This window comes from Oncorhynchus tshawytscha, linkage group LG12 (genome assembly GCF_018296145.1).
Source record: "Oncorhynchus tshawytscha isolate Ot180627B linkage group LG12, Otsh_v2.0, whole genome shotgun sequence".
Taxonomy (NCBI): domain Eukaryota; kingdom Metazoa; phylum Chordata; class Actinopteri; order Salmoniformes; family Salmonidae; genus Oncorhynchus; species Oncorhynchus tshawytscha.
In genome coordinates this window covers 18,159,230-18,220,177 of record NC_056440.1, presented here as the reverse complement: position 1 = coordinate 18,220,177, position 60,948 = coordinate 18,159,230, and the positions used below count along the sequence as shown (strand labels likewise).

At 41.8% G+C, this 60,948-nt stretch overlaps 4 protein-coding genes across 7 annotated transcripts in view; 2 read left to right on the top strand and 2 right to left on the bottom strand.

Annotated features, from left to right (window-relative positions):
• Positions 1 to 481: 481 nt before the first annotated feature.
• LOC112265951 (coiled-coil domain-containing protein 183-like) lies at positions 482 to 17,156 on the bottom strand. Of its 2 annotated transcripts, XM_024443464.2 has the most exons (13): positions 16,634 to 17,156; positions 10,162 to 10,280; positions 8,360 to 8,527; positions 6,154 to 6,258; positions 5,513 to 5,635; positions 5,127 to 5,288; positions 3,750 to 3,801; positions 3,393 to 3,493; positions 2,492 to 2,652; positions 2,219 to 2,378; positions 1,063 to 1,188; positions 885 to 972; positions 482 to 689 (listed from the first exon to the last, which is right to left on the bottom strand). In XM_024443464.2, the coding sequence occupies exons 1-13, from the start codon at positions 16,731 to 16,733 to the stop codon at positions 559 to 561; spliced, it is 1,596 nt and encodes a 531-aa protein (XP_024299232.1). In that variant the 5' UTR covers positions 16,734 to 17,156; the 3' UTR covers positions 482 to 558. The 2 variants fall into 2 exon arrangements, with proteins under 2 accessions (XP_024299232.1, XP_024299233.1); XM_024443465.2 differs by lacking the exon at positions 5,127 to 5,288 and having other exon boundaries at positions 16,634 to 17,155.
• A 1,965-nt stretch (positions 17,157 to 19,121) lies between these two features.
• Positions 19,122 to 48,399, bottom strand: LOC112265326 (patatin-like phospholipase domain-containing protein 7). Of its 3 annotated transcripts, none has more exons than XM_024442500.2 (35): positions 48,311 to 48,399; positions 45,343 to 45,395; positions 45,112 to 45,198; positions 44,757 to 44,853; positions 44,428 to 44,501; positions 44,078 to 44,175; positions 43,793 to 43,933; positions 43,239 to 43,398; positions 42,920 to 43,000; positions 42,503 to 42,631; positions 42,080 to 42,160; positions 41,352 to 41,526; positions 40,859 to 40,951; positions 40,665 to 40,768; positions 40,286 to 40,444; positions 39,944 to 40,021; positions 39,466 to 39,671; positions 39,194 to 39,325; positions 38,697 to 38,820; positions 38,309 to 38,498; positions 38,020 to 38,169; positions 37,823 to 37,886; positions 37,531 to 37,699; positions 35,933 to 36,115; positions 35,394 to 35,512; positions 34,671 to 34,827; positions 34,351 to 34,467; positions 22,530 to 22,599; positions 22,064 to 22,180; positions 21,746 to 21,894; positions 21,308 to 21,460; positions 21,002 to 21,118; positions 20,111 to 20,195; positions 19,875 to 20,029; positions 19,122 to 19,613 (listed from the first exon to the last, which is right to left on the bottom strand). In XM_024442500.2, the coding sequence occupies exons 1-35, from the start codon at positions 48,312 to 48,314 to the stop codon at positions 19,533 to 19,535; spliced, it is 4,152 nt and encodes a 1,383-aa protein (XP_024298268.1). In that variant the 5' UTR covers positions 48,315 to 48,399; the 3' UTR covers positions 19,122 to 19,532. The 3 variants fall into 3 exon arrangements, with proteins under 3 accessions (XP_024298268.1, XP_024298267.1, XP_024298269.1); XM_024442499.2 differs by lacking the exon at positions 48,311 to 48,399 and adding an exon at positions 47,584 to 47,688; XM_024442501.2 differs by lacking the exons at positions 45,112 to 45,198; positions 45,343 to 45,395; positions 48,311 to 48,399 and having other exon boundaries at positions 44,762 to 44,853.
• Positions 48,371 to 49,186, top strand: LOC112265327 (39S ribosomal protein L41, mitochondrial-like). Its single transcript, XM_024442502.2, has one exon. It carries the CDS (start codon positions 48,371 to 48,373, stop codon positions 48,776 to 48,778), a length of 408 nt encoding a protein of 135 aa, XP_024298270.1. The 3' UTR covers positions 48,779 to 49,186.
• Positions 49,187 to 53,810: 4,624 nt separating this feature from the next.
• LOC112265325 (testosterone 17-beta-dehydrogenase 3-like) overlaps positions 53,811 to 60,948 on the top strand; it is a 13,288-nt gene continuing 6,150 nt past the window's right edge. Inside the window, exon 1 of the mRNA XM_024442497.2 lies at positions 53,811 to 54,062. Coding sequence (XP_024298265.1) covers positions 53,912 to 54,062 — 151 coding nt within the window. The 5' untranslated portion in view covers positions 53,811 to 53,911. The remainder of the gene's footprint in view (positions 54,063 to 60,948) is intronic.

Here is a 60,948-nt window from a genome sequence, read left to right as displayed (position 1 = left end):
GCTGTGTCGCAGCCGCCCGGGACAGTGAGAACCATGAGGCGGCGCACAATTGGTCCAGCGTCGTCGGGATAAGGGGAAGATTTGGCCGGCTGGGATATCTTTGTCCCATCGCACTCTAGCGACTCCTTGTGGCGGCCGGGCGCATGCACGTTGGCTTCTGTCGCCAGCTGTATGGGGTTTCCTCCAACACATTGGTTCGGCTGGTTTCCGGGTTAAGTGAGCAGTGTGTCAAGAAGCAGTGCGGCTTGGCAGGGTCGTGTTTTGGAGGACGTTTGGCTCTCGACCTTCGCCTCTCCGAAATGGTAGTTGCAGGGATGGGACAAGACTATGACTACCATTTGGATATCACGAAAGGTGTCATTCTTTCTGGGGATGTATATCAACAGATTATAATATGATTTCATGTAGCTAAAACGCTGTCAGTTCCACTTTAATCATAGCTGTAACAAACTCCGGTATAAAGTAGACAAAAAAAGTAAAATCATACTATGAGCCTGTTTATTATTTCCTCAGGTTTACTCCCTGTAGGATATAGAGGGCCACAGCTGGAGCTTGTCTCTAGCTCTTTGTGTTGCTCTTCTGGGCTTTCTTCTTTGGCTGGTGCACCTCGATCAGCTGGATGCTGCGACGCTTGATCTCATCGCGGGACATGGAGCAGTCCTCCTCCTGACCGCGGAACTGGAATGTATCTGAGAGGGAGGAGGGGAGCAGTGAGGAGCAGGTGGAACCGGAGGTATTACACACAATAAGCAAACACCATTAGGCCAAGCACTCAACAGCCATTATGGAAATGTACAGCAATGGCCTCCTGCTGTTAATAATAAGATTTTGTTTACAATATACTGAAAAACCATGCATAACCATACACCCCCAAAAAAGCATACCTTCTGAGGTACTGTCATACACAGGGCTGCTGGCCCTCTTGTAGTTCCTGGGCTCCATCATGGTGCTCTGCTCCAGGAAGCTCCACACCTGAGGTGAGATCCGAGGGGAGAGATTCAGGCTCACAGAAAAGGGGTAGAGAGATGAGGGCTGAGGAAAGAAAGTAAACCAGTGTTTCACCTTCTCATGGTCAGCTGTGTTTTCCTCGGTCTTCTCTGAAGCTGTGGTCTGCAGTGTGGGCAGACGAGTGCTGATTTCCCTCAGCTTCTCTATTGCATCCAGACCCCCCAACTCCCTGGGAGAGTCCTATAACAAGACAGACATTTGGTTTAGAATCCTCTCTATTCCTGATTTAAGATCACCAAGGGCTGGCATGTTTAATAAGAACAGTAGTAGTAAAGAACAGAGCATCTGGCTGATAGGTGACCAGGGGTTTGTTTTTCATGGTGACCAAGAAAGGGCCAGATGAGACTGAACTGTCCATCTACAACTTGATTGGAGTCCAACTGTGGTTAATTCAATTGATTGGACATGATTTGAAAAGGTACACACTTGTCTATATAAGGTCCCACAGGTTAGAGTGCATGTCAGAGCAAAAACCAAGCCATGAGGTCGAAGGAATTGTCCTTAGAGCTTCGAGACAGGATTGTGTCGAGGCACAGACTAGTCAGGATCAAGGGAAAGATGAACGGAGCAAAGTACAGAGAGATCCTTAATGAAAACCTCCTCCAGAGCACTCGGGATCTCAGATTGGGGCGAAGGTTCACCTTCCAACAGGACAACGACCCTAAGCACACAGCCAAGACAACGCAGGAGTGGCTTAGGGACAAGTCTCTGAATGTTTTTGAGTGGCCCAGCCAGAGACCGGACTTGAACCCGATCAAACATCTCTGGAGAGACCTGAAAATAGCTGTGCAGAGATGCTCCCCATCCAATCTGACAGTGCTTGAAAGGATCTGCTGAGAAGAATGGGAGAAACTCCCCAAATACAGATGTGCCAAGCTTGTAGCATCATAACCAAGAAGACTCGAGGCTGTACTCACTGCCGAAGGTGCTTCAACAAAGTACTGAGTAAAGGGTCTGAATACTTATGTAAATGTCATATTTCCATTTATTTATTTTTTATACATTTGAAAAAATCTAAAAACAATAACGGTTGTTGCTTTGTCATAATGGGGTATTGTGTGTAGATTGAGGGTGAAAAAATGATTTAATCCATTTTAGAATAAAGCTGTAACGTAACAAAATGTGGAACAAGTCAAGGGGTCTGAATAAGTCAAGGGGTCTGAATACTTTCTGAATGCACTGGATATAAAGAAAGGGATAAAATGGCTACCTTCACTTGCACGCAGCTCATCCTGAAGAACAGGTTGTTGACACCCTTCTCCACCCCATGTAGCACTGATTGGGCCTTTCCAAGCTTGTCCTCCCAATGGCTGCAACGCTCCTCTTCCTGCTCAAGCTCCGCCTGCATTTCCTCCTTCAGCCGCTCAAACCTTTAGATAAACAGGGTGAGTCTGAGGCTCGAGATCTGAAGTCTCTTCAGATCTTTTCCTCTTTTTCCATGGATGACACAGGAGTACCACTCTTCTGTGTAGCTCTACTGTACCTGTCAGAGCTGGGCCCAGCGCTGAACTTGAGCTGGGCGTACTGGAGCTCCAAGGCAGCAAAGGTCTCCATGCTCTGCCTGACCAGCTCCTCACACTGGGTCATTTGGTTGTGCAGCTGCTCCCTGATGGCTTTCTGAGAGACCAGCCGTGTTTCCAGCTCCTACACAGAGGACAGAGAAATGGGTGAACAGGTGGACACATAGTCAGCTCAAAGAGACTACCAAGCACCTGACTGCCATGTTGACAGGATGCCCAACTCAAGTTCGGCAGCCCAGGAAGTCCACGTATATACAGTGGTACTTGGTGAGCAACTAGCCCTGACAAAGATCCAGTTTGGGGGAGAAACGTTGTCCTGTTAAACACTTTTGAAGCCTTATACCAGTGTGGATTGCATTTTTGTTCAGAGACTATCAGGCAAGTTACCAGTCTTGGGGTTTGTTTCACTACCTTTGTTTTTTCTGTAACAAGTGATCACGTTTTCATATGTGTAGTTTCATGCTATCACATGTTGCTTTACATGTTGTCACGTTATCCCATTAACTTCACATGAGAACGTATTTTTGGAAACTTCACATGTTCACGTGAAATTCATGTGGTTTTCACATAAGGTCTCAAACACATCAAACATCACATCAAAGTTTCCATGTGTTTAATACCATTCCAATTACTCTATTCCATTCATTATTATGAGCCGCCCCCCCCCTCACTAGGCTCCTCTCACTGCAATATGACTCAATAAAATGAAACGCCTACATCAATGTGTCACGGGACATAAAGTGCTGTTTGCAACAGTGACTTACATAAAAAGGTAAGTTGAATAATAGGTAATGCGTTACTTATTAGACTGCTTATTAGATACTGCATATAATAGGGCTAAATGATCCACGTGGGCCACCATACCTGCAGATCAGTGCAGCTGAGAGCTTCTCTCAGAGCATCAATATCCTCCACCAGTTTGACTATGGACTGGGGAGTAGTGGAGACAGGGGCGGTCTGCTGGGCTGCAGGAGGAGAACACAACACAGACACATCATTTCATCATCTCCCTGCTCAACATGGGGAAATAAAATGTGAGCACAAGAAAAATGGATATCGTATGTACGCATATTGCCTTTGCTCATGCAAATGATGTATGATTCAGAATATTATTGCCTTCAGACTAGAGTACTATCTGGACATGGGTGATCTGATGCTTAGTATTCACTGTATTTATTTGAATACATAAGTGTTTTGGTGAACGATTGCCTGTCATAGTACCTCTATGTGCCGACTCTTCAGCCAGTCCCTCTCTGATAGTCCCTCTTCGAACCTGCAAAACAACAACGCTCATTGACTGCAATAGACATCCTTCTGGACCAGAGATGGGCAACTGGCTGCCTGTGGGGCGACCCTCTTTTGTAAGCTTGCGGATCAATTCCGAATGTTTTATTTATTTAATTGTTTTACTCAGTCGGGGTCTCAACTTACTGTTGAGAGTTAGAATAGTATAATACACAAGTTACAATTTCGAAAATTGTTTGTGCATCAGCAGTTTTTCTCATCATGTCAGTCACTGACAGTCACTCGAGTAGCCCATGTCAGCTAACATCTTTTAGTTTGGTAAGTTAGTCTAGCTGCCAGTAGTAATCATGGTCGAATTACCGACTGGGGGCCTCCATTGATTTTTGTTAACCACGCACTCAGATATTATATTAAAAACGGTTACTTTTTCTCTCCGCCCCATAGCAAAATGTCTAGAATTGAATGAAATTAATTATAAAATTGCAAAATCTGCTCACATGGCAAAATGAATAGAATTGCAGGAAATTAGCTCTAAAACTTTTTTTCTCTTCATTGTCAAGTGCGGGCCACAAAAAATTAATTCTTGCAAGGTATCCCCAACAAAATGTTGCTTAGGGCCGGCTCAGACTGCATGTGTGGGTATGGATGTGGGTATGCAGACCCGTGAGTCACTGTGGCCCCTCATTATGAGTTCAGAGTTTTTGTGGCCCCATCATAGTTGCCCATTCCAGCTCTTGACTAATGTGTTCTTTAACTTTAAATATTCCCTTTCAATCGCTCTTTCTTTTTCTAGCTCTCTGTTCCCCACAGGTCCCCCCCCCCTCTCTCTCCCCTCCCTCTTGTTCTCTCTGTTCCCCACAGACCCATCCCTCCCTCTTTCTCTCCCCCACAGGTCCCTCCCTCTCTCTCTCTCTCCCTCCCGTTCTCTCTGTTCCCCACAGACCCATCCCTCCCTCTTTCTCTCCCCACACGTCCATCCCTCTCTCTCTCCCTCCCTCTTGTTCTCTCTGTTCCCCACAGACCCATCCCTCCCTCTTTCTCTCCCCACACATCCATCCCTCTCTCTCTCCCTCCCTCTTGTTCTCTCTGTTCCCCACAGACCCATCCCTCCCTCTTTCTCTCCCCACACGTCCATCCCTCTGTCTCCCTCTCCCTTTTTCTTTCCCTATTGTCTCTTTCTCACTCTGTTCCCCATCCCTCTCTTTCTCCCTCTCTCTCTCCCTCTCTTGCTCTCGGTTCCCCACAGGCCCATCCCTCTCCCTACCTCTTTTCGCCCTCCCTCCCTCTTTCTCGCTCTCTGTTCCCCACAGGTCCAGCCCGCTCTCTCCCTCCCTCTGTCTCTCTCTCTCTCACCTGCTCTTTCAACTTTTGAGCTCCTTTGCTGCTTCGTCGCTCTCCCTCCCTCTCTCTCTCCAGCCGACCCTCCACCTCCTTCTCTTTCACTCCCCTCCTTTCACTCAACTCCTTCTCCATCATCCTGCGTTCCACCATTAGCTGCCTCTCCATCTGAACCAGCTGACTCAAGGCAAAAGACAGACAGACATACACACATTCTACTAATGTAGTGTGAAAAGACATGCACACATCCTGGCCGGTATTCAAACGAGCCTTACCTTTTTTCTCTTGTTTTTTCCCCATTCATACAAAGACATGTAACCGAAGGTAATGTTATTCAAATGTAAACATCCCAAAATTGGCAAGTGGGGGCTAAAAGTTACTGGACCCCCAATTTGCCTTACCTTAGTGCAGTCCACAGCAGCCACTGCGGTGTGAGACATGTGGGCCACCTTTCCCAGCTCTGTCTGCCCGCTGACCACTGAGTTCTGCAGCTGATCCAGAGCCATGGGCATCTCACGCACCTCCTGAACCAGGAACAAACAACCCAACCCCAGGTTAAATTGGAGCTAGATTTGTCTGTATCCCAAATGGCACCTATTCCCTACATAGTGCACCTGAGCCATATATTTAGAATGTTGAATATTGTTCCAATTATAGACATTCAGTTGTAGCGTTGTTTAAATATTCCCTATGTAATGTTAATGGGGCGCTAACATGGCTGCCATAGAACGTTGAAGTGTCATGTAAATGCATCATAATCTAAAAACCGCATTGGCCCAACTATCTAAATAGATGGCTCTGTAGTGCACTACTTTTGACCATGGCCCATAAGGCTTTTGTCAAGAGAAGTGCACTGTATAGGGAATAGGATGCCATTTGAGCCACTTTGCCAGTCCTACCTAGTCATACTGGTCTGTTGATGGGGATTACACTGACTGGAGTATATCTCCCAAAGGAGTCTTGAATTCAATGTTAACAATTTAATTTAATTCAATGTCCACAAAGAAAGGCTGATGTTTGTGAATGTAATAGTGTTACAGACCCGATGTAGGTGGTCGCAGACTCGCAGGTAGGTTTTTTGGATCCTCTCAGCCTCTGTGATTTTGATGGTCATCTTTTCTAGACTGTTCTCTAGCTCTCTCACACGCTGCCATGGAAGACAGAAATGTCAACAATAAAAAAACATATCAAACCAATTACTGTGCAGTGTAAATGCTTGGATCCTAGTCATCATTCACGTGGGTATCATAAGTCATGGTCACTCAATGTCAACTTGCACAAGGCCATTCACACACCAACACCACAGTGCCTCTCCTCTTTCTAAAGATTTTATTAAATTGTCCTGTATATGAAGTGTGTAAATACTATTTTTGTCTCTTGGTGTCTTTCCTACCCAAAACTGTTTTTTTGTTGTCTATTACTGTTCTGTAATTTGTCATGTACAGTTGGAGTTGTAAGTTTACATACACCTTAGCCAAATACATTTAAACTCATTATTTCACAATTCCTGACATTTAATCCTAGTAAAAATTCCCTGTCTTAGGTCAGTTAGGATTACCATTTTATTTTAAGAATGCGAAATGTCAGAATAATAGAGTAATTTATTTCAGCTTTTATTTCTTTCATCACATTCCCAATGGGTCAGAAGTTTACATACTGAATTAGTATTTGGTAGCATTGCCTTTAAATTGTTTAACTTGGGTCAAACGTTTCGGGTAGCCTTCCACAATCTTCCCACAATAAGTTGGGTGAGTATTGGCTCATTCCTCCTGACAGAGCTGGTGTAACTGAGTCAGGTTTGTAGGCCTTCTTGTTCGCCCCTGCTTTTTCAGTTCTGCCTACAGATCTTCTATAGGATGAGATCAGGGCTTTGTGATGGCCACTCCAATACCTTGACTTTGTTGTCCTTAAGCCATTTTGCCACAACTTTGGAAGTATGCTTGGGGTCATTGTCCATTTGGAAGACCCATTTGCAACCAAGCTTGAACTTCCTGACTGATGTCTTGACATGATGCTTCAATATATCCACATCATTTTCATTGCCATCTATTTTGTGAAGTGCACCAGTCCCTCCTGCAGCAAAGCACCCCCACAACATGATGCTGCCACCCCCGTGCTTCACGTTTAGGATGGTGTTATTCGGCTTGCAAGCCTCCCCCTTTTTCCTCCAAACATAACGATGGTCATTATGGCCAAACAGTTCTATTTTTGTTTCATTAGACCAGAGGACATTTCTCCAAAAAGTACGATGTTTGTCCCCATGTGCAGTTGCAAACCGTAGTCTGCCCTTTTTATGGCAGTTTTGGAGCAGTGGCTTCTTCCTTGCTGAGCTGCCTTTCCGGTTATGTCGATATAGGAATCGTTTTACTATGGATATAGATAATTTTGTACCTGTTTCCTCCAGCATCTTCACAAGGTCCTTTGCTGTTGTTCTGGGATTGATTTTCACTTTTTGCACCAAAGTACGTTCATCTCTAGGAGACAGAACACGTCTCCTTCCTGAGCGGTATGATGGCTGCGTGGTCCCATGGTGTTTATACTTGCGTACTATTGTTTGTACAGATGAACGTGGTACCTTCAGGCATTTGGAAATTGCTCCCAAGGATGAACCAGACTTGTGGCGGTCTATTTTTTTTCTGAGGTCTTGGCTGATTTCTTTTGATTTTCCCATGATGTCAAGCAAAGAGGCACTGAGTTTGAAGGTAGGCCTTGAAATACATCCACAGGTACACCTCCAATTGACTCATGATGTCAATTAGCTTATCAGAAGCTTCTAAAGCCATGACATTTTCTGGAATTTTCCAAGCTGTTTAAAGGCACAGTCAACTTGGTGTATGTAAACTTCTGACCCCCTGGAATTGTGATACAGTGAAATAATCTGTCTGTAAACAATTGTTGGAAAAATTGCTTGCGTCATAAACAAAGTAGATGTCCTAAACGACTTTCCAAAACTATAGTTTGTTAACAAGAAAAAATGAGTTTTATTCATTAAAACATGAGTTTTAATGATTCCAACCTAAGTGTATGCAAACTTCTGACTTCAACTGTATTTGTACGTTTTATGTGGACCCCAGGAAGAGTAATTACCGCATGCGCAGTAGCTAATGGGCATCTTAATAAACTAAACTGAACAGTAAACTGTATGAGTGGTGCTGTCCATGGTGCTAAACCTTGACATTTGCTTTCTTCTAAGTTTTTGGGGACAATTGAGTCTGTCAAATGACACCCTAACTATATAGTGGAGTCACCTGGTCGTAGTGCTGCTCGTCTCCGTCTGTATTGGAGTCCAGCTCCAGGGCTTTCATGGCCTGCTCCATCTCCAGCAGCTGAGACCCCTTGGCCCTCACAGAACACTGCAACCCGTTGTGCTGCTCTATCAGAGTACACCGCCTACGCTTCTCCCGCTCCACAAGGCTCTACGCACAGAGATATGCAAGCATATTATGTACAAACCGGCATATACAACTGGGCTCTTCCAAAAATGTGATGCCTTCATACAAAGCTAATATTGTCTACGCACGGGTCATTACAAGCTTGCCACCTCTCTCTCTCTGCCTGAGTTGAGGTTAAACTGAACAAAAATATAAACACAGCATGCAAAAATAATACAGTTACAGTTCATAAGGAATTCAGTCAATATAAATACATTCATTAGGCCCTAATTATGGATTTCACATGACTGGGAATACAAATACACATCTGTTGATCACAGATACCTTAGGGGCGTGGATCAGAAAACCAGTCAGTGTCTGGTATGACCACCATTTGCCTCATGCAGCGCGATACATCTCCTTCGCATAGAGTTGATCAGGCTGTTGATTGTGGCCTGTGGAATGTTGTCCCACTCCTCTTTAATGGCTGTGCGAAGTTGCTGGATATTAGCGGGAACTGGAACATGCTGTCATACACATCGACCAGAGCATCCCAAACTTGCTCAATGGGTAACATGTCTGGTGAGTATGCAGGCCATGGAATAACTGGGACATTTTCAGTTCCTGGAATTGCGTAAAGATCCTTGCGACATAAGACCGTGCATTATCATGCTGAAACATGAAGTGATGGCGGTGGATGAATGGCACGACAATGGGCCTTAGGATCTTGTCACGGTATCTCTGTGCATTAAAATTGCCATCCTTAAAATGCAATTGTGTTCGTTGTCCGTAGTTTGTCTGCCCATACCATAATCCCATCGCCACCATGTGGCACTCTGTTCACAACGTTGACATCAGCAAACCGCTCGCCCACACGATGCCATACACGCTCTCTGCCCGGTACAGTTGAAACAGGAATTCCACCATGAAGATCACACTTCTCCAGCGTGCCAGTGGCCATCGAAGGTCAGAATTTGCCCAATGAAGTCAGTTACGACACCAAACTGCAGTCAAGTCAGACCCTGGTGAGGACGACGAGGAGAGCTTCCCTGAGACGTTTCTGACAGTTTTGTGCAGAAAATAATCAGTTGTGCAAAACCACAGTTTCATCAGCTGTCTGGGTAGTTGGTCGCAGATGATACCGCAGATGAACAAACCAGATGTGGAGGTCCTGAACTAGCATTGTTACACGTGGTCTGCGGTTGTGAGGCTATTGGGCTTACTACCAAATTCTCTAAAATGACATTGGAGGTGGCTTATAGTAGGGAAATTAACATTATATTCTCTGGCAACAGCTCTGGTGGACATTCCTGCCGTCAGCATGTCAATTTCACGCTCCCCCAGAACTTGAGACATCTGTGGCTTTGTGATGTGTGACAAAACTACACATTTTAGAATGGCCTTTTATTGTACCCAGTGCAAGGTGTACCAGTGTAATGATCATGCTGTTTAATCAGCTTCTTGATATGCCACACCTGTCAGGTGGATGGATTATATTTGTAAAGGAGAAATGCTTACTAATAGGGATGTAAACAAATGTGTGCAAAAAATATATATATTTGAGAGAAGTAAGCTTTTTGTGTGAATGGAACATTTCGGGGATCTTTTATTTCAACTCATGAAACATGGGTCCAAAACTTTACATATTGCGTTTATATTTTTGTTCAGTGTATATGTACCTCCATTGACAGTCCTGGCTTGGACAGTAACCTGCTCAGGGTCCTTCCACCATGTGGGGCTTTCTGATCATTCTCTAAAATCTCCTTGGCAGCACTGTACTCTGCCTGGGCCTGCCGCTCTGAACATCATATACAGGGAACAGAGAAGGGTGATGAATAAAATTATTGCAATCTATAGAGCATTTGATTGGCAGTAGAGGATGCCTGGTTATTCTTTAAAAGTGCCTTCCTCACCATCTTAAATAAGCATTCACCATTCAAAAATGTAGAACCAGGAACAAATATAGACCTTGGTTCTCTCCAGGCCTGACTGCCCTTGACCAGCACAAAAACATCCTGTGGCATTCTGCATTAGCATCGAATAGCCCCCGTGATATGCAACTTTTCAGGGCAATTAGGAACAAATATACACAGGCAGTTAGGAAAGCTAAGGCTAGCTTTTTCAAGCAGAAATGTGCATCCTGTAGCACAAACTAAAAAGTTCTGGGACACTGAAGTCCATGGAGAATAAGAGCACCTCCTCCCAGCTGCCCACTGCACTGAGGCTAGGAAACACTGTCTCCACCGATAAATCCACTATAATTGACAATTTCAATAAGCATTTTTCTACAGCTGGCCATGCTTTCCACCTGGCTACCTCTACCCCGATCAACAGCCCTCCACCCCCCACAGCAACTCGCCCAAGCCTCCCCATTTCTCCTTCACCCAAATCCAGATAGCTGATGTTCTGAAAGAGCTGCAAAATCTGGACCCCTTCAAATCAGCCGGGCTAGACGATCTGGACCCTCTCTTTCTAAAATGATCTGTCGAAATTGTTGCAACCCCTATTACTAGCCTGTTCAACCTCTCTTTCGTATCGTCTGAGATTCCCAAAGATTGGAAAGCTCCCGCGGTCATCCCCTTCTTCGAAGGGGGAGACACTCTAGACCCAAACTGCTATAGAACTATATCTATCCTACCCTGTCTTTCTAAGGTCTTCGAAAGTCACGTTAACAAACAGATTACCGACCATTTCGAATCCCACCGTACCTTCTCCGCTATGCAATCTGGTTTCAGAGCTGGTCATGGGTGCACCTCAGCCACGCTCAAGGTCCTAAACGATATAGAGGTCGACCGATTAAGATTTTTTTCAACACCGATACCGATTATTGGAGGACCCAAAAAAAAAAGCTGATACCGATTAAATCGGCCGATTTAAAAACAAATGGTTTATTTGTAATAATGACAATTACAACAATACTGAATGAACACTTATTTTAACTTAATATAATACATCAAAATCAATTTAGCCTCATAAATAATGAAACGTTCAATTTGGTTTAAATAATGCAAAAACAAGTTTTGGAGAAGAAAGTAAAAGTGCAATATGTGCCATGTAAGAAAGCTAACGTTTAAGTTCCTTGCTCAGAACATGAGAACATATGAAAGCTGGTGGTTCCTTTTAAAATTATTCTTCAATATTCCCAGGTAAGAAGTTTTAAGTTGTTGTTATTATAGGAATTATAGGACTATTTCGCTCTATACCATTTGTATTTCATTAACCTTTGACTATTGGATGTTCTTATAAGCACTTTAGTATTGCCAGTGTAACAGTATAGCTTCCGTCCCTCTCCTTGCTCCTACCTGGGCTCGAACCAGGAACACATCGACAACAGCCACCCTCAAAACAGCGTTACCCATGCAGAGCAAGGGGAACAACCACTCCAAGTCTCAGAGTGAGTAACGTTTGAAATGCTATTAGAGCGCATCCCGCTAACTAGCTAGCCATTTCACATCAGATATAAAAGCCTAATCTCGGGTGTTGATAGGCTTGAAGTCATAAACAGCGCAATGCTTGAAGCATTGTGAAGAGCTGCTGGCAAAATGCACAACAGTGCTGTTTGAATGAATGCTTACGAGCCTGTGAGGATTCTGTGTTATGCACTATAGCCCATTACCATATATGTGATTGAATATTATCTGCTGTTGGCTTGTGTGGATGTATGTGGTATGCAACATAGCTGATTTGAGACATTGTTAACAGTTTCAGGGCCATGGGCCTTTCTCATGATGGAAAAATACAGAATAACATGAAGACAGGAACTGTGCATGAGTTGTGGGGGCACATTCAGAAGGTAGTGTTGCGAGAACAAACGGTATTTTGTTAGATAACAGGAGCCAGGTGCCTGATAATTGTATATTCTACACAACTACAACGACTGACCGCTGAAGCGCCTAGGAGGCTGGGACCAGCCTGTGCGCCAACAATCAACGATAGGCTGGGTGAGTTTAAACCACGCCCAGTCTCTACTCTGACAGTCCGGCTCGGAAGCAGGAACTACTTCCGTCATCAGAGTATATTATAATATCTTTGTCAGGAACAAGTCAGTTCTCTGTTTTGCCCTGCGAGGTGTGACAGAGCCCGTATATACGAAAGTTACATTTACCACTTATTGCTTAGCTAATAAAAAATACATAGCATACAATGCGGTGACTCATTGTCATATTTATCCTGATACCAGATTAGATTGATGCAACCCTAACAAGCCTGCTGGTGCCTACCACCTCTGTCACACTGCTCTATCAAATCATAGACTTAGTTAGAACATAATAACACACAGAAATACGAGCCTTTGGTTATTAATATGGTCGAATCCGGAAACTATCATCTTGAAAACAAGACGTTTATTCTTTCAGTGAAATACGGAACCTTTCCATATTTTATCTAACGGGTGGCATCCATAAGTCTAAATATTCCTGTTAAATTGCACAACCTTCAATGTTATGTCATGATTACGTAAAATTCTGGCAAATTAGTTCGCAATGAGCCAGGCTGCCCAAACTGTTGCATATACCCTGACTCTGCATGCAATGAACGCAAGAGAAGTGACACAATTTCACCTGGTTAATATTGCCTGCTAACCTGGATTTCTTTTAGCTAAATATGTAGGTTTAAAAATATATACTTCTGTGTATTGATTTTAAGAAAGGCATTGATGTTTATGGTTAGGTACACATTGGAGCAACGACAGTCCTTTTTCACGAATACGCAACGCATCGATTATATGCAACGCAGGACACGCTAGATAAACTAGTAATATCATACCATGTGTAGTAAACTAGTGATTATGATTGATCTTTATAAGATAAGTTTAATGCTAGCTAGCAACTTACCTTGGCTTACTGCATTCGCATAACCGGCAGGCTCCTCGTGGAGTGGAACGTAATCAGGTGGTTAGAGCATTGGACTAGTTAACTGTAAGGTTGCAAGATTGAATCTCTGAGCTGACAAGGTAAAAATCTGTCGTTCTGCCCCTGAACAAGGTTGTTAACCCATTGTTCCTAGGCCGTCATTGAAAATAAGAATGTGTTCTTAACTTACTTGCCTAGTTAAATAAAGATTAAATTAAGGTGTAAAATTATTCTTATTTTTAAATCGGCCAAATTGGTGTCCAAAAATACTGATTTCCGATTGTTATGAAAACTTGAAATCGGTCCTAATTAATCGGCCATTCTGATTAATCGGTCGACCTCTAATCATAACCACCATCGATAAGAGAGATTACTTGGCAGCCGTATTCATAGACCTGGTCAAGGCTTTTGACTCTTGTCAATCACCACATTCTTATTGGCAGACTCAACAGTCTTGGTTTCTCAAATGATTGCCTCGCCTGGTTCACCAACTACTTCTTTGATAGAGTTCAGTGAGTCAAATCGGAGGGCCTGTTGTCCGGACCTCTGGCAGTCTCTATGGGGGTGTCACAGGGTTCAATTCTCGGACCGACTCTTCTCTGTATACATCAATGATGACACTTGCTGCTGGTGATTATCTGATCCACCTCTACGCAGACGACACCATTCTGTATACCTCTGGCCCTTCTTTGGACACTGTGTTAACTAACTTCCAGACGAGCTTCAATGGCATACAACTCTCCTTCTGTGACCCCCCAACTGCAAGTAAAACTAAATGCATGCTCTTCAACTGATCTCTGCCCGTCCGTCCAGCATCACGACTCTGGAAGGTTCTGACTTAGAATATGTGAACAACTACAAATACCTAGATGTCTGGTTAGACTGTAAACTTCCAGACTCACATTAAGCATCTCCAATCAAAAATGACATCTAGACATCGGCTTCCTATTTCGCAACAAACCACTCATGCTGCCAAACATACCCTCGTAAAACTGACCATACTACCGATCCTCGACTTCGGCAATGTCATTTACAAAATAGCCTCCAACACTCTACTCAACAAATTGGATACAGTCTATCACAGTGCCATCCGTTTTGTCACCAAAGCCCCATATATGGGTAATATATGGGGCTTTGGTGACAAAACGGATGGCACTGCGACCTGTACACTCTCGTTGGCTAGCTCTCGCTTCATACTCGTCATCAAACCCACTGGCTCCAGGTCATCTACAAGTCTCTGCTAGGTAAAGCCCCGCCTTATCTCAGCTCACTGGTCACCATAACAGCACCCACCTGTAGCATGTGCTCCAGCAGTTATATCTCACCGGTCACCCCCAAAGCCAATTCTTCCTTTGGCTGCCTTTCCCTCCAGTTCTCTGCTGCCAATGACTGGAACAAACTGCAAAAATCACTGAAGCTGGAGACTCATATCTCCCTCACTTGCTTTAAGCACCCAGCTGTCAGAGCAACTCACATATCACTGCACCTGTACATAGCCCATCTGTAAATAGCCCATCCAACTACCTCATCCCCATACTGTATTTATTTATCTTGCTCCTTTGCACCCCAGTATCTCTACTTGCATATTCATCTTCTACACATCTAAAATTCCAGTGTTTAATTGCTATATTGTAATTACTTCGCCACCATGGCCTATTTATTGCCTTTAACTCCCTTGTCCTACCTCATTTGCACATGCTGTATATAGACTTTTTCTACTGTATTATTGACTGTATGTTTGTTTATTCTATGTGTAACTCTGTGTTGTTTTGTGTCGAACTGCTTTGCTTTATCTTGGCCAGGTCGCAGTTGCAAATGATAACTTGTTCTCAACTAGCCTACCAGGTTAAATAAAGGTGAAATAAAAAATGGAGTACATTTTATGTAGCCTATCATATATTTTGCAGTAAAAGTGTTTTAAGAATAATTTATTCAACTTTTATAGCGCTATTTATCACATAAGGAATATCAAAGCACTTTCGAAAACGATCAGTGGCGCTCTAAAATATCCGCTGATTACCCGCTGATTTGATCCTCCCTAAGAAGTTAAAGCAACACTAAAAAAGACAAGCAATTTAGAAAACATCATTCATGAGATGGAAGGTCATAACAGGACAGCTCAAAGACCGGCGCATCGTATGCAGCAAGAAAAGAAACACACACTGTATTATCCGTGGACCGGTTCGTACCTAAAACATTATCTATACAGTCAGTAAAGGCGTTGACTTCCTATTTAACTCAATTTAATGGCGAGAAGGCGGACAAAAATACGGAAATATGTGTATTTTCTGTATGAAACCATTTTTTCCACCACCATGCTAAAGTGGCTAATGCCTAGGAACGCTTGTCCCATGTTGCGTTCAGCCAATACAGTTGCAGCAGTCTGTCCTGGCTGAATGCAGGGTGCAAGTCATCAGGAAGTAGCATTAGCATTGTTGTGGAAAATTGTGTTTTTCTAAAGAAAGTACTGCTATTTTCCCGCCATTAAATCTAGTTATGGATGAAAAACGATGCTTTTGCAGCCTGAATGGATGTTTTTGGTATGAACCGGTCCACGAGGACACGATTGTATTGCCGGCTGCATTGTTTGGGCTAATGAGACGGTCGGAAAGTTCATGACGTGAGTGGTCAAGCAACATCGGAAGGTGGTCAAAGGGGGAGCAAGTCCAGTGGCAGGCAGCCATTAAGGTGCCTCGTCTGTGTTTGGCCTCCATATAGTAGGACTGATGAAGTTTGAGCTCAGCAACTGCAGTTCATGGACTCCCAAAATGAAACACCCACTTGGGTAGGGCTACGGCAGAAAGCACGCCACATTTCATTAACAATTCAATAGTAGCCTCGTTACTTAGTCCTTACTACAGTGAACACATCAGCCGTCTTGCTTTCGGGCTTTTCTCCATCCTAAACCTCCGGACAGATGGCTGGCATTCAAATCAAAACAATTGCCAGCGAACCAGCTCACACATTAGCTAGCTTGACAACTTCAGTTTTGAAACTCCGTGGTGGATTCTGATATTAATTCGCTATACATGTATATTTTTAAAACAATGTTTGCAGGGGAAAAAAAGACATGTATTAGTTATAGAAATATTCCCAAAATGTACAGGCGCTCTTTGCCGATGCGACCTCATGGCAAACACGGAATCAATAATTGTGTCAAGGTGTGACTGATATATCGAATGGCTGGCTATCTAGGCTACAGTGGTTTAGAACTCCACTTAGTTATCTTTTGAATGTTTACACTAAACGTGCATGTATTATCCCTCGGAAATAGGCCTACCCGTGGACAAATAACTTTTACCTAATTGTTGTATGCGGAGTCGCTGTTCTTGCAGAGTCAGCATCGTTGGCTGCTCTGTATCCGCTGGCTGCATACTGCCCTGTCTTTTGCTGTACGACATTTGTGTTTTATCGTCGCTTTTCAATAGGTTTCTGCCACGCGTATGACAATATCCTGTAGTGATCTATATCATTCTATTGAGATGTCATAATAAAACATAAATACGTGTTTGATAACAGGCACGTGAGGTAGCCACACTAGGTGCGTTCGTAAATTCACTAACTACTCCGAGTGCCAGGGCGCAGAATAACTAATGCATTTACAAACGCGCAGTAAACGTGGGGGAAAAAAAACGTCATTCAATTGTTGCCAGCATCACATTTACAGTCGCTCTAGAAAACATCCAAACCAGCTCTGCTAGTGCGAGTAGAATGGTCAGTGAGGTTTTCCCGCATTTGTGTCTGGAAGTAGTTGGCAACCTAGGCAACTTTTCGATAGTTTGGGTGCTACAACTGCCATTGTGAGGTCAGAACGCTCTGATCAACCTGCCGAACGCATCGAATTTACGAACAATCTGACAACGCTTTGAATTTACGTACAACCCAAAACCTACTCTGACACAATGGAAAAAATGTAGGACAGTACACTACTTCTTATTCAGTTGTGTCATTGGAGTACGATTTGTGGCAGCCCAATTTCTCATTTGGGTCTCGAGCTAAAAAAGTTTAAGAACCCCTGGGCTAATGTAATGTAAACAGTAGCTCTGGTTTAGATCTCTGGACGGAGTTGCGTTTACAAAGCTATGTAAACTGTATCATCAAATGCTATGCTATTATTGATCAACATAAATCAGTGCAATTTATTCCAAAAATATATTTTATTAACCTTAATTTAACAAGGCAAGTAAGTTTAGAACAAATTATTATTTACAATGACGGCCTAACCCCAACGACGCTGGGCCAATTGTGGGCCATCACGGCCGGTTGTGATACAGCCTGGAATGGAACCAAGGTCTGTAGTGACGCCTCTAGCACTGAGATGCAGTGCCTTAGACATCTGCGCCACTCGGGAACCCTGAATGGGTGGTTTGAGCCCAGAATGCTGATTGGCTGAAAGCCCGGTATGACAAATTAATTTGTACTGTTGTAATTTCCTTAGTAACCAGTTTATAATAGCAATACGGCACCTCGGGGTTAGTGGTATATGGTCAATATACCACGGCTAATGGCTGTATCCAGGCACTCCATGTTGCGTCTTACAAAAGAACAGCCATTAGCCGTGATATATTGGCCTCAAACCACACCTCCTTGGGTCTTATTGCTTAATTATAAACCAGGTGCTTTGAGGACTGAATGCCTGACTGGTTCCCTGGTTCTGATGAAACAAAGATTGAACTCTTTGGCTTGAATGCCAGGCATCACATTTGGAGGAAACCTGGCACCATCTCTACTATGAAGCATGGTGATGGCAGCATCATGCTGTGGAGATGTTTTTCAGCTGCAGGGACTGGGAGACTAGTCAGAGGCAAAGATGAATGGGAGAAACTCCCCAAATACAGGTGTGCCAAGCTTGTAGCGTAATACCCAAGAAGACTCAATGCTGTAATTGCTGCCAAAGGTGCTTCAAAAAAGTACTGAGTAAAGGGTCTGAATACTTATGTGTTTTGGCTTTGTCATTATGGGGTATTGTGTGTAGATTGATGAGGGGAGAAAAAAACAATTGCATCCATTTTATAAAGCCTGTAACGTAACAAAATGTGGCAAAGTCAAGGGGTCTGACTGAATACTTTCCGAAAGCACTGTATGAAGACTGTTTAGTGACAAAAATAAGGGGTTACAGGCATAGAAAACATTTTTAAGTCTTTTTTTTTTTATACATCTTTCTTATACTGTATATCTCTCAGATATCAGACAGACACTTCAGAACAAACTTCCTTTTCATTTTTGGGGTACTATCTGTTCCATGTAGTGAATCTGTTATTCAATGTGTTTATATGGGCTAATGGCAGTAAGCCCCACAATTATTTTTTTATACTTCCAGGCGTCTTATAATTCCAAATCAAATATCTAAATGATGGTATGACCTCATTAAAACAATTCCATATAGCTTAGTACAACCTCCCCGGCTTAGACTGGGCTTAGACTCTTATGGGTTAAATCATCCGTTTTCAAATCATAAAGGACAAAACCACAGTGTTTGCAAAATCATATCAAAGTATGATCTATTTTCTGCTACTCTTCCACCTTTTATTATTAGTAGTGTACTATAGATGTTCCATAACCCTGACTAAAATGTTCTACTCTGCTAAGGAAAAGTAATCTAAAGAAAGGGAAGGAGAAATAAATACATAAACCGTTAGGTATCACACACAAATCCCTGATAATATGGCACTCAACAGTGTCCTTTCTAACAATGTAAATAACAATACATATTCTACATAATTAAAGTAATACATTCACTCTAAAACAACAATACCATGTATAATGTTAATACTAGAAGAATGATATGATTGTTTTGCAACCCAATCTAATAAGATTGAATATTTCCTTTATCACTGTAGTTGCCCCCAGGTCAGGCTTCCAGCTCCATTAATTAATTATTGGTACTGGCTACAATAAATCACTATCAATCAATGAATCAGAAAGGAGCTGTTCTGTTACAACCATGAATGTGAAAGGCACGCATGGCAGCAAAAAAAAGAGTAAAACATTGCATTGTAAAACATCTCTTCGTATAGTTTCATGTAACCAAAAGTATTAAGAATGAAATGTAAATGTTATGACCTTGATTATAATACAACCTAACCTTAACATAACAGCTGAAAAAGATAAACATCCTAACATAATAATAATGTCTAGACTGGCATTGAGGACCACTGTCAACCGGACAGAGAAACAGTACATCATGAATTTGATGGATGTTATGCATCATCAACACTGTCTGAGCGGTTTGGTGGTCGTTTGGTTAGGTGATGTCGGACCCTGATCTGAATCTCTTCATCCTGCGATAGGAAGATGGAGAGAGAACATGAAACAGAATGAAAAGAGGTGAGTAGTTGTAGGAGATTAAACAAGGAAAACAATGTTTTTGTAAAACTGATCTCTTGACTTTATTATTTTCTTCTTGAGAATTCCTTGGTTCTTTGTTTATTTAGTAGTTAGCATAACTTTAGTAGAGGTAATACTGGATCCTGCTTCAGTGGGTCTGCGTGTGCATTGCGAATGGGAATAGGGGACCAATTGGAACTCCAACTTGTACATACTGTGTCAGTAGTGTCTGCAGTCTCCTCCCCCTCTGTGTGTTCCACTCCACTGTTGGGATTAGACATGTCAAAGTCGGAGAGAGCACTTTCTCTGGCCTCCTCATCATAGTCCGTCTGGTAATCATCATAGTCCGTCTGGTAATCGTCTGATAACTCTGAAGAACGGAGAGTGAAAAACACAGGAATCAGAAAGGTACCGTAGGGGGGTTGTGTGTGTGTGTGTCCGTCCCTCTCACCTTCCACCAGGACTGTTTTGACAGGCTCAATTCGAGAGACAATCTCTGCCAGGTCAGTGAAGGAGGCATTGGGACATGTGATGACCTGAGAGACACAGACCGAGGATCACAAAAGGCAGTCAATAATAGCCTGGTCTCAAATCTGTCTGCAATCTTGCCAACTCCTTGACACGGTAAACAATTGGCATGACAATTCAATAGGGAATTGGCAAGAGAGCAGAAACAGGCTGGGACCTAGGCTAAGTCAACAAAGTCCAAAGGAACATTTATTGGCGACTGTAAATTATCAACGATTACAGTGATATACATGGTGGTTGCAGCCCTGTTCCACCTCTTTATGTTAATGTATTAATATGTGTAAATATAGCTTGTGTATTTATGCAAATTGGATACATATTCTTTATTTTAACACACAATATAAAAAAATACCTAATACAATAAGACAATTTATATGTGAGTGTATTCTAAGAAAAAAAAGTGAAATTTGACAAATGTAATACCTGAATTCCCACCAAAATCCCTGAACTCCATTAATTATTTGTCTGCCAGTACAATGTTTGTCAGTATCTGATGGATTATAAAAATTCAAAAAGTTTGGAGAATCTACATCCATTGTCCAACTGTTGCATTTATTAGAATTGTTTTCAAAATCTTTTAACAATTTTGATGACCGTTGCTACTGTAAATTAGAAAACTGCTATACTCCAGTTCATAACAGCGAGTGTTGGAAGCAATCAGTTAGAAATGACAGTAAAAACCATATCAAAACCCAACATGAGCCAGAGGTGCACAAGGGTCGGAGTAAGGGTTGGAAGAGCTGGTGCAACACATCTGAAATAGAAACTAGGTGTGGTGCAGTTAGGAAGCTGCCTGTGTAACTTGCTAACTCACATTGCAGCTCTTGGTCTTGTGAAATTCCTCTTGATGTCTGTCTTTCATCATCTTATCCACAACTCCACTCCGACTCCACATGTCAAACACTGTCTTACCATGCTGGAAGCCCACCTCCTGAGACAGAGACAGAGAAAGGGGGATTAGGTGAGATCATGATGACACAGCTAAGGTGTCAATGTCCCAAATGGCACCCTATTCTCTACATAGTGCACTACTTTATGGGCTCTGGTGAAAAGCAGTGCACTATATAGGGAATAGGTTGCCATTTGGGATGCCGCCAGTGAGAAACAGAGGGCTACTCACAGTGATCTCGTCGAACTTGCCAAACTCCAAGGTGCCATAGTGATCGATGGGCGGACGGATGCACTCGCAGTACTCGCTGTCTTTAACCAACTCCAGCTGACGAACGCAGCAGACATAGGCCAACCTGGTCTGTATCTCAGCCATGTTCAGGACCTTTATAGTGAATTAGAGCACACAAATACATGGGAGTGCAGGTAGGCCTCCACGCTTACACAAACAAAGAAAAGTAGCAGGGGTGTCCAAACAACAATGACAGGAATCCAATTACAGGGCTTACCCAGAAAAATGTCCAAAAACGGACTAATACCTGGTAAACAGGAGTTGGAGCATTCAAAACCGTCTTCATTGATCTGTTGTGATCAACAACCCGAGAGCTTACTCATTGTCAACTAAATAACCCTGAAGTATCCTGGGTTTTCTAACAGCCCCCTTACTCACCTGGACTTTCTCTGACAGGGGATTGAAACGTTTCCATAGCAGCCACCAGCCAGACAGCGAGTCGCCATAGTTGGTGAGGTTAGTCTCGTCCTGGCTGCCCACGTCGATGGCAATCACTACTTTGGCCCCCATGGAGCGAGCTACGTCAGCTATAGACAGAGAGCGAGACAGAGGTAAAGACTGACCAATAACCATGGCATCTACTGTGTACTGTACATCACATGCAAGTTAATGTCTCTAACTTGTTCAGTATTACAAGTATGCTGACTTAATTTTATGTTTTATAGTCATTTGAGACATGGTCATATGAAAACTGACCAGGTAGGTTATTGATGTAGCCACCGTCCATGAGTAAGTGTCCGTCTTTGGGGTCACAGAGGGGAGGCATGTACCCAGACAGTGACATGCTGGCACGCACATACCTCCACAGGGAACCTACAAGAGGAGGTTTAATACTTCAAGAGAGTCAAAGAGCTAGATGATATGTCCCAAATGGCACCCTATTCCCTATATAGTGCACTACTTTTGACCAGGGCACGCATCAAATGACATCCTATTCACTATACTTTAGTTTATTTAGTAAATATTTTCTTCACTCTATTTTCTTAGAATTGCATTGTTGGTTAAGGGCTTGTAAGTAAGCATTTTACGGTAAGGTCTACCTACACCTGTTGTATTCGGCGCATGTGACAAATAAAATGTGATTTGATAGTGAACTACTTTTAACCAGAACCCTAAGGCCCTGGACACTATATATGGACATAGAGAGTAAAGCCAGACAGACCGTCAGTGTGAACCCTCATGGATGAAGCAGTGATATCCGTTGTGACGTTGAAGTAAGGGATCCACAGGTCCTAGGACAGTAGGAGGAGCAAGAGGGGGAAAGGGAAATTAAGAGAGGATCATCTAAAACCACCACACAGAGGATTTCACCTTATCTTGTTTGATCTTATGTAATATTTTTTGAATGCACTGCAGACATACCAACAATGCACTGAGCTTGTCTGATGCTTTAAGCGCACTGTTTGAATAAATAATTAAGACACATATGACTCAAGAGGGAGCCAGAGATCAAGATAGCCTAACCAGAAGAAAAAAAACCTGTTCCCGACCCGCCCCTTCCTCCTGCTCCTGTTGGCCTTTGCAGATTCTGCCATTATGCTCCCGAAGTTGCCGGTAATAGACTACACCTATGGTCAGCAAACCTTTCCATGTGGAGTGCCAATTTACAATTTCTACCGATCAATTATAATAACATGTTTTTGTTATCTTGCCAACTAGATGAAAATGGCCTACATAAAGCCAACCAATAAAAACATTTCAGGTAGAATATCCTGATATACAGTGGGGCAAAAAAGTATTTAGTCAGCCACCAATTGTGCAAGTTCTCCCACTTAAAAAGATGAGAGAAGCCTGTCATTTTCATCATAGGTACACTTGAACTATGACAGACAAAATTAGGGGGAAAAAATCCAGAAAATCACATTGTAGGATTTTTTTATGAATTTATTTGCAAATTATGGTGGAAAATAAGTATTTGGTCACCTACAAACAAGCAAGATTTCTGGCTCTCAAATAAGTATTTGGTCAATAACAAAAGTTTCTCAATACTTTGTTATATACCCTTTGTTGGCAATGACAGAGGTCAAACATTTTCTGTAAGTCTTCACAAGGTTTTCACACACTGTTGCTGGTATTTTGGCCCATTCCTCCATGCAGATCTCCTCTAGAGCAGTGATGTTTTGGGGCTGTCCCACCAAAGTGTCCGATTTCAAATAGGCTTTCGGCGAAAGCACTACAAACGATTATGTTAGGTCTACACCAAACCACAATAAGCACAGACATTTTCCAGCAAAATATAGCATTCACAAAAAGCATAAATAAAGATAAAATGAATCACTAACCTTGAATTATCTTCATCAGATGACAGTCATAGGACTTCATGTTACACAATACATGCATGTTTTGTTTGATAAAGTTCATATTTATTTACATTGGTTAGATTCACTAGTTCCAAAAACATCAAGTGATTTTGCATAGCCACATCGTTTCAACAGAAATACTCATCATTAATGGAGATGAAAATACAAGTTATACACATGGAATTATAGATATACCTCTCCTTAATGCAACCGCTGTGTCAGATTTCAAAAAAACTTTACAGAAAAAGCAACCCATGCAATAATCTGAGACGGCACTCAGAACAGTAGCCAAATTAGCCATGTCGGAGTCAACAGAAACCAGAAAATACATGATAAATGTTTCCTTACCTTTGATGAACTTCATCAGAATGCAGTCCTAGAAATCCCAGGTTTACAATAATTGCTTGATTTGTTCGAAAATGTCTGTTATTTATGTCCAATTAGCTACTTTGGTTAGCGCGTTTGGTAAACAATTCCAAAGTTACAAAGCGCATCCACTATAACGTGATAAAATGTCCAAAAGTTCCGTAACAGTCAGTAGAAACATTTCAAACGATGTACTGAATCAGTCTTTAGAATGTTGTTTACGTATATTTATTTTATTTTACCTTTATTTAACCAGGCAAGGAATGCACACAAATTGGCGGTAAGAGTGCATTCTGGGGAGAGATGTGCCTTGTGTATCTAAGCCTTCCTTGACTCAACATTTGAAAATTATACCCAAGAGACATTATCTTCACACATACCGTAGGCTTAAGGAATACTCTCTCTCACAAACGGTGTCATGTCCAAAGCAGTAGCCAAATGCAATTTCACTTATTTTCTCAAATTTATAAAATTTCTTGGTGTGCAGAGGCAAATACCCTGGCAGCATGCATGCCTTACTTTGCCAATGTCTGTCTTAGAGTGATGGACTTTGCCATCCCCATGGCCTCCGCAATGGATTAGACAGTCCACTGAGATGGGCACGAATCAGACAGGTGTCTCGTGTGCCATGATTAATTTCAGATCGACAGATTTGTCAGCTCGGGGGTTTGAACTCGCAACCTTCCGGTTGCTAGTCCAACGTTCTAACCACTAGGCTACCCTGCCGCCCCCATACAGATGTGCCAAGCTTGTAGCATCATAACCAGGAGTGTGCAGAGGCTGATACGGCCAACCCTGAGAGGGTGGAGAGGAGGATTTGATGGTTTCAAGGGATTTAGCTTTCTGCAGTGTTTAAGAAGTCAACACAATATGATGCTCTGTAACTTTATTAATTCAGCTGTTTAATTAGATAACACGACCCCTTAACTTGACTTGCTAGTTAACACACAATTCTGTGTTTTCACGCAAGAAAAAAAGAAAACGAATAGGAAATATCTTGCTGTGTTTTGTAAAAACAGATCTAAAATGCTTCTTATTGGAATTTCTGGTGGGCATCAGACTCAGACTCTGTTTTGGCAAAAAAGACCTTGCTTTTTCATTGTAAGCTTATTTTACTTGTCATCTGTTGAAAATTAAGCTATTTTTGGCCAAATGTGTTGCACTAATGTGTTTTCTTTGAAGGAAAACTATAGTTGCATGTCCCTGATCACTCTATTGAAGCAAAAAAACACTTGACTTTCAATATAAAATGCGACCCCTGTCAATACACAGCTGAACTCACCTGCTCCCACTTTCTCCCATTGTACTATTTATAAACAAACTGTCTAAGCTCTGGGGAACTACAGTAAGCTTCATAATGTAAAAGAATGTGACAGGTAAAATGAAGAATGCAATCTGCTTTATCTCCTAACGTATTGCACAAGTTGACTGCAGGTATTTACAAATATAACAATTTATTGAAAAACTTCAAAGAAATAGTTTAAACAGTATTGATAGTATTGAAAAACCATCCCGTGGCTATTTCTAAATACCCCGGTATACGGTACATATGGTATAGCGCCCATGCAACAAAAGAAGCAGACATTGAATATCCCTTTGAACATGGTGAAGTTATTAATTACACTTTGGATGGCGTATCAATAACTCAATTGCCGGAGAGGAAGAAAATTGCTTAGGGATTTCCCCATGAGGCCAATGTTGACTTTAAAACAGTTACAGAGTTCAATGGCTGTGATAGGTGAAAACTGAAGATGGATCAACACCATTGTAATTACTTCACAATACTAACCTAAATGACAGAGTAAAAAGAAGGAAGACTGTACAGAATACAAATATGCCAAAAACATGAATCCTGTTGGCAATAAGAGACTAAAGAAAAATTGCAAAAAATGTGGCAGAATTTAACTTTATGTCCTGAATACAAAGTGTTATGTTTGGGGCAAATCCAACACAGCACATCACTAAGTACCACTCTTCATATTTTCAAGCATGGTGGTGGCTGCGTCATGTTATGGGTATGCTTGTCATCGGCAAGAACTATGGAGTTTTTAGATAATATACGGATAAATAAATAAACGAAATAGAGCTAAGCACAGGCAAAATCCTAGAGGAAAACCTGGTTCAGTTTGGTTTCCAAAAGACACTGGGAGACAAATCCACTTTCAGCAGGACAATAACCTAAAGACAAGGCCAAATATGCACTGGAGTTTCTTACCGAGATAACACTGAATGTTCCCGAGTGGCCTAGTTACAGTTTTGACATAAGTCTGCTTGAAAATCTACGGCGGGACTTGAAAATGGCTGTCTAGCAATGACCAACTTGACAGAACATGAATACTTTTTTTTTTCAATTTAAAGTTTTATTAAGTTTTCTTGTTTTTCAATCAACCAACAAAACACATTCCACATTCACAGATGTGACAGACTTTAAAATATATATATAATAATATATATAATAATAATATATATATATAATAATATATAATAATAAATATATATAAAATATAATAATATAATAAAAATATATATACACATATACACATATACATACACACACATACACACACATACAAAGAATAATTAATAAAAATTAATATTTATAAAACTAGCAGCAGCACTATCAAGGTTCTTATTAGCTATTTCCAGCCTTAGCTGAGACGACAAGCAAATAATTAGTTTTTAGATTTTACAGCACCTTACACAACATGTATCTGCTCATTTCCCTAATCACCCCATTCACTCTGTCCAATTTGAAATATAGTTGAGTAGTGGAGACCAGAGTCTATCAAACTTGGGATGTCCCTTGTGGAGGTCATAAGTGAGCTTTTCAATTGGGAGAAAGTCAACAATCTGGTCAATCCACATTTTAAATGTAGGAGATGTATCAAAGGCCCACAATAGAATAATACATAAATACATTTTCTCTGTCAGGATCAAGAACAAAGTCCTGCTGGGCATTAAGAAGATAGATACACGGGGTCATATCAAACTATCCATCTAGTATTTTCTGTGCAGCAGTATGTATAGATTTCCGAAATCTGGCAATCTCTCTACTGCTCCAAAATACATGCATACAGGTTCCACTTTCAGAGGTACATCTTTTACAGTTAGGAGAAATGTCTGTTTTCATTCTATAGAGTCATTGGAGTGTAATACAATTTGTACAAAAATGTGTAATTAGATTCTTTCATTTTTACATTAGTAGAGGAGTAGTTTACCCTGTCGCAAACCTCCTCCCATAACTCATCACTGATAGTCAGACCGAGGTCTTTTTCCCAGATTATTTCCAAAGGAGTAAAGGAGGAGCCTCCTTTCTCAGAAAGGAGTCTATAGATATAAGAGATTTTGCCTTTAATGGATTGTGTTGTGACAAGAAAGGTTTCAACTTCATTCAGCTGAGTTCTAAACCTCCTCTTGGAGGTAAATGAGGAAATGACATGTCTAATTTGAAGATATAAAAAAAAGGGATCTTGGCACATTGAATTCACTGCAGAGCTCTTGGAAGGATTTCAGTGTAGTGGTTTTCTGATGAAATAGGTCTGAAAAGGTCCTGATTCCTAGAGTATGCCAAAGATTAAAGTTGGCATCACTCCGGGCTTTTGGCAAGTCTGGGTTGCCTACTATAGGCGAGTGAGAACATATTTGGGAGAAAATGCCCAGGAATTTCTTACAGACCCTCCATGCTAGCTAGTAGGGTGCTGTAAATCACAAAGGTTTTGGCTGTGTTGCCCACTTCACTAAAGTTATTAATGAAGATAATTGAGCTTAGGGGCAATGAACCACATGATTGGGCTTCTATCTGAATCCACGTTGACTCTTGTTTGTTTGTGATCCATGTTAGAATGTTGCGGATTTGGGAAGACCAGTAGTACAATTGAAGGGAGGGAAGGGCAAGACCACCCTTAGATTCAGGTTTCAATAGAGTGGAGAACATGATCCTAGGTTTTTTATTGCCCCATATAAATTTGGTGATGCTTTGGTTAGTTGTTTTGAAAACGGAAACTGGGAGATAGCATGGGCGCATCTGAAATAAATAGTTCAGTCTAGGGAGGATGTTCATACGGATTACATTTATTCTTCCTACTAAGCTAATTGGGAGGGAGATCCAGGTTTGGAAGATAATTTTCCTTGAAAAGGCCATTCAGATCTGGTGTTATGAAGATCCCAAGGTATAGAAACCCCTGTGTCTTCCATTGGAATAGACATAGTGTCTTCATAGAGCTGGTGAGTGTAATATTGAGAGGGCAAACAGTGGATTTGTTCAAATTGATCTTATATCCTGAAAACTTCCCATACTGAGCAATTGTGTCTAAAATGAGAGAGAGGAATTTCTCAGGGTGGGATATGTAGAGCAAGACATCATCCTTGTAGAGCGAAATCTTGTGCTGCAGTCCGCCTGCAGAAACACCCATAATACTTGGATTGCTCCTTATCAACTCTGCCAGAGGTTCCGCCCCCAACAAGTAGAGCAGGGGGGACAGCGAGCACCCTTGTCTTGTGCCCCGTCCCAAAGGGAATCTGTCAGAGTTCAGTCCGTTAGTAGTCACCATGGCATTTGGATGAGAGTATAGTGATTTGATCCATTTAATAAAGTTTGGGCCCATATTGAACTTTTCTAAGACTGAGAACAGAAAGCTCCACTCCATCCTGTCGAACACCTTCTCAGCATCCAGTGAAGCCAGCAGGACAGGGGTCTTCTGTGCGTTTACTTGATCAATAATATCAAAAAGACGGCGAATGTTATCAGAAGAGTATCTGTCTCTAATAAATCCAGTTCGGTCCACTTTCATTATTTTGGGAAGAAGAGTGTTTAGTCTTTTGGCGAGCCATTTGGTAATTACAGTGCCTTGCGAAAGTATTCGGCCCCCTTGAACTTTGCGACCTTTTGCCACATTTCAGGCTTCAAACATAAAGATATAAAACTGTATTTTTTTGTGAAGAATCAACAACAAGTGGGACACAATCATGAAGTGGAACGACATTTATTGGATATTTCAAACTTTTTTAACAAATCAAAAACTGAAAAATTGGGCGTGCAAAATTATTCAGCCCCCTTAAGTTAATACTTTGTAGCGCCACCTTTTGCTGCGATTACAGCTGTAAGTCGCTTGGGGTATGTCTCTATCAGTTTTGCACATCGAGAGACTGAATTTTTTTCCCATTCCTCCTTGCAAAACAGCTCGAGCTCAGTGAGGTTGGATGGAGAGCATTTGTGAACAGCAGTTTTCAGTTCTTTCCACAGATTCTCGATTGGATTCAGGTCTGGACTTTGACTTGGCCATTCTAACACCTGGATATGTTTATTTTTGAACCATTCCATTGTAGATTTTGCTTTATGTTTTGGATCATTGTCTTGTTGGAAGACAAATCTCCGTCCCAGTCTCAGGTCTTTTGCAGAGTCCATCAGGTTTCCTGTATTTGGCTCCATCCATCTTCCCATCAATTTTAACCATCTTCCCTGTCCCTGCTGAAGAAAAGCAGGCCCAAACCATGATGCTGCCACCACCATGTTTGACAGTGGGGATGTTGTGTTCAGGGTGATGAGCTGTGTTGCTTTTACGCAAAACATAACGTTTTGCATTGTTGCCAAAAAGTTCAATTTTGGTTTCATCTGACCAGAGCACCTTCTTCAACATGTTTGGTGTGTCTCCCAGGTGGCTTGTGGCAAACTTTAAACTACACTTTTTATGGATATCTTTAAGAAATGGCTTTCTTCTTGCCACTCTTCCATAAAGGCCAGATTTGTGCAATATACGACTGATTGTTGTCCTATGGACAGAGTCTCCCACCTCAGCTGTAGCTCTCTGCAGTTCATCCAGAGTGATCATGGGCCTCTTGGCTGCATCTCTGATCAGTCTTCTCCTTGTATGAGCTGAAAGTTTAGAGGGACGGCCAGGTCTTGGTAGATTTGCAGTGGTCTGATACTCCTTCCATTTCAATATTATCGCTTGCACAGTGCTCCTTGGGATGTTTAAAGCTTGGGAAATCTTTTTGTATCCAAATCCGGCTTTAAACTTCTTCACAACAGTATCTCGGACCTGCCTGGTGTGTTCCTTGTTCTTCATGATGCTCTCTGCGCTTTTAACGGACCTCTGAGACTATCACAGTGCAGGTGCATTTATACGGAGACTTGATTACACACAGGTGGATTGTATTTATCATTAGTCATTTAGGTCAACATTGGATCATTCAGAGATCCTCACTGAACTTCTGGAGAGAGTTTGCTGCACTGAAAGTAAAGGGGCTGAATAATTTTGCACGCCCAATTTTTCAGTTTTTGATTTGTTAAAAAAGTTTGAAATATCCAATAAATGTCGTTCCACTTCATGATTGTGTCCCACTTGTTGTTGATTCTTCACAAAAAAATACAGTTTTATATCTTTATGTTTGAAGCCTGAAATGTGGCAAAAGGTCGCAAATTTCAAGGGGGCCGAATACTTTCGCAAGGCACTGTATTTTGTAGTCGAAATCCAACAAGCTTATGGTCCGGAAGGACGAGCAGGATAGAGGGTCCTTGTCTTTTTTGAGCAACACTGTAATGCGAGCTGTGTGCATTGAGTCTGGGAGAGCTTTGTAGAACTCTCTGGGCAATCCATCTGGGCTTATTAGGTGGCATGGAGGTAATTGCCTCCAGGGCCTCCTCAGGAGTGAAGGGGAGTTGAGATCTTCTTGGTCGGTCTCTGCTAATTTAGGTAGCAAGAGTCCCTCTAGGAAGGAGTGAAGTTCTGCCTCCGTGTGCTTTCTCTCAGAGGTATATAGTTTGCAGTAAATATCATGAAAAGTTAAATGGATCTTTTTTGGGTCATATGTGACCTCGTCCTCTGCTGTTCGGATAGACATGATTGTACGCTCTGACTGCTCTTTTTTTAATTGGTAAGCAAGCAATCTACTGGGCCTATTGCTATACTCATGGTATTTCGGTTTAGTAAAAAAATAATAATAATTATCTCCCGAGTATAGTCCAAATTCAATTTGGCTTTGGCTGCTTTAAGTTGACTCCAGGAGGTGCTGTCTGGGGATTGTTTGTGCTTCTTCACAGCATTCCAGCTCCCTCTCAAGATCTAGCCTGTGTGCTTCCATTGCTTTTTTCTTAGAGGAAGCATATGCAATTAATGACCTCTTAGTGTGGCTTTAGCAGTGTCCCACATTGTGGCCAGAGAAACAGGAGAATCTTTGTTGTCTTGTGTGTAGTTGTCTATCCATGTAGTTACCAATGTATGTAGCGCTTCGTTTGATAACATGGAGGTGTTGAATTTCCAGCTCTTTGACCTCAGGATGTTTTTGCAGAGGTCAAAGCGGAGGTGGACAAAGGCGTGATCTGAAAGTGCTATGGGGTCTGATTGTACACGTGGCTGAATTTATGAAACTCTTTGGGATAAAAATTGTATCTATACGGGAGTAGGTGTTATGGACAGAGTAGAATGTATAGTCCATAGATGAGCTATTAGTCTCTCTCCAGATGTCTATCAGTCCCATCTCTTTAGTAAGAGAGTTCAACATCTTTGCAGATCTAGGATTTGTGGTGGGGACTTGAGATGATTTGTCTAGGGTTGGGTTGAGGGTACAATTAAAATCTCCGGCCACCACTCCAAAGGAGACACAATGCTCATTGAACAGGGTTATCATTTTTGACATGAAGGCAGGAGTATCTGTGTTAGGGGCATATATGTTTAAGATAGTAATTGGTTGGCCATACTGTGACCCAGTTATCAAAATAAATCTCCCCTCCGGATCAGATATGTTTTTGTCGATTATGAATGGAACATTCTTATGGATAAGTATGGCTGTACCTCTACTGTTTTGAAAGATGAGAAATACACCTGTCCCACCGAAGCTCTGCTGAGTTTGGCATGTTCAGCATCATAGAGGTGTGTCTCTTGTAATAGCGCAATGTCTAATTTTTCCTTTTGAGAGCACATAGTATATTTTTCCATTTTATTGCATGACCTAAACCATGGCAGTCCCATGTCAATAGATTTAAGGTACTAGTCATCATCATCGAACAGTAATCGAACTTTAGTGCAAGTCATCTTTGGGTAAAGGTGGATAATAGTTACAGCTGCATTCACATAAAAGGTGTACATAAAATAACACTCTGAACACCCCAGCAGAGTTCCCAAACAACTCGACACATCCCATTGGATCTATTACCCCCCGCTCAGTCTCAATTCTGTGTTCCGAAAAAAACAAAAAACAGGAATAGTTAGCAATGCACAACGTCTCCCCCTCCCCACCAAAGAAATGCCTCATCCTCTCCGCCCCGCATTGAGTAAATGACAACGTCTCCCCCTCCCCACCAAAGAAATGCCTCATCCTCTCCGCCCCGCATTGAGTAAATGACAACGTAGCCCCCGTCCAGTCCACACTAAAAGAGGGAGAAAATAAAATCAATAGCCCAGCCTACATATACCTTCCCCAGGGGACATAGGGAACCACAGTAATAATAGCAACAAAAAGATGGAAATAAAAGTAGGCTGAAATGTTAGTAGGCCTAGGTTAGGCTATAGAGCCTATCCCTCTCAGCTATAGGAAAATAAATAGAGATTAGACGGCTATAATGACATTTAGTGGGGCGGGTGGGTCTTTGGATGTCGGCTATATGTTGTCTTACCTCCTTTAGGAATAACAGTAATCGCATTTAGTCATTGGTCCATTTCTCATTGACCAGGATTGTCTTTCAAAAACCGTTTTGCCTCTTCGGGAGTTTTGAAGTGTCGCAGGGCTCCTTGGTGAAGAATCCTGAGCTTGTTTGGGTATTTGAATCCCCTGAAGATGCCTCGGTCAATGGAGTATTTCTTCACCTCGTCAAACTCTCGGCGTATTCCAGCTGACAGGTTCTGGTGTAAAGTGAGTTTGGCATTTCCCACTGTAATGGTGTTGATTTTCGCCGCCTGTAGGACTCGTTCCTTGTCTGTGAATCTCAGGAAACGTATGGTGATAAGGCGCGGTGGTTGTCTGGCTGCTGGTGGGGGCCTCAGTGCTCGGTGAGCTCTCAAGTTCTATGGGACTGTCGGTGGACAGGTGGAGCCACTCGGGAAGTTTGTCTTGCAGGTAGCGGATCAGTGGCATGTTTCCCTCTTCTTTTTAGCCCAGATTTAATAGAACACAATTATTCCTTCGCCCCCTGTTTTCCAGGTCCTCTGTTTTCTCTTCCAGATGTTCTATTTTGTTTTTAGCATATGCTATTGTTTCCATGGCGTCTGTCCATGGATAGGATTCACCCCTCTGCCTCAACCATTAACACAGGGCGCCTGGACATCTTGTTGTTGATGTCAGGCAAAGCATTTTCCAGGATTGCCACCTTACCCCCTATCGCACTGAGCTGAGAGTTAATGGCAGCTAATCTAAATGTTGAGTTCTGTACGCTGGGATCTCAGCTCAGAAAGAATGTCTTCGACAGAGTGCGAGGTTGGCATTCGTTGGGCCTCGGGGGGGGGGTCCTCTTGCTCCTGGCTAATGGTGCTAGCTTTTCCTGAAGCTAGCTGCTTCTTGGAGCCTTTTTCCGTCGCTAATGCTCGAGTCCGGGTAAAAATGTCACCTGTAATGTCACCTTTTGTAGCCGCCATTACTTTTTGACTTAAGCTAAAGGAGTTTAAACTTGAAGTGGAGGTAAGATTAGGAATTGGAAACTACTTGTGCAGAGCTCTTAGTTCATGCAGCCATCTCGTTCATGGGTCACATGATCCCCATTAATACTTTTTTAAGAATAATGTGCAAGAATCCAGGTATGCAAAGCTCTTAGAGACTTACCCAGAAAGACTCCCAGCTGTAACCACTGCCAAAGGTGATTCTAACATGTATTGACTCAGGGGTGTGAATACTTATGTCAATTAGATACTTCTGTATTTCATTTAACACATTTGCAAAAATTCCTAAAAACATGTTTTCACTTTGTCATTATGCGATATTGTGTGTAGATGGGTGAGAAAATGTTTGAATCAATTTTGAATTCAGGCTGTAACACAACAAAATGTGGAATACGTCAAGGGCTATGAATACTTTCTGAAGGAACTGTATATCTTTTCAGGTGTGCAATGTGAACGCAAGAGACAAGTTGGAATGTCTGACTGAAATACAGGACAAATCAACCTTTTTTTCTAAATTAGTGGTGTTTGAATTTGTTGATAAAATGCAGGACATGATTGTTTGGTTGCGGGACAAAGGGACAAAATTCAGGACTGTCACGCACAATTCGGGACATGTGGTCATATTAACCACAAAAAAAATCCAGCACGAGGCTTATTCTTTAACCAGTCACTATTAGAAATGGAATCCTGTCATTGGGAGTGGACTACAGTATAACCTACTCAGTCTCACCTCAATCTGTTTGTCCTTAAAGACAGAGCTTATGCTGTTGTTGAAGGAAGCCCCAGAGAACATCGAGGTCACAGGGTACGTCAGGTCGAACACATTTTTGAAGATGGACCCTGTGTCCTAGGAATGGAGAGGGGAGAGAGATACATTACAGTAAACTTCTCTAATGCATTTAACCCAGTTCCTTGAATTTTATTTGACATATTTAAAATATAGAGTTGTCTCAGCCACTGGAGTACAACAATACATACATAACAAATCATCAAAAATGCTAAACACAAAGTCTACCGACTTATTTTCATTGTGGTCCTGTACCTACTCACCATGGCCCACTCGCGAGCGCGAACCCTCATACGGCTGCTGCTCTTCTCCTCAGCGTACAGCGCCCCCATCAGGGAGCCGATGGAGGTTCCACCCACCATGTCCACAGGGATTCCTGCCTCATTGATCGCCCGCAGGATGCCAACTTGAGAACAGCCCCTGGATAGAGGAACACAGACCACGGTTAGGTTACAGATTCCAAAAAATGACACTGTACAATAAGCACAGTCAGTGTGTGAGTAAAAGCAGGGGAAAGGGGGATGTTCAGTCTAAGAAGCCTTTAGTGGACATTCAAGTAGAGCAGTATTTAGGGGACTAGAGTGAGTAGTACCCACCTTGACCCAGCTCCTGGACATGCCAGAACAGAAAGGAAAGAGAAGCAGAGAGTAGACAAGACAGACAGAAAGGCCATCATCAAAAGACAGGCCTCACAGAAACACAGCAAGGTAGACAGAGTAGAGAGTAATGCAGAGCAAACAGGCACTAAGAACACTATACTACAAATGTAAAGTTAGGCAAAAACATGGAAAAAACATTACATGGGACTAAAATCACAAAATAATGGTCTTTATATAATTGCAGAGTTGTAACAATCTGCAGCATAGAAATCATAATATGACTACTGCAGACTACATATCTAATCAGCTTCAAAAGTCCTACTGATGGTGCTGCATGTTCATGAGCATGTTACACTGGAGTGTGAGGTAAAGAGAGAGTAGCAGTACCTAGCACCCCCTCCCCCTAGCACCAGGGCGATGGTGTTGCCTGTCAGTACTCTGGCCAGACGGCTGAAGTCAGAGTGGCGGTCCGGAGGCTTCTGGAAAGCACGCTCGTACATCTCTCTCTGAGGATGACCATACAGGACCACAACAGGAACACAAGACCAGGGGTAGAGGGAAAGAGTCTGCAAACTTGTGATTCATCCCAATTGGCACCCTATTCCCTAGTACACTACTTTTGAGTGCTATGTAGTACTCTATATAGGAAACAGGGTGCCATTTGGGAAGCAGACTAGGTCAAGGCTGTCCTTTAAAGGCTTCTTTCTGAGACCTACATCATATGAGCAGTGAAGCAGAGTGAACCAAGACCAAGAAGTAGGTTGAATATTCCCTAGTGAGAGGAGCTGGGATTATTCTGGCTGAGGTGTGTGTGTGTGTGTGTGCTTGGACACGCTGCTCTTGGAAAAGTGTGTGTGCGTGTGCTTGCGTTGCCTGTGCCTGCCTGTGTGTCTCTGTGCCTGTGTGTGTGTGTGTATATAAGGTACCAGTTTAGGCAGGCTCCTCTTGGAGAAGACCCTGTGTGGACAGGAGAGATGCAGGTGTTTGGAGATCCAGCTCCTCATGTTGAGCCAGTCAACAGTGCCCTGGGGCGGGGGACCATCCTCCCTGTGCAGCAGAACCAGCTGCTTCTGTGCCCGCACAGCACTGCCCTCCAGCATCCGCTCCAACTAGGGGACAGAGGCCACAGCACAGGGACAACAGGGTCATATCCACAGTGGAGTTAAGGTTGTTTTCCAAATGGCACCCTATTTCCTATATAGGCCATTACTTTGGACCTGAGCCCCAGAGCCATCTTGAACACATCCCCAAGGCATGATGTCACTGACAGCTGGGTGGAAATGTAATCTGGAAATACAAATAGCTGTGAAATTCTAAAGTCTTCTGTCACAAGCTGCATCTCACATGATGTCCTATCCATCATGTAATAATAAACTATTGGACCAGATCCATATGTGTTCAAACATTCGGTAGTAGCTTTATAAGAAGTACACTGTATAAGAGGGATTGGGTGCCCATCAATATTATCCCTTCATAGCAATCAGACAGCAGAGAATGAAATAGTCCAAAAGCCTTTCCTATGGGTATCATGATGAAGAGACTCAATGTAAGACCGTATGCCTGCTCCTTAACAAAGCAGAGTGAGGGTAGAAAAGAGAAGAAACGTGGATTTTAAAAATCATGAGCTTGCCTTGGGCTCAGTTTCAATATATCACCTTTTTTTATATGACAGTTGTGTGTAGAAATAATATTCTTTGTATTTTATTCCGTTATATTCTTACTATAAAATATATGGGTGTTGACTAATCAGGGTAGGTGTGTCTGTTTAAATGAACAATATAACATGATTTCATTTGGATGATGCCGCCATGGCTGCATAGAACCGTAACATAATTAAGCTCAAAATACGCCATTCTGTTATTTTCAAAATGTATTTAATTATTCTTTGAATGTTTCTTAAAACAAATGAATAATGGATTTCTTTCGATGGTGTATATTCAGTTGATTTATTAAAATAGATGTCTGACCACATCGGCTCACGTCTACTCATACTCCTAAACATGCCGGCATGTGCACAGGAGACATAAAGGCTTAACCTGGCAAGAATGTGGTAAAAATGGGACTGTATGAATTGGGTTCTAAAAAATATTGCCAGATGTTTTATTTTACAGGCAACATACCGTAAAGTCTTTCTCTAAAGGGTAAAAGAGACAAGCTTTGTAAATCTCCTTCCTCATTAAGCTAGAGCATCAGTCATTCAACCCCTAATTAACAGACTTACTTTAATAAGGGTTAAACCTAACAAAGCTCATTAAGAATCCCTTTACACTTTACTAATCCACACACACACACACACAAACACACTCATTACTCTTTACCAGTAATTCCACTTGATAAGATATTGCTTTCAACAAAGTAGTCCCTTGACTATGCTAATTCCAATTAGGCAGATAAGGTTTTATATGTTGATTCTTTATTCAGCTGCCCGTCTTCAGGTTCCTCTTGTAAAAGAGGTCTTCTGAATGGGACTTCCATTTAAATAAAGGTTAAATACGTTGTTTTTAAAAGGCTGTGTGTTTTGTACCTCGCCCACAGTGGGCTCAGCCTCTCCTAGTCCCACAATGATGATGCAGTCGGCCTGGCGGATGCAGCGCTGCGTCCAGGGGGTTAGGGTATCGTCTGATTGGTAGAGAACGATGCGGTGGATGTCCTCCTGCTGCCCCAGCCAACTGGACAGACGGTACTCATGCACACTATAGAGGAGAGAGGTGAGATGTGTTTGTGTTTTCATCAACTATGACAATGAACTGATCTTGACACTAATGTGCTAAAGCAGATAAGCGAGTGCATGCCTGACATTATGACATCATTTCTACCTGTCAAGTGCGGCAGCACCCAGTCTCTGTTTGATGATGTCACTGGTCAATAGTAAGGTTGGACCTAAAGGACCAACATAAATAAAAATGGTACATACTGAATGTTGACCAGTAGTTCACTTTATTGTCCGACAATGGGAAAGCTGTTTGAGTCACTGGGATTGGTGGAACTGGAGGAGTACTAGCGTGGTACATACCAATGGCACTGAGTGCATGTTGCAGCTCCAGTGTGAAGGCTGTTAAAGGTACCTCCAATGATACAGGCAGGATGGTCACAGTGGACAGGTTAGAGGCAGGGTTCCCTGAATCCCACTTACTGCTGGGGGTGTGTAGGAACAGGCCACTAGCTACATACAGGGGGAAGGAACACAGTAGCATGGGGGAGACATCATGGGTGGTTAACACAGACAAAATACAAGAACAGCACACACACAGGCACACAGACACACATTCCCCATGGCACACACGCTTTGAATGTACACTAACCTGCCAAGGGTCCGTTAACCTGCTGCATATTCCCCAGGATTTTCTGACCCAGCAGATGGATGAGTCTGGTCACTACCTGTGGATACCTCCTCTTGATGGAGCTGAGGGCCCCTTCAGGCAGCTTGGCTAGCTCAGAGTCCCTGACTGCGTGTACTGTAGTGGCTCGGTTCATATGGGTCAGGGCCTCCACCTGATGACACCACACAAGTTTTATGAACAACAGTTAATAAAGGGTTCTATCTCTGAAATGTCGAGTTAAATTAGTCCTGTCCCAGATGCTATGACAATGGGTGACAATAAATGGACATGATAGCACAAAAAGATCTGGGACCAAGCTAGAGGTAAATACATAACCCATGAATAATATGGGATTCTACAACACTCTCACCACCCCAATGAGGTCACCGCGACCATACTCCCCAGTCAACGCCTTCTTCCCATCATCCTTTGCGATGACAGAACGTAGGCGGCCACTGAGGACGATGAAGGTGCTGTCTGACTTGTCTCCCTGCCTAGGAAAGGGTGGGTATAGAGGTGAGACAGAGGAACAGATAGAGGACATGAGCCCATTCAGCAGAGAGAGCCATTATGTCATGTGGCTACGATGCCAATGTCCATTCTAGTGTTCTGTTAAGATGTAGGATTTTAATTTGATCACACCGTTGCAGAATAACTTATATTTGAGGTTTTAAGTCTTCTGAAGTATGTAATTCCACTTTGAAATTTTCCCTTACAAAAAACGCATTATCCCCTAAAAAAATGCCATTAATTATAATCAACATAATAATTCACATTTCCTGTTGGTGCAGTATTATCTTCTTGCTGTAGACCGGCTCAAATTAAGATCTTACATCCGTATGTACTTTGATGCTATTCAGCAGGTACCTGTAGACAGCGCGGCCGGCCTCCAGAGCCATCCAGTCCAGAGCAAAGTCTATCTGCCTGACGAAGGAGGATACTCTCTTCACCACGGTGTGAGCCACATTCAGCACCACCCTGGGCTCCTCGCGCATGATCCTACATAGACACACATTCGCATGTTCAGATAGCAACTACTGTGCACAAAAACATGAACACCAACAGGTGGGACTCTGGGACAAAGATGACATTTACAGTGACAACACTGCCATCAGACATTGACAGAGAGTGACACATACTCATAGAAGGCAGCTTTAGAGATAGACAGGAAGGTGCAGTCCCTGTGTGCTCGGACGCTGAAGATGAGGGGTTCACCGGTCAGCACGGCCAGATGACCCACCATCTCCCCCGGGTGGGTGAGAAACAGCAGTGTGTCCTCCTCACGGTCGATCGTCCTCTGGTACACATGGAGCGCCCCCGAGATCACAAACTGCACACTCACATCCTGCCAGAGGGAACAGAGACACAGATGTACATAATGTCAATGGGTGCGTCCTAAATGGCTCCCTATTCCCTATGGGCCCTGGTCAAAATCAGTGCACTATATAAGGAATAGGGTGCTACTTGAAACGCATAAATAAACCACTTATAACATGCAGAGACAAACGGACGACTGTTTCTGCCAGTGCTACTGAGAGAAGAAGTAGACGTTGTAGTGAGCTGAGCTCTAGCCTCAGGGCTATGGACCACCACCAGCATGCAGACAGATAGACTGACCTGGTCCCCCTGGCTGTTCACCACACAGCCAGCTTTGACCTGACGCAGAGTCACTCTGCCCTCCAAAAGACTGAGGTCCTGACAGAGAGAGGCAAAGAAGAGAGGGTCAGAAAATACACATTGGCTCTATGGCAGGAATGTCCAAAGTCTCTGGAGGGACGCAGTGTGTGCCGGCTTCTGTTCAAGCCCAGCTACTGATCAAGCAATAACAGTCTTCAATCGGGACTGTAAATAGTTGAATCAGGTGTTTATGCTGGACTGGAACAAAAGCCTGCACATGGTGTGTCTCTCCGGGGCCAGAGTTAGAGTGTATACTGAGACCCAGAGGGAGCCATGCAGTACCTGTAGTTGTATGAGACGCTGCAGGTCCTTCTTGGCAGCCTGGAAGATGGTGTTGATCTTGCTGTGGTGGATGTGGGCTGACTGACTTTCTCCAGCCTCACGGTAGTGATACACAGCAGAGGGAGTATGCAGCATAGTCACACTCTTCTTCAGAATGGACTGATGAAGGAGAGAGAGAGAGAGAGAGAGAGAAGGGGTAGAGAGAGAGAGAAGGGGTAGAGCGAGAGAGAAGGGGTAGAGCAAGAGAGAGAGAGCGAGAAGGGGTAGAGAGAGAGAGAGAGAGAGAGAGAAAAGCCTTTCTGATTTTCCATGTATCTTTATAACTTTTTTGTTACTACATAGTGAGAGGTGTCCATTAAGATTCCAGTGGATCATATACCTTGTGTGGGACCTGGGGACTTGCTGGTGGTGTCTCTGCTTTAGCTGCTGCTTCTCGTATTCTGGCTCGCTGATACGTCATGTTGAGGTCAGCAGACGTGACACCTGAGAGTGTGAGGAGAGAGCATTCAGACACACGGAGCAGGGCTTGTACAGTACAGGTGTGTGTGTGTGCATGAGGTAATGGATGCTTACTTGACACTGCCATAGGAGTGGACTGAGAGCGAGACCTCTTTCCTTTAGTGGTGGGGCTGCTATCTAAAAGACAGGACTTCCTCTCCCCATTCTCTGAAACACCACAACCATACAGCAACACCATGAGTATGTATTTCCAGAAAGCCACCATTGTTCATAGTGACATAACATAACTGCCTCCACATTCATCCATTTGGATCAATATTTACATGATAAAGCGTTCCAAATGTAATCCAGACATAATCCAAACTAGAGTTTCACATTTCCAGTAGCTTTCCCAAAATTGCCACGTTTTCCTAGAAATCCGAGTTGGAGGATTCCCGGATTTTCTGCTTATACCCTCCTGATTTCAGGAATCTTTCAACTGGGATTTGTTTATTGGGGAGAAAGTTACCTGAATTATGGAACCCTATGCAAAACCAAAGGATAAATGATCATTCAATGCAATGATGCTGAGATTGACCAGTGAGATGACCATCCCATAATAACTGACCTGTGTCACTGGGCCCCTTCTCATGGCCAGACTCTTCAGACTGAGTCGGTCTATGAGAACCCCCTCTCTCAGGCCCAGCCTCTTCAGACCGGGAGTGCCGTCTGTGTAGACCCCTGTTAGGGTTGGCTTCACCTATCACACTGTGCACTGCCACCAAGGGGACTGCCTGGCTCTCCTGAAACACAACACACACAGAGAACCATCAGGTTTGTGCATTCCCTTCAAAGATTAAATACCCAGTCATTAATCTCAGGTTAACTCAGAACTAAAGTCTTGAGTAATTGGTCAGCTGCTGGGTCCATACATGTTAAAAGAAGAGATTAAGAGATGCCAGAATGAGGAGCGGAACTGGAACGAGGCGCTCAACCCTCTCTCTTTGCATGTTATGGGAAAGTCTATGGGCTGAATGTCCCGTCCCCTTCTGAGAATTCAAAATATGCTAAAACATAATTTGTCCAAATAACAAGTGTCGAAAAACCCAAGCACCAGACCTATTGCTGCTCGTTAGCTATCGGCAGCCATAGTATAGATACAGTGTCTGTCAGATCTACGATACGATTTATGTTTACATTGTCTGCCCATGAGATTACCCAGTCATGGATCATCTTTCATTATTGAGGTCTCTGTGTGTGTGTGTGTGTGTGTGTGTGTGTGTGTGTGTGTGTGTGTGTGTGTGTGTGTGTGTGTGTGTGTGTGTGTGTGTGTGTGTGTGCGTGTGTGTCTCATACCGCATTGAAGAGCTCGGTGGTGAGACCCAGGTAGTTGTGAAGTGCTAGGAAGGTCACTCTCTGCAGGCGCACCATGATGATCTAGAAAGGACAACAAAAAGTAACAACGGCCACACTGTTTTTGGAGAGCAGAACAGAGTACAGCCAGGCTGTGTCCCTGAAAATACTAAATACTCAGCCATTTTGTATCTTGCGGTTAGCTGTGTAGCTACAAAATAATGTTTCAGTTGCATACAAACCAGTCAGGGGTGTAATCTCCAGTATTTGAGTGAGATTATATAATCGCTGATTTCCCTATCTACAGACCACATCCCAAATGGCATTGAATCAGTTGGGCCCTGGTCAAAAGTAGTGCACTATACAGGGAATAGAGTGCCATTTGGGACGCAACCTAGGACAGTCTGTCAATGATAGTAACAGTACCTGGATAACGCGGACCAGAGTCTCTGGGTATTTCTCAAACACACACTGGAAGGCAGCAGCTGGAAGACGCAGTATGGTAGAAGGGGCTGCAGCTCTGGCAGATACAGTCTTGTAGGGGGCTGAGTGACCCTGGGATGCATAAGGTGGTAGAGGACGAGAGGAATTCATTCTAGCTTAGTTCAGTGGTGGCTGGTGTCACTTTAAACCAGAGGACGGGCTCCTTGTAATGGCTGGTATGGAATAAATGGAATGGTATAAAATACATCAAGCACATGGTTTTCCATTCTAGCCATTACTATGAGTCGTTTGCCCCTCACCAGCCTCCTGTATCTTAGGTACTTATCAGAGTGGAGCGGATATATAAACATGCGCTAGTTGAGTCAAAGTGTAAATGACAGAGTGGAAAGCGTAACATACAGTGATGACATCCAGGATACTGAGCAGACTGTGGACACTGTCTCCTGGCAACACCTCCTTCACAACCACATCTGTCCCATCCTATAACAACAAAATACATTTCATTTGCATTTGACTGTCAAATTTTACAAACATAATACATGTAGTTGTAAACACATCGTAATGTCGGAGACCTTCATGACCTTGGGGCGAAATGTTTGTCAAAGATGGAATACAATTTCCTTTCAATCACTGCAAATACCTTCGTCATTTCCCTATTCATTGAGGTGAAATAACATTGTCTCCAGCACCAGATAGATATAGCATGTGGAGACCTTACACTCTCATGTATGCAGAGCTCCAGACGGCCATCTTGCACCACGTAGATGCTGTCGTCGATGTCCCCGGGACGGAAGAGAGGCTCCATCTCATGGAGCTGCACAAACACCATGTGACGACACAGCTCCAGGAACAGAGGCTTCTCAAAGTGGCCCAGGACCCTGGTGAGATGGATTACACAGGGGTGATCACTCACAGGCTTTGCTAACACAACTGTTGGTAATGCAACACCTTACAACATGAGAACCCATAATTTACTCAGTCTAGGTGAGGGATACTCAAATCTGGACCTTGAGTCTTGGTACACTTCTGGTTTTATTTTTTATCTGGTAGTTAATTGAACTCACCAGGTGTCCTGGGTTTGTTGTTGTTTAACCATTTAAAAAATATATATATATAATAATTATCCAGGCGAGTCAATGAAGAACAAATTCTTATTTACAATGACTGCCTGGATTAAAGTGCAAGAATGAGAATTATCAGTGTAACTGGACTCAAGGTCCAGATTTGAGTATCCCTGGTCTAAGTGTTGACGTATGTTTGCGGTTCCCTCACCTGACATTCTTGAGCATGTAGAGCACCTCAGAGGGCAGGTTAGAGTTCTGCACGTCAAACTCTGTGAGGTCAGCCTCCAGCAACGAGGAAGGGGGCTCTTTAGCCACCAGGGTGGGAGGCTCCTTCCTAATGCGCAGGATTCTGGGACACAGAGTGTTAGCCTTAGTGTGTGGTGTTCAAACTCATCCTTAAAACTAACAAAACTTGGTCAAATTGTTCACCATCAGGAAAGGAGAGTTTATCACTTCAGGTGTCATCTGAATACACAATGTAGTCATGACTCACTTTCGTGCTATAGACAGGACTTTAGTTCTCTTCCTGATTCGCTGCTTCTGGGACCCTGAGGTAGAGATAGGGGTTGAGGTAGAGGACAAGGTCTGCACCTGGTATGGAGAAAAACAGGGAGACATATTTTTATTTAAATATACTCTGTGGAACCAGCCTGATCTCGCAGTAGCTCACATTCTGACAAGTGAAGTCAAATGAAACCAGAGCGCAGTGTTCAGTCCGCTTGACCAGGCTACAGTGGAGCCTAACATACGGACAATCTACTGTATCTCTATGTGCTATTTATACTGACAATAACGCCAAACAGTTATGGGAGACACACCAGACAAAATATGTGAGGGACTGACCTTTCTCATGATCTTTCTGCCATAAAACATAACTTTGTCTCTTTTCCTGAAGCGATAGTGAGGCTGCTCCTCCTCTGGAAAACACATACAGAAACATGCCATGAACATATTAGGCCTAAATGGCTTTTAGAGCTAATCTACAGTTTTTGGGGGGGTTCATTACAATGTTACAAACTTGAACAATGTTCAGTATTTTACTGGTTTCAAATATTTTGGTTTCAAATATTTGCTAATACAAGTAGGTAGTTACTGTACAACAACTGATTCTAACAATTAAATCAAATAGTAAGCTCTTCGGTTATGAGGGAATGGAGGAAGGGAATACAGACTGTACTGTTCGTATCTTCTGTAGAATAAAAACACAACAACGCCTATGAGAGACACTCCCACCACAGCCAGTACAGCTACGATCAGCAAACCAGTCCACTGGGAGGGGAAAAGAAGATGATTATTTTGCGTGAACCAAACCACATCCACACTAATATATTGGCTAGGGGTTTGTCCCAAATGACACCCTATTCTCTATAAAATGCACTACTTTAGACCAGAGCCCTAGTAGGCTTACACTGGGAGCAATTTGGGACGCCGAAACAGTAGGCTTTTGGCATGCTGATCTAAGAACAGCCACAAAAACATTTTTTGCAGAGTAAGTGCTGGAGAAGAAAGTGTTGGGTAGCTACCTACCAATGGCAATGGCATAGCAGTCTCTGTTCTGTCCTCCACCCAATGTTGCATCCTGGCCTTGATTTCACTGCCAAGAGGCACCAGGCTCTACAAAACCAAAAGGAAACCAACATTCATCTGATGTGTATTCATGACCAGGCATATAGGAGGTTAGATAGAGGAATGGAATCAAAGACTGCATATTAGACAGGGTAATAGAGTGGGTAGGAGACATAGAACTTGGTTTATTACTGGGTATGTACTGCAGCTGTCCTCATCTTTGTCATCCACCTTGTCATCCATTCCTGGCAACAACAAAACAAGGTCACAGTGGAAGAGACTGTAGAAAATATCAGAAAGTCTTTCTCACACACTTCAATCATTCCATACAGTGATAGGCCTAATCAGAAAGGAATGGGGTTAAAGGTGCATTGTGTGAATTATTGAACTCCTAAAAAGTAATTAAGGCAAAAAACATCCCCTAACAAAACAGATTAGAAATGAGAACACTGGATCACTCACTGGCTGTAGTCACAGAGAACTGGCACAGTGTGACTTTCTGCTGCACTCTGTCACCAGACACCCTCTTGCCACTGCACTTGCATACTTGAATAGACTCACCCACAAACAAGGAGACTACACACCAACGTAAACAGATTGCTCATGACAGGCATAACAATAAGGCCTGTTCAGAAAATACTGTGCAGGGGCACTGCAGGATTGTTTTCAAGAACTGGACTTTTTGCCTAGCTGTGCTTGATCAACAAACTGACAAAACACAGGCATACCACTCTACGAATGTTTCCCTAATGTATATATGGAAGAAATATGGAAGAATAAGACTATATTTCCAATCAATTACATTTAATCCCAGATATTAAATTGGTGCTCATAGGTCCAGGCTGTGGACGGCTATATACCGAGGTAAAGTTGGTTTTAGACATTCAACAGACATTCACCAAAAGCCATTTAAAAATGTAAAAATGAATATCTAATTCACCGTTTGTCACATAAACATCAAACTATGTATGATTTATTCTAGAAATGTCTAGCATACCTTTACAACCTTTGTTTTGAGTAAACATTACAGTTTGATTTGATAGAGGGCATGTAGTCTGTCTAGAGGGCCATGTGGTCAAAGTTCTAAGGAGTCTGTTATACCCTATTAGAAGGGGCCTGGCATAAAATTCTGCATCTTATCTTCAGTCATATTAAATTAGATTACAGGAAAAAACTAAGGGGTCAGGCCTGACTAACAAAGAAGACAGGTGGATGGATCAAGAGGACCAAGACAACCAAGAGGATCAACATGGACATTCCACAGTGGAGATAAGGAAATCTAAGAGTGAACCATAACATATACTACCGTTCAAAAGTTTGGAGCCACTTAGAAATGTCCTTGTTTTCAACAGTGAAGAGGCGACTCTGGGATGCTGGCCTTCTAGGCAGAGTTGCAAAGAAAAAGCCATATCTCAGACTGGCCAATAAAAATAAAAGATTAAGATGGGCAAAAAAACACAGACACTGGACAAAGATATGTAGTTTTTCTTTGCAACTCTGCCTAGAAGGCCAGCATCCCGGAGTCGCCTCTTCACTGTTGACATTGAGACTGGTGTTTTGTGGGTACTATTTAATGAAGATGCCAGTTGAGGACTTGTGAGGTATCTGTTTCTCAAACTAGACACTCTAATGTACTTGTCCTCTTGCTCAGCTGTGCACCGGGGCCTCCCACTCCTCTTTCTATTCAGGTTAGAGCCAGTTTGCGCTGTTCTGTGAAGGTATTACCATATCCCTTTCAATTCACATGCCTTGCAGAAATAACTATTTGCAGACATTGTGCAACTTCATTTAGAACAAATTGCACTTGAAATCAACATTTCTTTAAAGTTATTGCAAATAAATGCATATTTTCACCTTTTTTCTGCGACAATCACTGAATTAGTTATTGATCTCTTCATCTTTAAATGCAATATGAGATTTTATGTATTTCAATCAAATCAAAACTGGAATTTCTACTCAAAGCAAAGGTTGTAAAAGTATGCGAGACATTTATAGAATTAATCATATCTAGTTTGATGTTTCTGTGACAAACGGTGAATTAGTTATTGATTTAAATCACTTCAAATGGGATTTTATAGATTGTATGTATTTCTATAAAATAAAAACTGGAATTTCTACTCAAAACAGGTTGTAAAAGTATGCTAGACATTTATAGAATAAATCATATCTAGTTTGATGATTTTGTGGCAAATGATTTTCACATTTTTAAATGGCTTTTGGCGAATATCTGTTGAATGTCCGAATGTGTGAATATAAAACCAACTTTACCTCGGTCGGCTATATGGCCATTTGAGTAACAACTGCCACGCGAAGCTCAATGGACTGACAAACAAACATACGAAGTCCCGCTATGCAGTTTTGTTGCCATGCAGTCAAATAAACACAAAGGAATTGCACCACACTATATGGTTATATTAAAATAGTATCACTTACTGGATCGTATTACCAAACGTTCCACTTTATTCTCCACTGTCAAAGTCTTGTACACATGTATTTTCATTCCAGTATCTGGAATTCCAATTGGCTACCACTGACTGAATCCAACCAATAACAAAACGTTTTATTCTGACGTCGGTGTCTTCGTGTGCGCTCTATCTTCCGGTGGGCACTGTTCAAGGTGAGTGTGTAGAATTTCCACGTATTATCGCTAAAGTGAGATTAATCGAAGTCATGTAGCTAGTGCCTATCGTGCGTTTCATCCAAAATTTGATCTAGCTAGCTACTTCAACAATTAATGTCCGCACTACAGCTGTTTACAAACCGAGAGTGTGTTGGTAACCCATGCCATGTGTTTTGCCAGCTACATCAGCTAACGTTAGCTAATTAACTCGTGCTATCAACATACAAGGGACAAACACCATCTTGCTAGCAACGAAACTATGGACAGAGGACAATTTTTAGACGTTTTCAATTATTAGCCATATCTTCAGGAAGAATCACAACATGGAACATGTGGTAATTCGAGTTAGCGAGAAAGCGAAGGAAACTGGAGTGAAGAATATAACAATTGATTTCTCATTCTTCATCTTAGTCTCATTTACTTAATTTAAACGAATGTGAAAGAACTGATACCATAAAGGTTGCTAGGTTCACCACAGTGAGGAGCTAACTGCTTAATATTGTTTCCAGAGTAGGCTTAAACTATCAGTTGTAATCTCACCCATTTCATTGACTCCATACAGATTTGTCCTCCAGCTCGAGACCGAAACTCTTCGATGCGATGGGTGTATTGAATGCTCTTCGAAGGGGCCTTGTGAGAGGAGCAGATCGTATGGCTGAATTCACCAGCAAGCGTGGCTCAAGGACTCACTACAAAGGCAGAGGGGCACAGCCAACAGGAGTACTGACCTCCAGCAGAAAATTTGTTCCAGTACAGGCAATGATTCCTCAGTTTGTAGTGCCAAACTTAGAGGGATTCAAACTCAAGCCCTACGTGTCGTACCGCACCCCGGCAGGAACGGAGCCCGCTGTCACCCCTGAGGGTCTGTTCTCTGAGACTGTGGCCCCACAGATCCAGAAAGACTTTGAGGAAGGCTCCTTTGATAAGGAACAGCTGGAGAAATACGGGTTTGAACCCACACAGGAAGGAAAGTTATTCAAGCTCTACCCCAAGAACTTTATACGATAAGTAGTCCACCAAATCTGATCCATCTGGAACTCTGAGCGTTAAGGATCATTGACTTATTTAGTTTGTGTTGGGAGGTCAGGAGGTTTTACTGGACCCTGGTGTATTATGAATGTGCTTGCTGAAAGTACTAGCATTATGCACTTCTTATTTAAACATGTATATTATGTTTTGGTCTTTTTTTTTTTTTAGACCTCAATATGCATGTTGGCTACAGGCTATTCGAATGTAGTCGAGGTTTGCACTAAGCAAAATCATTGCTTATTGCAAAATGCTTACTTACGAGCCCTTAACCAACAATGCCGTTTTTAAAAATCCAGATAAGCGATAACAATAAGTAATTAAAGAGCAGCGGTAACATAACAATAGTGAGACTATATACAGGGGGGTACCAGTACATAGTCAATGTAATGGGGCACTGGGTTAGTTGAGGTAATATGTACATGTAGTTAGAGTTATTAAAGTAACTATGCATACATAACAACAGAGAGTAGCAGCACTGTAAAAGGAGCCATTTGATTAGATGTTTGGGAGTCTTATGGCTTGGGGCTATAAGCTGTTTAGAAGCCTCTTGGACCTAGGCTTGGCACTTTGGTACCGCTTGCCGTATGGTAGCAGAGAGAACCGTCTGACGAGGGTGGCAAGAGTTGTTGGCAATTTTTGGGGCTTCTTCTGACACCGCCTGGTATAGAGGTCCTGGATGGCAGGAAGCTTGGTCCCAGTGATGTACTGGGCCGTTTGCACTACCCTCTGTAGTGCTTTGCGGTCGGAGGCCGAGCAATTGCCATACCAGGCAGTGATGCAACAAGTCAGGATGCTCTCGATGGTGCAGCTGTAAAACCTTTTGAGGATCTGAGGATCCATGGTAAATTTTTCAGTGTGTGTATATATACAAATAAATGTAACATGTAAAGTGGCCTGTGTTTTATTCTCTTAAATACAAGATCCCAGAAATGTTCCATACTTTCATGCTTATTTCTCTCATAGTTGTTGCATAGAATGTTTACAATCTTTGACATTTTTTGTTCAGTAATATATACTTGGAAGTGCTTTTCCTGGAACATTTCTCAGCACAGTTGTAACAAGTCCATGATGCACTTGTCAGGGAAGCAAGCATAATTTAGTGATAGTTCACTGAAAACATTGTATAATGTTCATTAGTCCACTGTTGATATGCTCCCCAAAAATTATACATCAGCAGTAAAGTTTTCAACATATAGCACTTTCAGTTTAAAAAATCTAAATGTGTGACAGTGTTTTGTATCACAGTTTTTGCTTTTTACTGTAAGTGCTCTATCTTTAAGATTTGATATTTATAATTTAAAATAAATTATAATTGAAACTGGTGCTGGTTGTTTTGTTTGAACATTCAAATAGGCGATGCAGGTACATTCCTCACAGGTGAAATATTTGCATTCTTCTGTCTCTGCCTCCTGATTTCATGGGTTTGACCAATGAGACTAAACAAGTCTCAACTTCTACTTTGCTGGTGCTCCTGCCTGGCAACCATCTCCCTCTCCTGTTGTTCCTCTCCCTCCTGGGCTTTCACAGTGCAAGTGACCTGTGGGTCCAGTCATAGTGCCACACATGCAGCATGTGGTCTTAGAAGGGTTGGGACAGGGAAGTGGGCATGCCACAGAGAATATATGGTACTTTACTAAACCTTTTTGTTGGAATGCCCTTTAAAAATCAATCAGACATGGTAGTTGTGGTAAAGGGGTAAGTTTTCATGTGCACGTCATGCCCCAGTTCCCACACTTTGCTTGAAGGTGAGGTGAAAGTACGTACCATATACTCTGCTGTTGTAATCTCTGTGCCTTTTGATGAAGTGTGTGGTCCAGTAGAGGGTGACAAAATGCCACGATTGACCGTTATCCCATGATTAAATAGGTTCACAAAATATTTGAGAATCGGCCGTCGTGACGTAATCTGTGTGAGAATGTTGGGTGTGGGTGTGTTTGCATATGTTTTACTCAGAATAGATTATTCCCAGATGTTAGTTTTTTTTCTCACAAGTATGTCATGAATTTTCATAACTCCAAACTGGCAACACTTGTAACGAAGCCAGTTTTACATTCAAAACCTTTCATTGTGCATTCATTTTGTTTGTAGAGATCTTTCACCACACAACCATTGATCCAAAATATGTTTACTGTGAAATATAATCATCATATAAATTAATCATATATCATCATATATATAATATAAGTCTGTTGGTTTAATCACCAAAAAACAACAATTGAGTAATTTTGAAAAACCAGTTAATCCAACAGCAAAACATTTAAGATCCATGTTTTAAAATAGTTATTTTTGGTATTATGCTGCAGTACTGTAAATTACTGTACATTACACTGTTTTCACATTAGGCAATACATTTGCACTACCCATTAACACTGACTGAACATCAAATTTCCATCATTTCTATCCCATGTGTGATCAGAGATGTGATCATTGAAGACATATTTCACAATGTAATCACGTTTTAAAAAGTAAAGAAACAATGTTTAGCTGGTTGATTTGAAAAGTCATAGTCAATCGATCAATAATATAATAATACTCAGCAAAAATGTTTATCATTAATTTACAATCTTAGAAACTATGAGAATAGAAAGGTTCAGAACTTTGGTGAAACATCACGGCACAGTTGAAAATTAATTGGCAATTAGAAATCAAAACTGGATGGTTTTCAGAGATAGATGAGAGGGGTTGAGGGTAGCTAAAAAAATATATATAACTAATGTAAAATATACCATGACCATAAAATGTATTCTGTATGTAAAAGCCCAAGTACTGTTGTCCATTACTTTACTCCAATTAGGGGAGGGGTGATAATAAAGAAGGAATATTTTTTTAATAAAAACAAATGTTTACACCTCAAAATATGTTAATGTGCCAGAAACAACAATGCAATGCACCCACTAGTGGTCAAAAGGTTTTTGTCACTCCAAAGATACTGTATGGTACACTTCTGTGGGGTGAATTACAGTACCATTCGAAATACAGCAATGTTCCCAGAATGAACCATCATTTACAGCTTGCTGCAGTAAAACATTCCAGAGTTGTTTACCTTTTGGTCTGGATTGAAATCATTGCATGCTTCATCCATGGCCTGAAGGAGGGTGGTACACCTCATGGGGATGTATTTCTTTCTGTTTTGGACTTTCTGTATTATTTGCATATTGGTATTGTATTGATATTGTATAACTGCACTGTAGGAGCTACAAACAATAGCATTTCACTGCACCTGCTGTAACATCTGCTCATCTGTGTACGTGACCAATACACTTTCATTTGATTTGTTGCATACAGTACATCTCTGATCTTGTCAATATCAGATTTGTATAAAACTTACTGTGAAGTAAAATCACAAGTCATCATCATAGTAGTACATTTGAGTACATAAAATACTTTTTGTTTCTTCTTTCCAGACGTATTGCACATTTCCCTAACAGTTTTGTTTCAATCACTTTGGCACATTTTTCAGATGTACAGTATTAAAGTAAAACAACTCTAAGGTGATAACACTTGTAATGCCCCTATCTTATCTTTAGAACTTTTAATTGTGCACACATCTTTCACCCCTGAGTCATTCATGTAAAATCAAAGCTTTTCGTGAAATATTATGACCACATTTTGTTTAGTCACCAATACACCAGATGGGCTCACCATTTAGTCATTTTAACTACCATTTAATACAATAGCAAAAAATGAAAGATACACATTTCAAATCTGTTCTTTTTAAAGTGCTGAATGGAAAGAGTAGTAGGTGGTAAATATCATTTTCCATTCAGTATTTGACACTTAAAAAATAAGTGTCCATTGGCATGTTGTGAGCATAATTGGGAAATATGTCAGCCTTACAGTTGAATTGTCCTTATACAGTACATACATAAGACACAATCAGAAGTAGGGGTATTGTAAAGCAGTTGACTACTGTAAAAACTTAGCAAGGTGGTGTCTTCCTTTTATGCCCCATGCAACATTGTACAAGATCACCTTTTCTATGTTACTTGTCAACTGATACAGTATCGCCTGTCTTCTCTGCTTGAAATTCATCAGCTTACAGTGTATCAATGAAATTCAGATAATGAATGAAATATATTGTTATATACAACCCAGGTATTTCAGCATTGCCTTGTACACTACACTATACTGTTTATTTTAATCGCTATGGTACTATTTTCACAACTATGTGGTGAATTTTCAAAAGTCTTAGTACAGAACTCCAAACTGTTAACACTTGTAACGCAGACAGTTTTACATTCAAAACCTTTCATTGTGCATCCATTTTGTTTGTAGACATCTTTCACCACACAATCATTGATCCAACATATGTGTTTACTGTAAACTATAATGAGTACATTGGTTTAATCGCCAAAACATCCTGCTGCTTTGAATCGTTCCATTTCATGTAATTACAGCCATTCAGTAGCCCTGTGCACAACACCTTAGCAAAACCCAAGCTTACTTTATGGCAATAGAGCTCCCTCTCACCTCTAGTGACTGGTTTTGAAGATATTTCCCGACGTCTTCAGGACTTGGACACATGTCCAATTTCGGCGTCAGTCTTGAACAATCTCCTTGTTCTGAAGAAAGCCTGTATGTATTTTCAAACACTAGAAAAGTAAGTCATCTTGATTTAGCTGTGAGGAAATGCATGAGAGCATTTCTAAATTAAGTCACTAATCATTCTGAATTTGATACAGAAAAGTAGAGGCTACATCTGACAAGCTCTCTGTTTTGTCCTTAACTGAAATGGAAGCTGTAGCTTGGCCTGATTGGATTTAATTTGGTGTCTGTTTTTGTGTGGCCGTGTGTGTGTGTGTGTGTGTGTGTGTGTGTGTGTGTGTGTGTGTGTGTGTGTGTGTGTGTGTGTGTGTGTGTGTGTGTGTGTGTGTGTGTGTGTGTGTGTGTGTGTGTGTGTGTGTGTGTTTGTGTGTTTGTGTGTTTTGTTTATGTATCCTTCTCTGTGTGTGTGTGTGTGGGGGGGGGGCTATGGAGGGGGCTATGGACTGGCTATTCCCCGGTCATTCCCCAGTGTTTCTGGCTGAGGAGCTGTAGTGTGGTCAAAGCAGACTGAGTCAGAGTTTGTTGTGGCAGGCAGACAGGCAGTTCTAAAGGGCTAGTCTGTGTGCTATGGATTTCATGGAGGTGTTTTTTGTCTCTCTTGGCACTGCAGTCATGGTCTTTTATGGAGTGAAAATGGTCCGCTTTGCTAAGATGTTTCATCCCAGAGTTTGGTTCCCGCAGCCAGAGTCCTTCTTTACATCCATGGGAGAGTGGGCAGGTGAGCTCTGAGTGTGTGTTGAAGCGTGTGTGTTGACATGTTTAACTATACTTGTGGGGACTGTGTGTGTGTGTGTGTGTGTTCACTGAATATTGCCATTGGAGTCAAAAATAAGTTATTTTATAAGTAAGTAATTGGGAAGAATCATCTGTAAGTAATGTCTCATGAAGTGGTTAAACATTTATATGAAAATGTTATACTTGAATGCCTTTCCCTGTAACACCTTGTGGCATCAAACCTCTGACAAGCTGGCTCTGAGGTACTGCACTGGATGTAAAGAAGTGTGGCAACTTGTGATCACAGTGTGATCTCACTGTGCTAATTATACTGAAGGACAACGAGTTCCATCTGGACCCAGATTAAACCCATTCATTTTTTCCCCAGAGCTTTAAATGTCTGGGTGCCTGGGGAACACTCTGTAAGGTCGTTCACAGCCCAGTGGTTCAGTTAGGAGATTTTAAAGGGGCAATCAGCAGTTGCTGTATCAATTTTGGGCTTATATTATAAATTAATAATATGCACCCATTGATTCTTGAAGAATACAACTTCTAAATGCCTCATGAGTTTAGTTCAACGGTCATACCCCATCAGAACCTAAAAGATACACGTTTTATAATCCAACGTTTGTAAACAGAGTAAACGTAAACAAACACTATATAGCCTCAAAACATGGTTAAAACTCAAATGTTGATATCATAGATGGTCAGTCCTTGCATCCATAGCTCAGTCTATGAATTTGAGAGTGGTGACATTTCTTCAGCTGTCAGCTGTAAGGTGTAAGGTTTCTTCACTGTTTTATTTGGCGCATGTGACTAATACAATTTGATTTGATTTGATTTTGATTTGTTCCATCAGCTTTTTACTGAAACAGGGGCGGGGATTACGCTTTGTTACTGTTTCTACTGCTGATTGTCACTTTAAAGAATAGAGGGGAGTTTAGGTGAGTGAATTAAAGTTGTTTTAAACACAACTATCAATGTCATGCCATAACTATCAATGTCATGCCATAACTATCAATGTTGTGCCATAACTATCAATGTCATGGGGTTTCATAGCAAAGGGGGGAATACATATTCACTTACCACTTTTCCATTTTTTTTTAACTTACGTGCCTTAGGAACGTTTTCACACCCTTTCACTTTTTCAACATTTTGTTATGTTACAAAGTGGGATTAAAATTGATTTAATTTAATTGTACAATCTACACAAACTACTCTGTAATGTCAAAGTGGAAGAAAAATTCTAACATTTGTAAAAATAAATGTGAAAAATAAAACACTATCTTGATGTTCAACCCTGTGAGTCAGTACATGTTAGAATAACATTTGGCAGAGATTATAGCTGTAAGTTTTTCTGAGTAAATCTCTAAGAGTTTTGGATTGTACAATATTTAGCGTTATTATTTTTTAGATTCTTCATGCTCTGTCAGGTTGGTTGTTGATCATTGCTAGACAGCCATTTTCAAGTCTTACCATATATTTCAAGCGAACAGTGGTACTTAGTGATGTGTTGTGTTGGATTTTCCCCAAACATAACACTTCATTTTAAAGTTAATTTCTTTGCCACATGTTTTGCAGTATTACTTTAGTGCATATTTTTAAATATGTATATTCTGTGCAGGCTTCCTTCTTTTCACTCAATTAGGTTTGTATTGTGGAATAATTGTGCACTCTCCTCAAACAATAGCATGGTAATCATTCACTGTAATAGCTACTGTAAATTGGACAGTGAAGTTAAATTAACAAGAATTTAAGCGTTCTGCCCATATCTGACACAGTTGAAGTCAGACGTTTACATACACATAGGTTGAAGTCATTAAAACTATTTTTTCAACCACTCTATAAATTTCTTTAACACACTATAGTTTTGGCAAGTTAGTTAGGACATCTACTTTGTCCATGACACAAGTCATTTTTCCAACAATTGTTTACAGACAGATTATTTCTCATATACAGTGCCTTGCGAAAGTATTCGGCCCCCTTGAACTTTGCGACCTTTTGCCACATTTCAGGCTTCAAACATAAAGATATAAAACTGTATTTTTTTGTGAAGAATCAACAACAAGTGGGACACAATCATGAAGTGGAACGACATTTATTGGATATTTCAAACTTTTTTAACAAATCAAAAACTGAAAAATTGGGCGTGCAAAATTATTCAGCCCCCTTAAGTTAATACTTTGTAGCGCCACCTTTTGCTGCGATTACAGCTGTACGTCGCTTGGGGTATGTCTCTATCAGTTTTGCACATCGAGAGACTGAATTTTTTTCCCATTTCTCCTTGCAAAACAGCTCGAGCTCAGTGAGGTTGGATGGAGAGCATTTGTGAACAGCAGTTTTCAGTTCTTTCCACAGATTCTCGATTGGATTCAGGTCTGGACTTTGACTTGGCCATTCTAACACCTGGATATGTTTATTTATGAACCATTCCATTGTAGATTTTGCTTTATGTTTTGGATCATTGTCTTGTTGGAAGACAAATCTCGGTCCCAGTCTCAGGTCTTTTGCAGACTCCATCAGGTTTTCTTCCAGAATGGTCCTGTATTTGGCTCCATCCATCTTCCCATCAATTTTAACCATCTTCCCTGTCCCTGCTGAAGAAAAGCAGGCCCAAACCATGATGCTGCCACCACCATGTTTGACAGTGGGGATGGTGTGTTCAGGGTGATGAGCTGTGTTGCTTTTACGCCAAACATAACGTTTTGCATTGTTGCCAAAAAGTTCAATTTTGGTATCATCTGATGAGAACATTCTTCCACATGTTTGGTGTGTCTCCCAGGTGGCTTGTGGCAAACTTTAAACAACACTTTTTATGGATATCTTTAAGAAATGGCTTTCTTCTTGCCACTCTTCCATAAAGGCCAGATTTGTGCAATATACGACTGATTGTTGTCCTATGGACAGAGTCTCCCACCTCAGCTGTAGATCTCTGCAGTTCATCCAGAGTGATCATGGGCCTCTTGGCTGCATCTCTGATCAGTCTTCTCCTTGTATGAGCTGAAAGTTTAGAGGGACGGCCAGGTCTTGGTAGATTTGAAGTGGTCTGATACTCCTTCCATTTCAATATTATCGCTTGCACAGTGCTCCTTGGGATGTTTAAAGCTTGGGAAATCTTTTTGTATCCAAATCCGGCTTTAAACTTCTTCACAACAGTATCTCGGACCTGCCTGGTGTGTTCCTTGTTCTTCATGATGCTCTCTGCGCTTTTAACGGACCTCTGAGACTATCACAGTGCAGGTGCATTTATACGGAGACTTGATTACACACAGGTGGATTGTATTTATCATCATTAGTCATTTAGGTCAACATTGGATCATTCAGAGATCCTCACTGAACTTCTGGAGAGAGTTTGCTGCACTGAAAGTAAAGGGGCTGAATAATTTTGCACGCCCAATTTTTCAGTTTTTGATTTGTTAAAAAAGTTTGAAATATCCAATACATTTCGTGCCACTTCATGATTGTGTTCCACTTGTTGTTGATTCTTCACAAAAAAATACAGTTTTATATCTTTATGTTTGAAGCCTGAAATGTGGAAAAAGGTTTCAAAGTTCAAGGGGGGCGAATACTTTCGCAAGGCACTGTAACTCACTGTATCACAATTCCAGTGGGTCAGAAGTTTACATACACTAAGTTGACTGTCCCTTTAAACAGCTTGGAAAATTCCAGAAAATTATGTCATGGCTTTCGAAGCTTCTGATAGGCTAAATGACATCATTTTAGTCAATTGGAGGTGTACCTGTGGATGTATCTCAAGGCCTACATTCAAACTCAGTGCCTATTTGCTTGACATCATGGGAAAATCAAAAGAAATCAGCCAAGACCTCATAATTTTTTTTGTAGACCTCCACAAGTCTGGTTCATCCTTGGGAACAATTTCCAAATACCTGAAGGTACCACGTTCATCTGTACAAACAATAGTACGCAAGTATAAACACCATGGGACCACGCAGCCGTCATACCGCTCAGGAAGGAGACTCGTTCTGTCTCCTAGAGATGAACGTACTTTGCTGTTGTTCTGGGATTGATTTACACGTTTCGCTCCAAAGGACCTTGTGAAGATGCTGGAGGAAACAGGTACAAAAGTATCTATATCCACAGTAAAATGAGAAAGTCGGAGGCTTGAAAGCCAACGAACACCATCCCAACCATGAAGCACGGGGGTGGCAGAATCATGTTGTGGGGGTGCTTTGCTGCAGGAGGGACTGGTGCACTTCACAAAATAGATGGCATCATGAGGGCAATGAAAATGATGTGGATATTATGAAGCAACATCTCAAGACATCACTCAGGAAGTTAAAGCTTGGTTCCAAATGGGTCTTCCAAATGGACAATGACCCCAAGCATACTTCCAAAGTTGTGGCAAAATGGCTTAAGGACAACAAAGTCAATGTATTGGAGTGGCCATCACAAAGCCCTGATCTCATCCTGTAGAAGAACTGAAAAAGCGGGGGCGAACAAGGAGGCCTACAAACCTGACTCAGTTACACCAGCTCTGTCAGGAGGAATGGGACAAATTTCATCCAACTTATTGTGGGAAGCTTGTGGAAGGCTACCCAAAGCGTTTGGCCCAAGTTAAACAATTTAAAGGAAATACTACCAAATACTAATTGAGTGTATGTAAACTTCTGACCAACTGGGAATGTGATGAAAGAAATAAAAGCTGAAAGAAATAATGCTCTCTACTATTATTCTGACATTTCACATTCTTAAAATAAAGTGGTGATCCTAACTGACCTAAAACAGGGAATTTTTCTAGGATTAAATGTCAGGAATTGTGAAAATCTGAGTTTAAATGTATTTGGCTATGGTGTATGTAAAACTTCCAACTTCAGCTGTAGTTGAGATCATTTTTAAAATGATGTTAAACACCAAATCATGTTAAACACTTTTGCACACAGAGTCAACGAAACGTATTATGTGACTTGTTAAGCAAATTTTTACTACTGAAATTATTTAAGCCTTTATTTAAGCCATAACAAAATGGTTGTATACTTATTGATTCAAGACATTTCAGGTTTTCATTTTGGATGGATTTTGAAAACATAATTTCACTTTGACATCAAGACCATTGTGTGTAGGCCAGTGATCTAAATTTAATCCATCAAAAATCAGGCTGTAACACAACAAAATGTGGAAAGGATGTGAATACATTCTGAAGGCAGTTTATATAGTCAGACTTATATAGTCAGAAAGTCTCAGAGTCAGTTTCCTAAAAGATCACATCCTGACCTAATATTATACCACACGGTGTGGGACATTGAGTGCTACGCAATCAAAATACATACACGCCCACACACCAACTGAAACACACAGGGACACACACAACTAGTCCTGTGGTCCTGAGGGAGCAGTCAACTGGTGTTACTGGGTCCTCTTCTCCTCTGAGTGTGTTCTGCCTCCCACAGTGCTATAAACTGTGGTGTTCTCTTTCCACATAAAGGAGCAACAATACGCAGCCTGACCACCTCCCTTTTCCCAAGCTCTGCTTCTGTTCCATTCCAATCCAGCACAGGGGGGAAAAAAGCAATTAGAACAGTATGTTCTGGAGCGTATTATCCTCTTCCTTCCCCTTAACCTGGAGGAGTCTCTCAAGCTCATTTGAAATCAAATGAACATATGTTTGTTTCTCTTTCTCTGTTTCCTTTCACTATCAAGCGTTTTTGAGTGTTCGTGACATGTTTGGTTAGAGTGTGTGAGTATGTGTGTGTTTGTGTAGACTGAAGGCTACACAAACACACACATACACAGACTGAAGGCTGTGTCTGTGTGTATGTGTGTGTTTGTGTTGCCTTCGGTATTTTGTCTGTTTGTGTAGCCTTCAGTATTTGTCCGTGTGTGTGTGCTTGTGTAGCCTTCAGTGTGTGTCTTTGTGTTGTGTGTGTTTGTGTAGCCTTCAGTGTCCCATACCGTGTTGTTTCTAATTCTTCCTCTGTGGGAAGTTTTTGGTGCGTCAAGATGTGCTTTGCGTCTGTTCTTGCTTCATCTCTCTGCCCTGAAGCAATGCAGGAGAAGACAAGAGGAGGAAAACAGACAGTCTGGACATTGTACATTCAGAGGAGACTGGATATACTTCCGCTAGCTACTGAGGGAGAAAGACACGCAGGCTAGCTTGGACAGCCCTAAGACCACTCAGTTCTGTTAAGATACTGCTGCCTTTGTTATTTTAAGGTCAATAAACAATGCAGCCTCAACATCCCTCCCTTCCCCTCAGAGTGGAACATACCAGGGCTTCTGTTGTAGAGTTTGATTCGAAGGTTCTCGAAGGCTGGAGTTGTTATTCTGAACTTTTATGTTCACTATCACTGTATGTGTGTGTTTGTGTTCCCAAGCATATACAATTAGTGAATTGCATTAGTCAAAGACAAACAACAATATTCTTCTGGCCTGTTGGTTTACTGAGGCATGGTGAAGACAAACATTTTTAGTTTTTGTTCGCTCTTCAAGCCAGGTACTGCCTCATGGTCAGAAAGTATGGATGAGTTTGTTACTGGGACCACAGAGAAATAAACACCGGACTGCAAATACCGCAGCAATATTAAAAACACTCCAAATAATTATGCAATTTATGAAAGTAATGTTTTGCTAGCATGACATTGCTAGCATGACACTGTATAAAAATGAATAGTCCAAATCTGAAATTGTAGTGTTTTGCTTAGTTGCCCAATACAATCAACCCTGAATTCTGTATCTATGGACGCAACCCAGACATTCATTCTAAATGTTCCATTGCCATACTGGCTGACAACGTTCTTATCCCTTGCTTGCTTGATAGCCAGCTATGACTAACTTACAGACACGTCAAACAGTGCAGCCAGAATAATAGTTTAAGCTGTTTTCTAGTGACATTGTTTTGGATACATCCATAACAATGAGCAAATGAAGCAAGA

Coding starts and splice junctions, on each gene's coding strand:
- LOC112265951 (XM_024443464.2), bottom strand. CDS start 16,733: ATGTCGTACAGCAAAAGACAGGGCAGTATGCAGCCAGCGGATACAGAG. Junction 2,653..3,392: donor TCAGCTGCACTGATCTGCAG/GTATGGTGGCCC, acceptor TCCTCTGTGTAG/GAGCTGGAAACACGGCTGGT. Junction 690..884: donor GTATGACAGTACCTCAGAAG/GTATGCTTTTTT, acceptor CCTCCCTCTCAG/ATACATTCCAGTTCCGCGGT.
- LOC112265326 (XM_024442499.2), bottom strand. CDS start 47,650: ATGAAAATACATGTGTACAAGACTTTGACAGTGGAGAATAAAGTGGAA. Junction 44,176..44,427: donor GCAGAAAGATCATGAGAAAG/GTCAGTCCCTCA, acceptor TCTCCATACCAG/GTGCAGACCTTGTCCTCTAC. Junction 39,672..39,943: donor TGAACAGCCAGGGGGACCAG/GTCAGTCTATCT, acceptor TCCCTCTGGCAG/GATGTGAGTGTGCAGTTTGT.
- LOC112265327 (XM_024442502.2), top strand. CDS start 48,371: ATGGGTGTATTGAATGCTCTTCGAAGGGGCCTTGTGAGAGGAGCAGAT.